Source organism: Miscanthus floridulus, chromosome 18 (assembly GCF_019320115.1).
Source record: "Miscanthus floridulus cultivar M001 chromosome 18, ASM1932011v1, whole genome shotgun sequence".
Classification (NCBI taxonomy): domain Eukaryota; kingdom Viridiplantae; phylum Streptophyta; class Magnoliopsida; order Poales; family Poaceae; genus Miscanthus; species Miscanthus floridulus.
Window position 1 is genome coordinate 31,092,297 of NC_089597.1, and position 72,089 is coordinate 31,164,385.

Below are 72,089 nucleotides of genomic sequence, written 5' to 3' on the forward strand. Positions count from 1 at the left end.
TAAAACAGCTCAAAAAAAAAAGAAGAGTTTATGAAGCACCCTTCGAGGTGCTCTTACAACTTCACCATTTTTTCTCAAACAAAGCATGTGGAGCTTAACCTGTTTGACCTAAAAAAAAGCGTAAAGCGAAACTAAAAAACATGGAGCAGAACCGTCCCGAACACCCCCATAGTGTGATTCAGGGCGTTCGGATGGTCCGCGCTACAGTGTTTTTGTAGGGTTTTGGATGATTGAATAGTATTCTATGAGAGAGAATAAGCTGAAACAAGCTGGAACTATACCAACCAAATGCAGTGATTATCTTGAGGTAACATAATGGCAGGATTCATAAAAATTACTTTGAGGTTGCAAAATGACAGATTTCATTAAAAAGATTTGCTGGTAGCTGATTCTTAAAAAAGCGATTGGTAAGTTGTAAAACTGTCAAGGATCACTGCACCTGATGAGACCTTGAGTGAATATGACCATACCAACGCAATTATGCAATTGACATCACCATCGTAAATTTAAACTTAAAAAAAAAAAATTGGGTTGAACATGATCCACGCAAACATGCCCTATGTATAGAAAGGCCGGGTACATCGCCACCAGCTAATCGTGTGTCCATAAATTTTGCAGAAATGGTTTTGAAAAAGCATACATCAAAGCATCCCAGAGCAGTGTAAAAGAAGATCCACACCAATATCATGCACGATGGTATTTGAGATGTGGCACAAGAACATTGTAGACAATAGGGAAAATATGACCACAGGAATTTGAAAATACTGCAATCAGACATTGATGTCACGGGGCAAAATAAGCTCTGCTGCGGGCATAACAATATGACAATAGTTCATTCGTTGGGCAACAAATTTTGGCAGAACTTCAACAGGTTCAGTAATGAACAATCTAAGTTGCCAACACGGCATTTTAAGCTCAGAGAGAAGTAAGAAATATGCATGGCCATTTCTAGTCCATCTTTAATCCAACAAAACCTGTAGACATAGAAGCCCAGAATAGCATAAGCAAAGGCATCGCAGGTTATGTATATGGAATTTTTGAAAGGGTTAAGCATTGGATCAAGCTACAAGTTCAAACTTTGTTGGGAGCCACATGTCCAATTTTCTAAACAGGATAAGGTATGTTTACAACCATTCTGTTGTACCAAAAAGGCAATAAACATTCCCTAAACATCAGTGCTTGGACAGAAATATCATTTACACTTCTATGGCAAGAAAAGATGCCCAATTATAAATGTAAATCGAAAAATAAAAATTGCAAGTGCTCAAATTAAGCATCACTATATCCAATATAGGGTGACAGCACTATTAAGAAATGATGCAAAACAGCATTGATGAGCTCCAATGCAAAGAACCTGATATAATCAAATGGTAATATACATCTCATGAAACAGAATAACTGATAGAGAACAGGAAAAACATTAGTTGGAACAACTATATACACCCTCTGTCCATAAGAGAGCATTTTTTAGCATTAAAAAGTTTCCACAAATGTAAACACTTCTGGCATATGCCGCCATCCCCATCCCTCACTGTTAATTTTCCAGCAGTTTTGTTCCTCTTATAATATTGATTGATGACTGATGAAATGCCTACATTTGTGAACAGAGGGAGTAATACTGAAAACTAATGAAATTAGATAATAATGTATATTCCACGTGTACTTGGTATCATTGAGATCTTCACAAAGCGAATTACTCCCTCAGCCAGCTATAAACCCACCGAATGAGCAAACCAAACCACAAAAGCCGAATTACCATTATTCACAGCTGAATAGACATTGTTTGCTGCTACACAGACTCAGTGTGCCTCAAAATAAACAACCGAAACCACAAACTATGATGCATTTAACCACCCAAAACTCCTAGCCTAGGTCTACAGCAATGACGAGTTCAGTCTAAGCAGAATTCATTGTCATATCATTCCATCACAAACAACAAATTCAACATCAACCAGCCAAACAAATAGAGAATGTCAGACGTTCGAGGATCCTAACCTTAGATGCTGCTAGGGTACATGAACACTCTGACCTTGCGCCCCTGCACTCATCAGAAAAAAAAAAACAGCATCAGGATAGAGCATCAATTGGGAAGCAACACATCACACGGCGTACTGAGTGCGTCACTGACCATGGACTCAGGCGGGAGGTTCGACTTGAACTTGGCGCGGACGACGCCGGAGTTGCCGTGCGGGCGGGTGACCTTACCCCAGATGCACCTGTAGCGGGTCTCACTGCTCTTGGTCTTGGCCTTGTAGATGTAGGCCATGCGCTTGCCAGCGTACCACGCGACGTCCTCCTTGGTGTTCACCCCCTCGATCTGCACGAGCGACGTGGTCTCGTACTGGTTCGACTTGGACCTGCACAGCCACCACCGCAACCACCGTAAGCCGAATAGAACCGCGAAATGGCCAGATCCAAGCAACACAGACGGAGAAGAAGCGGAGGCATGGAACGCACCTCTTGTATCCGAGGATGGTGCCCCGGACGTAGAGCCTGACGCGCTGCCCCGTGCGTCCCTTCACCATGGTGGCCGCCTGCTTCCTTCCGCTTCCGCCGCCGGAGACGAGAGAGAGATCGTGCAGATCAGATTGGGGAAGACAAACGAGACGGGCTTGTATGTAGCAGCGGACGGAGAGAAGAACGGCCTTGATCGTCTCGCAGAGTCCAGCGGACGGTTGTGATGTTCTGAAGGGCTCTCTTTGAGAAAGCTAGGGTTTAAGGTCGCGAGCTTAAATGGGCCATTTCGTTAATGGGTTTCTTTGCTTTTTCTGCCTTTCGATCTGGGCCATGATGGGCCGATCTGGCAGCATAACCGGCCCAATTACGAATAGGAGGCCTCGTTCCATGATGTCTCGCTGACTATGGTCCCAGAAAAACGATTAGTGGTCGCATCAGGAACTTAAAAAAACACGGGAAAGGCGAAGAGTTGGATGCGGCCTGAAACCGTCCACTGAATCACGCGCGGGAATCTCCCACAGCGAAAAAAAAAAAAGACTAAAGAGTGGATTTTTTTTGGTACGACATTTCACCGTATGTCCATCTACCTGTCTCCTGCGATCCCAACCCCCCCCCACGCTCCTCCCGCTCTGCTTCTCATCATGAGATCCCGCTCGCCCCGTCCCCCGCGGGTGTGCTCCCCTTCGTGAGATCTCGCTCGCTCCCCCATGTGGCTGCGACGTCATCCTCGCCGTGCGCGCCTGCTCCGTCGTCGCATCCAATCTGCGACGACCGCGACCGGATCCATCAACCTTTCCTTCCCGTGACGGCCACGCTCTCCGGCAGCCGCTCCTCCTCTCTGGTGGCAGCTTCTCTCCGCGATGAGCACCCTCCCCTCTGGCGGTGGCTCCTCCCTTCGCAATGAACGCGACCTGCGGCAACCACTCCTCTCTCCGGCGGCAGCCCTGGCACAGGCGAGCTCCGGCGTGGCAACCCCATCACGGGTGGCCTCCCGACGCGGCGGCGGCTCAGATCCACGGGGCGGGGCTAAAAGGTCATATTGGCTAGAGGGGGGTGAATAGCCTATTAAAAATTTCTACAACAACACTTAACAAACCGGTTAGACAAATATGAGGTGAAGCAAGTATTGCGCTAGCCTACTAAAAAGGCAAGCCACCTACCACAATTCTAGTTTATATAGTTTCTATCCACACAATAGCTATAACACTACACTAAGTTAGTGTGCTCTCAAAAGCTAACTAAAGAGCCACACTAACCAACCTAACAAACTCTCACAACTAGCTACACTAAAAAGTTTGACAACTAGTTTACGGTAAAGTAAAGAGAGTGAGCAAGAAGGTTATACCGCCATGTCGAGGAAGGAGCCAATCAATCATAAGAATGAATAACAATGAAGACCAATCACCTCGGAATCAAATGATGACACAATATTTTTTTATCGAGGTTCACTTGCTTGCCGGCAAGCTAGTCCTCGTTGTGGCGATTCACTCACTTGGAGGTTCCCGCGCTAATTGGCATCACACGCCAAATCCTCAATAGGGTGCCGCACAACCAACACAAGATGAGGATCACACAAGCCACGAGCAATCCACTAGAGTACATTTTGACTCTCCGCCGGGGAAAGGTCAAGAACCCCTCACAATCACCACGATCGGAGCCGGAGACAATCACCAACCTCCGCTCGACGATCCTCACTGCTCCAAGCCATCTAGGTGGCGGCAACCACCAAGAATAACAAGCGAATCCCGTAGCGAAACACGAACGCCAAGTGCCTCTAGATGCTAACACTCAAGCAATGCACTTGGATTCTCTCCTAATCTCATAAAGATGATGAATCAATGATAAGATGAGTGTGAGGGATTTGGCTAAGCTCACAAGGTTGCTATGTCAATGCAAATGGCCAAGAGAGTGAGCTTGAGCCAGCCATGGGGCTTAAATAGAAGCCCCCACGAAATAGAGCCGTTGTACCCCTTCACTAGACACAACACGGGGTGACTGGACGCTCCAGTCATATCGACCGGACACAAGACCCCAGTGTCCGGTCGTGCGATGCATGCCACGTGTCCCCTCTCTACAAATAATGAGCGCTCGATTCCAACGATCAAGTGATGACCGGACGCGCTGCTGTGAAGTGACCGAACGCTGGACCTCAGCGTCCGGTCGTTTCCAGTAAGCATCCAGAAACGATTTTTCTCGATCGAACATGTCCGGTCATGCTCGATCGGACTCACCCAGCGTCCGGTCACTCGGTATCTCCTCTGTGTGCTGCCACATTAGCAGGACCGGACGCAACTAAAAGGTCCTAATGGCTAGAGGAGGGTGAATAGCCTATTAAAAATTTCTACAACAACACTTAACAAACCAGTTAGACAATTATGAGGTGAAGTAAGTGTTGCGCTAGCCTACTAAAAAGCAAGCCACCTACCACAAGTCTAGTTTATATAGTTTCTATCCACACAATAGCTATGACACTACACTAAGTTAGTGTGCTCTCAAAAGCTAACTAAAGAGCCACACTAACCAAACTAACAAGCTCTCACAACTAGCTACACTAAAGAGCTTGACAACTAGTTTGCGGTAAAGTAAAGAGAGTGAGCAATTTGTTTATACCGCCGTGTCGAAGAAGAAGCCAACCAATCACAAGAATGAATACCAATGAAGACCAATCACCTCGGAATCAAATGATGAACACAATGATTTTTTACCGAGGTTCACTTGCTTGCCGGTAAGCTACTCCTCGTTGTGGCGATTTACTCACTTGGAGGTTCACGCGCTAATTGGCATCACACGCCAAACCCTTAATAGGGTGCCACACAACCAACACAAGATGAGAATCACACAAGCCACGAGTAATCCACTAGAGTACATTTTGGCTCTCTGCCGGGGAAAGGTCAAGAACCTCTCACAATCACCACGATTGGAGCCAGAGACAATCGCCAACCTCTGTTCAACGATCCTCGCTGCTCCAAGCCATCTAGGTGGCGGCAACCACTAAGAGTAACAAGTGAATCCTACAACAAAACACGAACACCAAGTGCCTCTAGATGCAAACACTCAAGCAATGCACTTGGATTCTCTCACAATCTCACAAAGATGATGAATCAATGATAGAGATGAGTGGGAGGGCTTTGGCTAAGCTCACAAGGTTGCTATGTCAATGTAAATGGCCAAGAGGGTGAGCTTGAGCCAGCCATGAGACTTAAATAGAAGCCCCCACGAAATAGAGCCGTTGTACCCCTACACAACATGGGGTGACCGAACGCTCCGGTCATATTGACCGGACGCTGGACCTCAGCGTCCAGTCACGCGATGCATGCCACGTGTCCCCTCTCTTCAAATGTTGATCGCCTGATCTCAATGGTCAAGTGACAACCGGACGCAGCAGCTCAAAGTGATCAGACGCTGAACCCCAGCGTCCGGTCATTTCCAGTAAGCATCCAGAGACGACTTTTCACGACCGGACGCGTCCGGTCATGCTCGACCGGACTCACCCAGCGTCTGGTCACTTAGTGTTTCCCCTATGCATGACCATGTCAGTGTGACCGGACGCAGCCAGCCAGCGTTCGATCATTTCAGCGCTAGCGTCTGGTCGACGACCGACGCTGCGCTTCTTCTACTGCTACTGACCGAACGCACCGATTCTTCAGAGACCAGCGTTCGGTCACTTACAGTGACCACGTTCACCTGAGTTTAGGGCGTCGGTGGCACCGTCGGACTGTCCGCACTCTGCCGGTGAAGTTCCTAACCTTTGCTCAAATGTGCCAACCACCAAGTGTATCACCTTGTGTACATGTGTTAGCATATTTTCACAACACATTTTCAAGGGTGTTAGCACTCCACTATATCCTAAATGCATATGCAATGAGTTAGAGCATCTAGTGGCACTTTGAGAACCGCATTTCGATATGAGTTTCACTCCTCTTAATAGTACGGCTATCGAACCTAAATGTGATCACACTCTCTAAGTGTCTTGATCACCAAAACAAAATAGCTCCTACTATTTATACCTTTGCCTTGAGCCTTTTATTTTTCTCTTTCTTCTTTTCAAGTCCAAGCACTTGATCATCACCATGGCATCACTATCATCATGTCATGATCTTCATTTGCTTCACCACTTGGAATGTGCTACCTGTCTCATGATCACTTAATAAACTAGGTTAGCACTTAAGGTTTCATCAATTCACCAAAACCAAACTAGAGCTTTCAGCAACCCTCTAGCATCCTGTCACTAAGTGACCCAGCGTCAGGTCAGAGATCGACGCCAGCGTCTTCGCTGCTTCTACTGATCGGACACGCCGGTCCAATCGAGGCCAGCATCCGGTCACTTATAGTGACCTCCGTCTTTTCTGTATAGGGCACTAGTGGCACCGTCGGACTGTCCGCACTCTATGGGCGGACACTCCTCCGGTGGAGTTCCTAACCCTTGCTCAAATATGCCAACCACCAAGTGTATCACCTTGTGCACATGTGTTAGCATATTTTCACAAACATTTTTAAGAGCGTTAGCACTCCACTAGATCCTAAATACATATGCAATGAGTTAGAGCATCTAGTGGCACTTTGATAACCGCATTTCGATACGAGTTTTACCCCTCTTAATAGTATGACTATCGAACCTAAATGTGATCGCACTCTCTAAGTGTCTTGCTCACCAAAACAAAATAGCTCTTACCATTTATACCTTTGCCTTGAGCCTTTTGTTTTTCTCTTTCTTCTTTTCAAGTCCAAGCACTTTATCGTCACCATGGCATCACCATCATCATGGCATGATCTTCATTTGCTTCACCACTTGGAATGTGCTACCTATGTCATGATCACTTGATAAACTAGGTTAGAATTTAGGGTTTCATCAATTCACCAAAACCAAACTAGAGCTTTTAGGGGCGTAGATCATCAAGGTGATGAGGCCCTAGCTCCCTCTCTTCTTCTTCTCTCACTCTTCCTCACAGGCCGGAGTGTAGGGTGGAGACGCGGTGGTGGCATCAGTTTTAACCAGGGAGGGGCTTGGGACATGCATGGAGGCAATCAACAGTGAGGCCCCTGGTGGCCTCCATGGAGGAGGATGTGTTGGTCGCCTGGCCACGTACAAGGAATGGATGCGTCAGTGCACTGCTCTCTCTCTATTTTTGACTACCTCTTGTCAGTTGGCATATGCATGTAAGGTGTTTGATGAAATTCCCTGCTGAGTGGAAAGCTCTTGGATGCTTGACAAGGCATCCATCCATCAATGAAGGTAAGGCATTGGCATTGGCATTGGCATATATTCCTCTCAATTTCAGCAGAAGATATGAATATGATGCCTACGAGAAGATATTCCTCTCAACTGACAGCAAACATCACACCTGCAGCTCTTCTTTAATTCGTGGTCTTCATGGCAGATCTTATTATTAACCTTTCAGTTGAGTAGATGCAGTAAGGTATAACGATCACAACACTACCAAGAAGCATGATACTTTCCTTGTTTTGCATCCATATTAGATGCAGGTCGTGCGTAGCTTATTATTAAGCATTAAGCAGTGCAGATAATTCTCACAAGACCACTAACCTGTGGTAACCACTGCAGCTAGCTCAAGTAAAGCTCACCTGTGTTATGCATTGTGCTGCTATAGTTACAAGGAAACCTGTGAATTAGGTCTTTATTCACATGCTTGATGCTACTAGATAGAAAAGGATCTACATTCAGAATAGCACACTAAAGTCATTGCCTGAAATAAATTAACATTCAGATCAGCAAAACCATTGCAATTCTCAGTAATTTAGATTACCAACAAAATGTTGCAACCCTTTAACAACGGTGGCATGACTGGTTATATTTTACTAAATCTTGGATTTCATGAATTTTCATTAATTTCACAGATTTTGACATTTTGATCTGCCAGCTGACGAGTTCCCATTCAAATTCTCCTACTAGAGCCACCAGTAACTCCTCATCTCGTGCAGGTACTATGGAATTTTCCCTTTTGCCTAATTATCAAATTAGTCTGGATATAAATGATTCACTGTTTTTTGCTACTCTACGAAATATCCAATTGAATCCTTGTGCTTGAACTAGATATGCACATGATCTAAATTCATGCCATGTCAAGTGTATATTCATATATCGCTAAGTAGTGTAGGATTGAATGTACAGTGCTGTGTTTTTAGGCAATTTTCTTGCAGTACTTCAAAAGCTCCTTTATAATGTGGGAATCGTAGGACCGGATGTTTGCATGTAATTGGGTTAGTTTAGGAAGGAGAGATGGAGAGCAAAATTTACCACTAGCACTTGTGGTAGATTCTCTTACATGGCTCATTATATTCAAACTTTGCTAGGATATGTTTTTACATTGTTCTTGATGCATTCAAGTATAACTAAAAGCTATTGGTTGCTTAGGAGATACTCCTTTTATCCGATTGCCATGGAGTGAATAAATTTGCCACCAGAAAAAACTATTGTTGCCAACCAGGCAAAGCATTGTTTGTCCCTAGGCAAAGAAATGTATAGTGTTTCATTTTAACAAAAAGAAAAATACTAGACATGATGTATAGTTTTCAGTTAAAGGAAATTTACTATTTTTAGTCAAGCAGGTGGAGGGCATGCACGACCGGAGGGCTGGGTGCTCTGTTAATCTTCTCTAGATACATTGCTTTCCCTTAGGCTATGCGTGCTTCCTTCACCAGGTCTCAGCCAGATCAAGGACGGAAGCGAGGTCACCAAGTATCTCATTAACTAATAAAATACTTGTGCAGCTACAAGCCTACAACTCCTCATCTACATGTCAGTTTACTCTTGCATATCCTAGATATTGGACTATATGCCTCTTTTTGGTGTGTTAGTATACTTTGTCTGGACTCGGTTTTGTCTATTTCCCAATGTGCTACTTAATGGTCCTCATCAACAGTTGAAAGATCCTAATGGCTAGAGGGGGGTGAATAGCCAATTAAAAATTTCTACAACAACACTTAGCAAACCGGTTAGATAATTATAAGGCGAAGCAAGTGTTGCGCTAGCCTACTAAAAATGCAAGCCACCTACCACAATTCTAGTTTCTATAGTTTCTAATCACACAACGGCAACCACCAAGAGTAACAAGCGAATCCCGCAGCGAAACACGAATACCAAGTGCCTCTAGATGCAAACACTCAAGCAATGCACTTAGATTCTCTCCCAATCTCACTAAGATGATGAATCAATGATGGAGATGAGTGGGAGGGCTTTGGATAAGCTCACAAGGTTGCTATGTCAATGCAAATGGCCAAGAGAGTGAGCTAGAGCTGACCATGAGGCTTAAATAGAAGCCCCCATGAAATAGAGTCGTTGGGCTCCTTACTGCACTGAACATGGGGCGACCGGACGTGCCGGTCAGATTGATCGGACGCTAGACCTTAGCGTCCGGTTGCACGATGCACGCCATGTGGCCCCTGCTTCAAACGTTGATCACCCAATCTCAACGGTCATCAGTATATTTAAGTTGTGATCGGACGCGCTGCTTCGAAGTGATCGGACGCAGGACCCTAGCGTCTGGTCATTTCTAGTAAGTATCTATAAACGATTTTGCATGATCGGACACGTCCGATCACCTTTGACCGGACTCACCTAGCGTCCGGTCAGTCACCCTCTTCACTGTGTGCTGCCACATCAGTAGGACCGGACTCGCCCCAATAGCGTCTGGTCACTAAGTGACCCAGCATCCGGTCGAAGATCGACGCCAGCATTTTCACTGTTTCCACTGACCGGACGTAGGATCCCAGTGTCCGATCACTGCGTGACCAGCGTGACTAACTCCTTTTCAACTCTATCTTCTTCACCCTTGCTCAAATGTGCCAACCACCAAGTGTATCACCTTGTGTACATGTGTTATCATATTTTCACAAACATTTTCAAGGGTGTTAGCACTCCACTAGATTCTAAATGCATATGCAATGAGTTAGAGCATCTAGTGGCACTTTGATAACTGCATTTCGATACGAGTTTCACTCCTCTTAATAGTACGGCTATCGATCCTAAATATGATCACACTCACTAAGTGTCTCGATCACCAAAACAAAATGGCTCCTATCATTTATACCTTTGCCTTGAGCCTTTTGTTTTTCTCTTTCTTCTTTTCAAGTCCAAGCACTTGATCATCACCATGGCATCACCATCATCATGTCATGATCTTCATTTGCTTCACCACTTGGAGTGTGCTACCTATCTCATGATCACTTAATAAACTAGGTTAGCACTTAGGGTTTCATCAATTCACCAAAACCAAACTAGAGCTTTTAATCTCCCCTTTTTTGGTAATTGATGACAACCCTTTCACAAAGATATGAATTGAAATTCAGTTGAATCCATATTGCTTGCCCAAGCATATTTACCATGTGTAAAAGGATATAGACAAGTTTCATGAACTCCATATGGTAGCAATTGCTCCCCCTACATATGTGCCTAGAGTTTGGATTGAAGCTTGCACATATGCTTAGATAGGAAATATAGGAGACAATGTCTACCAAATGATGCTAAGGTATAAAAGATGGACCTTTGAAGCGTGATACCAATCAGAGTGCACCAATATACCTTCCTTAGCACCATGGTTAGCTCGATACCATTTGGAAATGAAATCACTAGATAACCCATGCATGCTAGATTTTTATTTCACCATTCAAACCTACAACTAGCATACACCACACAAGCATGGATATTGAAATTTAAAACTTGTGCCATGCAAGTAAACATATGAAATGCACATTCAAATGCACCATACAAGTTCATGAGCTTGCTCCCCCTACTTGTGTGCTTAAAATTTTAATTGATCCATTTCCTTTGTCATATCTCTCCCCATATGTCAAGTTCTCCCCCTTTGTTTTCTATTCATGATCTTTGTACACTAATATCTTTATTTTTCTCCCCATAGCACTAATATCTTTGTTTTTCTCCCCTTTTGTCATCAATGACCACAAAGGTTCAAAATATAGATAGGTTGAGATTATCAATGTCAATCAATAGGGTGAGGATCATTTTCCCAAAATTTGGTCCAATCTAGATCATTTGCCAAAGATATTTAACTCGGTTTGATTCAAGGACAAGCTTCTTCACACCTCCAAATAAGGGTTATCTTGTACCATATTGAGTTAAACACTTAGAGCTCATTTTCTAGATCAAACATTAGGTTTACAAGCCCACAAACATGTCACATGCTACCACTAGATCAAATAAGCATAGAAGCAATAGTGGTACCATATAATCATCAAATTCATTTGATTTTCATGAATGAGCCTATTAAATGTGAAAGATGTCTAGATGCACTAAACATGTCCTTAGCAAGGATGTATGCCATGCCAATCAACTTTTACCTTAGATTGCTAGAAGGAGAGGCATGTCATATAAGTGGGGGTGCATCAACACATATTTGAGAAATCCAATATGTTCAACTCATTCCTTAGCTTGCAAAACCTTTTCTCATCCAATGGTTTGATGAATATATCGGCAAGTTGATCTTCGGTGCCTACACTCTCAATGCAAATATCCTCTTTTTGTTGGTGATATCTTATGAAATGGTGGCGGACATCAATGTGCTTTGTTCTTGTATGTTGAACCGGATTGTTGGTTAACTTGATTGCACTCTCATTGTCACAAAGCAATGGTACTTTCTTGAACTTGATTCCAAAGTCATTCAAGGTGGCCTTCATCCACAGTATTTGTGCACAACAACTATCGACGGATATGTATTCAGCTTCGGCAGTTGATAACGCAACACTATTTTACTTCTTTGATGACCATGAAACAAGTGATCTTCCCAATAATTGACATGTGTCCGAGGTGCTCTTCCTTTCAACCTTGTATCCCGCATAATCTGAGTCAGAGTAACCAACTAGCTCAAACTTTGCTCCTTTGGGATACTACAAACCAATATTTTGTGTATGCTTAAGTACCTCAATATTCTCTTTGTAGCCTTCAAATGACTTTCTCTTGGTGAGGCTTGAAATCTTGCACACATGCATACACTAAACATGACATCCGGCCTTGATGCGGTCACATAGAGTAGGCTTCCAATCATAGGCCGATACAATTTTTGATTCACCATATTTTCACTTGCATCACTATCCAAGTTGTTATTTTTTCCTATTGGTGTACTAATAGCTTTACTATCACTCATGCCAAACTTATTGATCATGTCCTTGATATACTTGCCTTGACTCACAAAAGTACCATTCTTCAATTTGCTTGATTTGAAGACCAAGGAAGTAACTTAACTCTCCAATCATGGACATCTCAAACTCATTAGCCATCATCTTTCCAAACTCTTCACAAAAGTCTTCATTGATTGATCCAAATATGATGTCATCAACATAGATTTGCAACACAAATAAATCTTTACTAGTCTTATTGATGAAAAGAGTGGTGTCAACCTTGCCCATTATGAACCCTTTAGAGAGTAGGAAGTCCCTCAATCTCTCATACTATGCTCTAGGTGCTTGCTTCAAGCCATATAATACCTTCTTCAACTTGTACACATGGTCGGGCTTCTTGTCATCTTCAAAACTAGGAGGTTGCTCCACATATACTTCTTCATTGATGTAACCATTGAGAAATGCACTCTTGACATCCATTTGATAGAGTTTGATGTTGTGGGCACAAGCATATGCTAGCAAGATTCTAATTGCTTCCAATCTAGCAACCGGGGCATATGTTTCTCCAAAGTCAAGACCTTCAACTTGTGTATAGCCTTGTGCTACCAATCTTGCTTTATTCCTTACTACTATCCCATCTTGATCTTGCTTATTTTTAAAGACCCATTTGGTTCCAATCACATTGTGTCCCTTTGGTTTTTCTACCACTTCCCATACTTGATTTCTTGTGAAGTTATTCAATTTTTCAAGCATAGCATTCACCCAATCAACATCTTTCAATGCTTCATCTACTTTCTTTGGTTCAATGGATGACACAAATGAGAAGTGCTCATAAAATGAAGTCAATCTTGATCTTGTTTGTACACCTCTAGAAATATCTCCAATGATAGTGTCCAATGGATGAACCCTTGTAATATTGGTTGGTTGGAGGATTGGAACTTGATTGCTTGCACTTGCTTGATCATTAGGTTGAGCTGATGTAGTAATCACTTGATCTTGTTCATTATCATGAGAGCCACTTGCACTAGCTTGATTTGTATCATCTTGCACATTTGAGTTGGAGAGCACTTGCACTTGATCATCTTCATCAGCATTCACTTGCCTAGGCCTCAATTCACCAACATCAATGTTCTTTATGGCATTTGAAAGTTGAATGTCTCTAACATCTTCCAAGTTCTCATTCTCTTCTTGTGAACCCTTGGTTTCATCAAATTCAACATCATGAACTTCCTCAAGAGTACCACTATCCAAATTCCAAACTCTATATGCTTTGCTTGTAGTGGAATAACAAAGTAGGAATCCTTCATCATATTTCTTGTTAAACTTGCCCAATCTAGTGCCTTTCTTCAAGATATAGCATTTGCAACCAAAGACCCAAAAATATGCAATGTTGGGATTTCTACCATTCAAGAGCTCATATGGTGTCTTCTCCTTCAATGGGTGATAATAGAGGCGGTTGTTACAATAGCAAGCCGTGTTGATAGCTTTGGCCCAAAAAGATTGACTCACATTGTACTTACTAAGCATAAACCTTGCCATATCAATGAGTGTTCTATTCTTCCTCTCAACAAGGCCATTTGATTGTGCAGTGTACTTGGCCGAGAATTGATGTCTAATTCTAAATTCATCACACAACTCATCAATTCTAGTGTTCTTGAACTCACTACCATTGTCACTTCTAACTCTCTTGATGGTTATTTCAAACTCATTGTGAATGCCTTTGACAAATGATTTGAATATTGCAAACACATAACTTTTGTCCACTAGAAAGAATACCCATGTGTATCTAGTATAATCATCCACTATCACAAAGCCATATTTGTTTCCACCGATGCTAGTGTATTGTGTTGGCCCAAACAAATCCATGTGCAACAACTTAAATGCTTTACTAGTGCTCATCATGTTTTTCTTAGGTTGGGCATTTCCAACTTATTTGCCGGCTTGACAAGAGCTACAAAGCTTATCCTTCTCAAACATAACATCTTTCAAGCCTCTAACCAAGTCATGCTTAACCAATCTATTCAATTATTTCATTCCAACATGACCAAGCCTTCTATACCATAACCAACCTCTGCTAGACTTAGTGAACAAGCATGTAGATAATCTAGCTTCATTAGCATTGAAATTAACCAAGTATAGATTCTCATATCTAAAGCCTTTGAAGATCATGTTAGAGCCATCTACACTTATGATCTCTACATCATCTACCCCAAAAATGCATTTGAATCCAAGATCACACAATTGAGCCACGGATAGCAAATTAAAGTTCAAGCTCTCTACTAGCAACACATTGGATATGCTCATATCATTGGATATTGTAATCTTACCAAGCCCCTTGACCTTACCTTTGTCATTGTCACCAAATATGATACTATCATAACTAACATTACCATTGGTGTTGATTGAGTTAAACATTCTTACATCACCGGTCATGTGTTGAGTGCACCCACTATCAAGAACCCAATGCCTTCCTCTGGCTTTGTAATTGACCTATAAAAAAAGATCAATTCTTTTTAGGTACCCAAACTTGCTTTGGTCCTTGAAGGTTAGTCACTAAGCTCTTTGGTACCCAAATTACTTTCTTCTTTGAGCCCATCCATGGTTTACCAATAAACTTAGCCTTCACACCATTTGCACTCTTGGTAACCATATAGAAAGAATCAAGCTTAATTGAGGATACATTAGCATTTTTGCTCTTATTCTTGCATTCATGCTCTACATGACCAACTTGCTTGCAACTAGTGCAAAATAGACCATTGTTCTTCACAAAACTAGTCTTGTGAGGAGCAAAGACCGCCTTACCTTTCTTGGGGGTATAGTCCAATCCCTCTTTATAGAGAGAAGCTCTTTGGCTACCCAAGCACATAAGCAAGCGGTCCTCACCACCATAGGCCTTAGCCAAGGTGTGAGTGAGCTTATTGACCTCCTTCTTGAGGTTCTCATTCTCAACCACTAGTGAGGCATCACAAGTGAAACCATCACTACTAGATGAGGTGGAAGTAGAAGTACTACAAGAAGGGTTAGCGGGAGCAACAATGATAGGCATATATAATGATTCATCAATTATATCACAAGATAAGCCTAAATCACAAGTCTCAACATGCTTCTTTTTATTTTGTTCATTAAGCAAAGAGGAATGAGCTTTTTCAAGCTTCTTGTGAGCCTTGCCAAGCTTCTCATGGGCTTCCTCTAGCCTCTCATGAGATGCATTGAGCTCATCAAAGGCTTGCTTAAGGGCTTTTAGTTCCTTACGCAAGCTTTTACATTCCCTTCTCTTAATGCCAAAGTGTTCTTTAGCATCTTCTAGCATGTCAAATAGTTTATCCTTAGTAGGTTCATCATCATCACTATCACTATCATTTTCATTTTCATTATTATGTTCTTCATCACTTCCATCATCATAAATTTGTACCTTAGTGGTCTTAGCCATGAAGCATGATGGAGTATCAAAGAGATAATGCTTCTCATTGATAGCAATGCTTGCAAGTGCCTTTTTCTTGGTGGTCTTGTCATCATCACTCTCATCATCATCACTTGAGGAAGCATCACTATCCCAAGTGACCACATATGAACCACCCTTCTTCTTCTTGAAGGTAATCTTGTCCTTCTTCTCTTTCTTTTTCTTCTTGTCCTTCTTGTTCTTCTTGTCATCATCTTTGTCGCTATTGTATGGGCATTGAGCAACAAGATGATCTTTGCTTCAACAATTGAAGCACCTTCTTGACTCTTCTTTGTTCTTAGATGAAGATTTCTTTCTTCTAGCACGGTAGCCCTTCTTCATCCTGAACTTACCAAATCTCTTGATAAAGAGAGCCATCTTCTCATCATCATCATCATCATCCCATGGGCCATCATCTTCACTTGATGTATCTTGCTTTGCCTTGCCCTTGGATGATGTGGCCTTGAATGCCATGCTCTTCTTCTTCTCATCCTTCTTCTCATCTTTCTTCTCCTTCTTTTCTTCCTTCTCATCATCATCTCTATATGTATCATCGGTCATTATGTCTCCCAACACTTGGTTTGGTGTCATGGTATCCAAACCACTTCTCACTAGAATAGAGACCAATGTGCCAAATCTTGAAAGCAAACATCTCAAGAACTTGTGGGAGAAGTCTTTGTCCTTTACCTCTTCTTAAAGTGCTTTGAGATCATTGACAAGCACTTAAAGCCTATGGAACATCTCCGGTACACTCTCATCCTCCTTCATCTTGAAGCTTGCAAACTTCTCTTTGAGAATGTATGCCTTTGCACCCTTCACGGCTTGAGTGCCCTCAAATGATTCTTCAAATTTCTTCCATGCCTTATGAGCTCTCTCAATGTTCTTGATTTGCTCAAAAGTTCTCTCATCCAAAGCATCATGGATGGCACTAAGAGCAATGCCATTATTTTGGAGTGGCATTTCTTCGGCGGCGATGGGAGCCTCTTCATCTTCAATCTCAATCTTTGTCTCTACCACCTTCCAAACCTTCCTATTGATAGACTTGATATAAGTTGTCATCTTAGCTTTCCAATAGGGATAATTTGAGCCATCAAATTAGGGTGACTTCTTGGTGTTGTTGATTTGAACTATTTTTACACCGACAATTGTTAAGCCTCAAATCACGGTGACCTCAGCACCGATACCACTTGAAAGGTCCTAATGACTAGAGGGGGGGTGAATAGCCAATTAAAATTTTCTACAACAACACTTAGCAAACCAGTTAGACAATTTTAAGGCGAAGCAAGTGTTGCGCTAGCCTACTAAAAATGCAAGCCACCTACAACAATTCTATTTTCTAATCACACAATGGCTATGTCACTACACTAAGTTAGTGTGCTCTCAAAGGCTAACTAAAGAGCCACACTAACCAAACTAACAAGCTCTCACAACTAGCTATACTAAAGAGCTTGATAACTAGTTTGCGGTAATGTAAAGAGATTGAGCAAAATGGTTATACCGCCGAGTCGAGGAGTGAACCAATCAATCACAAGAATGAATACCAATGAAGACCACTCAACTCAGAATCAAATGATGACACAATGATTTTTTTACCGAGGTTCACTTGCTTGCCGGCAAGCTAGTCCTTGTTGTGGTGATTCACTCTCTTGGAGGTTCACGTGCTAATTGGCATCACACGTCAAACCCTCAATAGGGTGCCGCACAACACAAGATGAGGATCACACAAGCCACGAGCAATTCACTAGAGTACCTTTTGGCTCTCCACCGGGAAAAGGTCAAGAACCCCTCACAATCACCACGATCGGAGCCGGAGACAATCACCAACCTCCGCTCGATGATCCTCACTGCTCCAAGCCATCTAGGTGGCGGCAACCACCAAGAGTAACAAGCGAATCCCGTAGCGAAACACGAATACCAAGTGCCTCTAGATGCAAACACTCAAGCAATGCACTTGGATTCTCTCCTAATCTCACTAAGATGATGAATCAATGATGGAGATGAGTGGGAGGGCTTTGACTAAGCTCACAAGGTTGCTATGTCAATGTAAATGGCCAAGTGTATCACCTTGTGCATATGTGTTAGCATATTTTCATAAACATTTTCAAGGGTGTTAGCACTCCACTAGATTCTAAATGCATATGCAATGAGTTAGAGCTTCTAGTGGCACTTTGATAACCGCATTTCGATACGAGTTTTACCTCTCTTAATAGTACGACTATCGATCCTAAATGTGATCACACTCACTAAGTGTCTTGATCACCAAAACAAAATGGCTCCTACCATTTATACCTTTGCCTTGAGCCTTTTGTTTTTCTCTTTCTTCTTTTCAAGTCCAAGCACTTGATCATCACCATGGCATCACCATCATCATGTCATGATCTTCATTTGCTTCACCACTTGGAGTGTGCTACCTATTTCATGATCACTTAATAAACTAGGTTATCACTTAGGGTTTCATCAATTCACCAAAACCAAACTAGAGCTTTCAACAATTAATGATGGTTATAGATTGATTCAACTAGGTTAGGCATTTGGTGTGGGATAAATAGATAGTTCATGTTTTTTTTAAAAAATTGGCTTTGGCTGCTTATAACTTTCGGAGCAATATGATTAGTAATCGATTAGCAATGGCCAACATATATGGTGTTCTAGTAGGCACTTCATTCATTTGGCTGTCGTAATATAGGATGTTGCTCTCTACTCTTTGTTGTCAGGTTCCTGATTAGGGCCATCTTCTTATGAAAAGAGTCAAGGCCATCTACTTATGAAAAGAGTCAATAGACTCTCTCTAAAAAAATCAAGATCATTATACTCCATTATACCCTACAATTATTAGTCATAGTTGCAGTCATTAATAGCAACAGGATGAGTTGATGTATATGCCTTAGTTAAGTGTTGCTACTGATAAGGTATATACAAGAGTTGGGTTGATGTACATTGCCTGCAATAGGGATTTACACCAAATACACATTGAGGGTTTTCAGTCCATTTGTATGTTTGGTAGACTGACAGCACCGCGGACATTGCTTTCATATGCATGTTGTTTTTTTTGGCCCGAAGTAACAGAATGCTATTGTCACCCATTCTAACATATCAACAGCTAGGGCATCATCAAGGCAAACACTAGAGGACCTTATCTAGCAAGGTGCATCTAACAGTGTCACTTCACCTTCTGCACCTTAGGTATTCTCCTCAACCCTAGCTCATGTCTCCAACAACTGGTTACCCAAAATACAAGACCTATTCCACGTTTGGGTAGCGCTACTAGGCAAAAGGTTCAATACCCATTTTCAGGTCTTCTCCAACAACTAAGACCCAAAAGAAAATCCTTTCTGCAAATGGGATCTCCTGAAGGGAGAATACTCAAATTTGTGTTATATCTCTCCTGACACCCAAAATGGGTCTTCTATATAGGCACTCTGTTGGAGGCTATAGGATATTATGTTAAAGACCCATTTTGGGTTTGGGTCTCCTGATGGATCTCCTGTTGGAGACAGCCTTATGATTTTGTATAAAGACCTACTAGCTATTGTGTCAACCAAATATCTAATCCTATTTTCGATTGCGCTAGGAAAAAAAGTCCAAAAAGAATTGTACGATAGGACTTTTGGAGAGGACTCCAAAACAAATATATGGTTCTGCTAAACTATCTGTCATTGGCTAAGCACAGTCACACAGTCACACATTACGAAGTTAATTTGCTACAGTTTCATCACATTAACAAGGTTTTGATTCAGCTACAGTCCTCTAAACTAATGCCCTAATAGCCCTAAAAATTTTGATGACACATACAAGGTTATAGTGCACACCCATAGCATGTTCTAGGTTGGGAATTTTGTGTCTATAAACCTGCACTTATGTTTTTCAGTAGAGATTCATACGGTATTAGGAGGACCATGAGCTTTGAACTAGAAAATAATCTTCTACTTTTTTCAAGCCCTTACATGTGTGTGTGTCTTATCAAAGTGTTTCTTCCTTGTAGGATGGTTCGATTTCGTTGGCCCATTTAAAGAAAGTCTTAGTGATGCCCTCTCAAATTTGTATGTATGTAGATGTCCTTTGCTGGCTGCAGAGTGCAAATAAAAAAGCAATGGAAATACGAAGAGGAAGGTTGAATGAGCATGTTCCAAATGTAAATTGCTACGGTTCAAGAAAAAGTTTTCCCCTTGCATGGGTTCCTATTGAATTTACCGAACCATATTTTGAATAAGTCAATTGCTTTTAGTAGATTTAGTTATAGAGATTGATCATGGCCCTGGTAAAAGATCCTAGCTTACAGATTGGATTTGACCATGTATGTTTTATGGTAGTGCATCATAGATTTCCTCATATATTGCACTATTAGTTTGAAGATGGATCTGAAAGGTTTACAATTCACAAAGGTCATATCTCCACTGCAATCTAAACAAGCTTAGGTATTGATGGTGGACAATCATCGAAGTGAAATACAAGCTTGTTCTTGCAAGATGTTTGACCATACAAAGTCTCTCGGTTACCTATGCATGTACTCAAATCAAAACCATGGTGCACATGAGACATTTCTTTCATATATGTATTAGCTAGAAAAATATATAGGATCAGTATGAATTTAAAAACCTATAGTAACACATGCACACGAACCTATCCACCTACAATCTAAATAGCTTAGGTATTGATGGTGGACAATAATTGAAGTGAACTGCAAGCTGTTCTTACAAGACGTTTGACCATACAAAGTGTTTCGGTTATCTATGCATGTTGTCAAATGGAAACCATGGTACATATAAGACATTTCTTTCATATATGTATTAGCCTAAAAATGTATAGGATCGTTAGAATTTGATATGTATTAGCTGAAAAATTTTATAGGATCGTTCAATTTGAAAACTCGTAGCAACCATGATCACGAACCTATTATTTAAAATATGAAGAAGGGTGACCTTGGTATACCAGTCCTGTATGAATGCATACATTGATGATTGTAAACCATCGATAAGAATTTTAGCCATGCACAAAATTCAATTTGTAATATTCACATTCCGAACATCACGCTAGCACTATCGTTTTTTTGTAACATTTTCCTCCTTAACCGATGACTAATGGCTCTAAATGCCGCTGCATCAAACCTGTCCTCTCCTAATCCTACCATTGTGGTACTACCATGGTTGCTCCGTCGCGCCCATCACTCAAAATCCTCCCCTAATCCCATCGCTTAGGCACTACCACCGCTGCTCCATCTATCACTCAGTAAGGGTTGAATCATAAATGCTCCAGCATCCTCCTAAAAATATTCAGCTCAAAATTCTTACAAAATTCTCCATTTCTTCTCAACCATCGACTAGAATAAATACAACAACAACAACATAGTCTTTCAGTCCCAAGCAAGTTAGGGGTAGGCTAGAGTTGAATGTCGATAGAATAAATATACTGCATTTATAGCTATATCTAAATGAGAAATGATCATCATCGATTAAGGTGTCCTGATATAACTCCTTCATTTAAAACCATAAATGTCTGTTAATAGAAAATACAACTCCCATTCTAGCAAAACTGAAGAGTATCCCATGAAACAAAATTATGGGCTTATAGGCAAGGTGTCCTGAGGCAGATGTGGACCATTTCCATAGCTTGCTCGCCAAGGATTTTGTGGCATGGATTGATGAAAAATCAGATTGCTTCTCTGTAAGTAGTGCTTATAGGCTGGGGATGGTGCTTCGTGACCTTGTTGAGCAGGGTATTTAGAATTGAAATTGATCTGGTTCTTTGCTGTCTGTCGTGGGGCATGTGATTCTGTACTCGCCAATGTATGCCATGTTTGTCACTGTCTCCTCATGACATCTATGTCCTCTAGTTAGTCCTGTCGACTTAGTGCCATATTTGTTGCTTCTTGGAAATGCTCGGTTGTTGTAGTTATCTTGTCAATTGTTTGATTGCTGTCGAGGTACATCCAATTTAAGTCCTTCCTGATGTTTGAATTAAATATTTGTTGAGATTATGATTACTTGAGTTCACTCAAAAATCAATATAACATGTTTTCAAAATGGTTAGGTTCTGCAGCAGAATAATGGTTAGATGATGGCATGATGCTCTAGGCGGGGAGAGGAGGAGTTGGAGGGTTGGTGGGCGCCGTCGTAGGGGTGCTGCGGAGTCGCTGGTGATGTGCAGCATTGGCACCGTGGGTGTTGATGACGATGATCACGAGGAGGAGGACAACGACGAGGAGTGGATAGAGATTGGGCAACCCACGGACGTGCCACACATCTTGCACATCACCTACGACCGTTTCGGCGGCTTCCTCGGCCTCCCCGCCGACCTCGAACCAGACGTACCACGGCGCACGCCTAGTGCCAGGTGAGCTCGCCACTGCCGTGCCGTGTTGATTACCTTTTTTTGTCTCTTGGATTTTTCCCTTGATCTGTAGTTTTGTGTGCCTTGATTTTTCAATTGTTTCCATGACGGAATTATAGCTTTCCGATGAAGTGGGCGTTGGCCAAACACGCTACGTGAAAAATGGCGTGTTCCTAAATTCAGTTTGAGTGGCGCACTGCACTTAATAGAAGTTTTCAAGGGGGCGTTCCTAAGCAAGCTGATGGAAGTGAGTTGTATTTTGTTTTCAGGGTGACTGCATATATTGTCTTCAAATTTGTAGACTAGATAGCTCTTGGATAGTTGGATCTTGGTCCAATTAATGAATTATATTAAGATGCTTCACAGGACTGCTATATCATCGTCTTTTTTTTGCAGGAATGAGATGTTCAGTGTTCACGTCGAGCTTTGAGGATGGCGCGACGAGGACAAGCTCGGCAAGGGCGGTCCAGGCGTCGTGCGACCGCGTGCATAGGTGGTGAACGTGGATCCTTAAGGTATGAAAAATAAGGAAAATATTATACAGAGAATTTTTCAGCCTTAAATATTAACTGATATCAACAACACAATACTTAGATATCAAGATATCAACAGTAGGAATGAAATGTCAATTCCTTTTGAGTTGAGCTGTACGTTCTGAGCATCAACATAACCTCTTTTTCCTAACACTGTTTGGGTGGTAAGCAGATTCTACTAGAATATCATTTTTGAATGTTGGGATTATAAATCATGTACTGCATATTAGCATATTTTTTAGTGCTACTTGTGTACAAAAGTATAGAAGTAAAATACTTTCTTATTCAGTATCTATCTATTTTGGTTGTGCAGGTGCTCTTCCTATCCATGTAAGTGGTCATTGGCTTCTATAGTTGCACATTTCAGAAGGTGTAGAACACTTCAATATAGTATAGTACAGTTCAGTTTATTTAGTCAGCACGAGAGGATAGGTTATCTACTCAATACTTCGGTAGTTAGAATATCATCCATGAAATCTATTGACACGCTTGTTTTTATTAGTGTTTTATTGGCATACCATCTGTAGTTGAAGATGAAGGAAAGGGAGTCACCATCAATGCGGTCTGGGCTCTGTGAACCGTTCAATCTGGCCAAAGAGGCATCGAAACTGCTGATCATCTAGTGTCCAACGAGAATGTCCTACTTTGGATGAGGAGCAGTACGTTTAGGGTCCGCTCGTAACCGAAAGAGACTAGCGGTAGTTTTTATAGGAGTCATAGCTCCGCAACCAAGGTAGTGTTTAGTTCCCAAAATTTTGCAAAATTTTTTAAGATTTTCCGTCACATCGAATCTTTGGACATATGCATGAAGCATTAAATATAAATAAAAAATAAAACTAATTACACAGTTTAGACAAAATTCACAAGACGAATCTTTTAAGTCTAATTAGACTATGATTGGACACTAATTGCCAAATAACAACGAAAGTGCTACAGTACCATTTCTCAAAAAAAAAATCGCCAACTAAACAAGGCCCAAATACACCCAAAAGTAGGGCTGACGGTGCTGTGAAATTTGAAAAGGCTAAAAGCTACTTTTGGTTATACAATATATAAGACATCAATCTTAATAAATCTGATTTTTTGTTTTATTTTTTATATAAATTTTCACTTCTTATTTTACAGTATATGTTTGCGTGGAATAGATCTAAAGCAACACATATTTATACGATGAGTATAACATATTTTGTTTTAAGATTTTGTGAGAGATTTTTTCAAGACACATAGTGTTACTTATGTGACAGACACTAATATTTACATATATACTCGAACCTGTGTATACAATGACATTGAGTTCGTGGATTTATTAGCGTACGAAAGAAACAGATATCAGATATTTTTTCCTGCCAATATAAAACATTATCGTAGTTGCATTATAGAAAGATCTATATAATAGAGTTTGTGAGTATGCGACGCCGCGTTCTTACGTTAATTTTATCACTTTAATGTATGTATTTAATTTTACACTATTGTTATCTTATATTGTGTTTTTAGTATAAAATTTTAGTCGTCCTCAGGCAATGCACGGGCGCGTACCTAGTAAAAAAAAATCCTGCACGCGCCCACCCAGTTCTCCGGCGGGGCCGAGCTCGACGCCGGCGCGGCCTTGCTGCGGCGCCGCTCCTCAGTCCGCCGCCTCTGCGGGAGCGGGGTCGCTACGACCCTGGTCTGGGGGCGTGAAGTCGACACCCACTTGGGCGTGGATCGTATTCTTCTTCCCTCGGTAAGTAACCCTATTTGCTTGGGGCCGATGTCTCCGGCTTCTAACCAACTCTGAAACCCTTCTATCTCCAGTGGGCTTGCTGCAGAATTTCGTGGTGTAGTGATACTCTAGGAGACCAATCCATCCATCCATGGTTCGATTAGGTTCGTGTTCCTCATCTTTAGCTCGCAGGATCGATAGATGGCACGCTATTTAATGCCCAATTGTGGTGCCGGTGCAGTTTGTTCTCCTGAAAAGTAACGGGTCTTTCACCCTAAGTCAGCCCCTTGCCACAATCTGCTCATCTATCTGGAGTCTACACCCCTGCTATTCTCAGATCAATATTGGCATATTGCTACCCTCTGGTGTGTGCCCGACTCACGGACCCCGTTTTGTTAGTATCTCGAGAAAATAGGTTGTTGCAATGGTTTAATGCTATTTTGCTACATCTTTTGTTTTGTGTTAAGAATTGCGACATTTGAAAGAGCACCAATGTGGCAAGTTGTGGATTTTGATTTGACATTTTGTTAGGTCCTCATTTCGGTTAAGTTCATGTCAGAACAGAACTATTACCTACAGAAGGCTGCACTGGCTTGCTTATCCTCCACAGTTCCTATTATTTTTTTAAAAGGCATTATCTGGATTATTATGGTTTAAATTTAATTTTCTTGAACACACAGGAGAGCTGTGTATCATTATATTAAGAAGAGAACAAAACACGGGGTGAGATCCCTTACAAAAGAACCACACAAACCCCCCACCAAACCTACAGGTTGAAATAAACATTGTTGTGCAGTCATATCCTTTCTGCATAATCTGACCATCTTACCTTTAAATTTATGTTTCACAATCTTGCACATTACATTCTCTGATATTGAAGCTTTAGGTCATCATTGGTATTCATGATATTTCTTTTTATGGTTTAATATTGTATTGTATTGTATTGTACCTATGATGCGATCATTTTGGTTTTTTTAGATTTAGATGTTTGCCTTAAAGTTGGCTTATTTCAAAACTTCATATTTTCGAAATATGGATGAGTGTGTTATGCCTGACATCTGCTATAAAGAGTCACTTTAAACATGTTGCAACTATGTTATTTCTATGTGCCAATAAAACATGGTTATGTCGGTGTTAAGTGTAACCCAAGTTTTGATCGTACATGGGTGTTTGTTCATATCCTTGTGTTATGCTATAGTTTTACTGACTTGCCTCTGCATGCTCATCTTTTCTTTTTCTTGCAAAGTGCAACACATTGTATTGATCCTAACACAAGTTTTTACACTTTATGGGTGGTAGGTTGTAGGAATCCTACTGTTTTGGTTAAAACACTATTGCATCATCAAATATGGAAGTTGATGATGATGTGGAGGAGGATGACATAGATTTTAGCCCTTTCCTTAGGGAAGGATCTCCGTCTGAGACCTCATCAAGCCTTACATCAGAAGCAGAATGCGAGGTACATAGTTCTGACAATCGACCAAGTGGCCAGACATATTTGCAGAATAGTGTAGTTAATGAAAATACAAGTGACAGTGCACTTCCTCAAAATAGACTGTCATCTCAAGGTCTTGTCAACGAAATATTTCCAGAAGAAAAGTCTACCCAGGTTAATCTTGAGAATGGATTGGAAAAAGACGTTTTAGCAAGCGAAGCTGCTTGCTCTCCAACAGTGCAAAACCCTTATCACCTATCTCTCGAAATTAGCGAGGAAGATGCAATTTGCAGACGGACGAGGGCAAGATACTCACTAGCAAACTATTCACTTGAGGAATTGGAGACCTTTCTCCAGGAATCAGATGACGATAGCGGTCTGCAAAATGTTGATGAAGAAGAGGAATACCGCAAGTTTCTTGCTTCTGTCCTGTCTGGTATAGGCAATGACACACAGGCATTCCAGGGGGACGAAAACCAGGATGAAGATGATAATGATGCAGACTTTGAGCTCGAGATTGAGGAGGCCCTAGAAAGTGATGGTGATGAAAATGCTGAGAACTATGACGACACAAATCATAGGAAAGAGAAAGGTGGACGAAGGCCTCAGACTAGGCAGAGGCGGCCATTTACCGAGTTGTCTGGGGCTCATAGCTATCATCAGGAATCCGATAAAACTAATTTTAGACCAATTCTGCCATATATTCCATCTGCATTGGTGACTCCTGCTCATGCTTTTGGATGGCAATATCCTACCCATAATGCCCTTTCCCCTTCATCCTTGGTTTCAGTACCGTGTGCACCTTTAGCATGTGGATTTACTGATCAACAACTCGGGCAACTGCATGTGATGATATATGAGCATGTTCAGCTCCTTATCCAAACATTTTCCCTATGTATTCTTGATTCGTCTAAACAAGATGTGGCTAATAATGTCAAAAAGATGATAGTTGAGTTGGTTGGCTTTCGTGATCAAGCATTGGCTAGGAGTGCTCCTCAACAGCATATCGTTTTGGAATCCCGGCATCTCTCATCTAGTTTTGTTTCTTCTGAAAATTTGGAATGCCAATGGATGCCATTAATCAAGAGTCCTGTTATATCCATCCTTGATGTCGCACCGCTTGAGTTGGCCCTTCAGCTATTTAAGTGATGTCGCAACTGGTAAGTTCAAGATTGGTACATGGGCCGATTTTTTATACTTTGCTTCTTTTGTTTGTCACCACTTGATTGGTAACTTTGCTTGCATATTGAATTTACAGCTGTTGTGAAGTATAGAAGAAGTCATGTGGATGGCACTGCTGACAAAACCCGCAGGAAAGAGCCCCTATTTCCTTCACCATTGATTAACAGTTGCAAAGAAGTGAATAATGTTTCTCAAGATAGATCAAATAGTGTGCCTACAGCATCATCTCCTTCATCTGGGCAGTTGCAGCAGAAGAAATCGTTGGCTGCTACCCTGCTTGAGCGTAGTAAAAGGGGCACAGTTGCTCTTGTTCCTGCTGACATTGCAAGATTAGCACAGAGATTCTTTTCACTTTTCAATTTTGCACTCTGTCCTCATAAGCCACCTCCTTCACCTATGGCCAATAGAGTGTTTTTCACTGATGCAGAGGACAGGTGTGTTTTGCATCTTCTCCAAGATTTATTTTGAAATAGAATTCGTGCATGCTTCCTTGCCATCTTGACTTCAAAACATAGAAAATCAAGAAAGCTGAATAATTTGGTTTTGTTGAACTGCATACTTTTTTTATTTCTGTATTAGTGATATTGGTTTATGCAACTTATGTGTTTACTTCCTCATCTGCTGTATCACAGCTATTCCATTCATCTTTTTGTTTTCAACTTTCCTCAAGGTTTCCTCCTTTTGTATGGTTAATTGTATCATGGTTGCTTTGTTGTTATTACCACTTTCCTAAAGGACATCATGTAGGGTGCCCTCCTCAATTGTATAGCTGATATGATGCCTGTCACTTTCTTTTCTCGGTTAATTTTTTAGTATATTATCTGCCTGCAGATTGTTAGCTCTAGGAATTCTGGAATATAATAATGACTGGGAAGCAATACAAAAGCGCTTTCTTCCTTGTAAATCAAAGCATCAGGTATTTTTTTGGTTACTCCTTTTTATTGCAAATTTTTCTTCAAGATCCAAAAGTTTCCTTTTATGATTTGTCAGGCACAAATCAACAGCTCTTTTTATCATCTATTTGGTGAAGATTGACATGTCATGAAATAGTTTCTTTTTATTTTAATCTAACAAAAGAAAATTGAGAGTAATGAAGGACATGAAACGCCTTCAAGGATTCAGTATAGAAAAAGGAGTTGTTTTGACTGTATTGACATGGCAATAACATTTTTGACCTTGCTGGCATTAACTCTTGGCCTAAAGTTGATGTCTGCTCTCAGTACTGCCAAAGCAGGGTATTTTTTCAATAAAGATTTTGAAGTCTGAACATTTATTGTCACAAAGGTCTCGTTGCCAATTTACTTTGCTTTCCTTTTGACCGCACAAGCAAGTAAGCTTAGATGAAATCCTTCATTTAATTTTCTTAATGAATTAACACGCAGCTCTCCTGCTTATTCGAAGGGGGAAAATCCTTCATCTAATCTCTGCATACAATCACAACCTGAGACTGTTTGTTCAATTTCTATAATGCCTATTGCTTAGTTGTTGTCTTAAATTGTTAGTTGATCATGATCTTTAATAATTCCTTGTTCTGGGCTTGTGTATTATGCCTGCTGAGTGAAATAATTTCTTTGGTGCAGATATTTGTGAGACAAAAGAATCGTAGCTCCTCCAAAGCTCCTGATAATCCAGTTAAGGTAAATATTTTGCCCTTCTTCATTTACTGGAAGATAAGATGCTGAATTCACTTTTATGTGCCTTTTAGGGTTCAATATTCAACATTATGGTCAAGTTGTCCATTGAGTTGCATAGTAGTGTAACAGATTAACAGTTCATGCTAATAAATAGCAGTATGTTGTTCTCATTCCATATTCTGTAGTATTGAAGTTTTGGTTTTGAACTGATATTTAAACATTGAAGAGAGTGCTTTATAAAATCCTGTATTGTGTACGTAGTGAAGTTTCTGCCGCAGCACTTACACTGTTGATAATTTTTATCTATCTCATTCTGATATCTATACCATTTTGCTTACATGCCAACAAAATAGTAGTATTTTATTTAAATTTATTGGCAAGATTTGTGGACAAATCACATATTTAATAATGTACTCAGTAGCAAACTGGAGATGTTTTTTTACTACTCTCTTAGCGGCACGTGTTGCTCTGCTTGTGTGTGGAGCTATATTATTCAACCTCTGGCTACTAGATTTTTTTCAAAGAGCATGTATATATATGTTGTGGAAGAGTTTGTCTGTGTGTTCCCTTGTTCTGATACTGGTATGGGTTGGGTTGATTTTGCCATGTTCTGTACAAAGTTCAGCTAGGCGCTAGGCGGAATCTATGCGCTGACCCATTGCCTAGCGCCTAGTCGGGAGTAATCGGTCCTAGGCGCTCCTAGGTGTTTTGACAATATAGCCATAAATTATATATATATTATGTATATAACTATATATATGTATATAACTACTATATATGAGTCACAGTAAGTATAAAAAGAGGGCTAGTAGACATATCTGATTCTTAGCTGGCTTACTCTTGCATGTTCCTAGCTCCTGCAAACTCAGAGTAGTATATAAATAATAATAAAGAAAAAGAAAAAGAAAAAAGAAAAAGAAAGGAGGAGTAAGAAGTGGGCTGGCCTAGCCCACCAGGCGGCCCATGTGCCCGTCCCCCCTCCAGGCATGGCTTATCCCAAACCCTCCACCGCTGCTCCTCTCGTTCTCTACTCTCCACCACTCGTTCCGCCTCGTCTCCCTCTCCGCGGCTCCACCCCTCCCCTCTCTCCGGATGCGCTCCTCTACTCCCCTCTCTCCGGCGCTGCTCTGCTCCAGGCGGGGCAGAGGAGGCCGGCCGGGACAAGCCTCCAGGCGGGGTCGCGGGGAGCAGGGCGACCGGCGGGGCCAGCGGGTGGAGCTTCCCTCCGGCGCGCCGTCGCAGGAGGAGAGGACGAGCGGGAGTGGCCGAGCGGCTATCTGCGACCTGGAAGGCAAGAATCGAGCGGGAGCGGACCTTTTCCCTCTTCTCCTTCCCGCGCGCATCCTTTCCCGCGCCAGACGCCATAAGCGCGCGCGCGCTTCCGCGGCGGCCAAAAATTTCGCTCGTGAGCGGGTCGTCCGCCTACGCGCCGCCTTGCGCGCCGCGGAATCGCTGCCGAGGCGCCGATTTGCGCCGCCTAGTCGCTGCTCCCGCCTAGGACTGCGACTACACCCTAGTCTACGCGGAGGGCCGTCGATTAGCGCTTAATCGCGCCTAGGCGCGCCTAGGCGAGCGCCTAGCGGAACTTTGGTTCTGTATTACCATGGTCAACCATCAGGATGGGAGATTTTGAGCTCATTGACTGCTTTCAGCAAAACCCAACATAATAACCTTCCAACTAACTATATTGTTATCTGAATTAATGCAGGATGTGCGCCGTATGAAGGCATCTCCATTGACAGTCGAGGAGAAAGAATGTATCGAGAAGGTGATAACTTGTGACTATCTTATTTTTTTCATGTTTGATTTTTGTCGCATAATTTCTTCCATACCTACTGCGATTTCAGGGGCTGAGGATATTCAAAAATGACTGGACATCAGTTTGGAAGTTTGTAGTGCCACATAGAGATCCTTCACTGCTCCAACGTCAATGGAGAGTTGCAAGTGGAGTCCAGAAATCTTACAGTAAAAGTGATGCTCAAAAAGAAAGAAGGCGAACATATGAAGCAAAGAGGAGAAAGCTGAGAGTATCCATGCCCGATTCACGCCGTGGGCAAGAGGTTAGTATGTTTCTTTAACTTGTAGGATATTCAAATAATATCTTAGTCTCCATCTAAAGTGATGTCGTTGAGCATAATTTTTAATGCTTTCATCACAGGCTGATAACAATGCTTCTGAAGATGCTGAAAATGATGATGATTCATATGTCAATGAAGCATTTTTGGAAGACACAGATAGTATGCCTTATCAGCAGTCAGGCACAGGCCTCGATGAAGAATGTGGTACTACAGGTGGTTACATTGAACCCCAGAAACTAAGTGGTATGAAACTTGATGTAACCACCTCATATATACCTTTTATGTACCACCTCTCTGATGGCCCATCATATGTGAGAACATCTTCCACTGCAGCTCCGGCGGTATCATGTGGATCTCTGGATCAACTGCCAGCTTCCCAATTGAGTAAACAGAAAGGCAGTTGTGTGGTCAAGTTGGCTCCAGACTTGCCTCCTGTGAACCTTCCCCCTTCTGTTCGTGTCCTATCTCAGGCGGAATTTTATCGGAACGCAACACACTTTCATGGCACCTCGGATAATGCAGCAAAGGATATGTATCCTGTGCCTACCTTTGACCTCCTTTACAGAAAGTGCTGATAGACAGCTAAATCTGTTCCCTGATCACAGAGCTAATTCTAGATTGCAGCAGAATGGGATCTCTAGGGATAATGCTACAGAAGATGGTGCTGAGCAAGATTTGCAGATGCATCCTTTACTGTTTCAGTATCCTCGAGATGTTTCATCATATAGTCACCCAGTTCAAAATCTTATTAATCAGTCAAGAAAATATGATCTTTTCCCCTTTGAGAAAGTTCGAGTTGAGAGAAGTAACAACCAGACTACAGGTTCCACCGAAAATGGTACTGTAAATGCTAACACTATTGACTTCCATCCTCTCTTGCAAAGAACAGAAGTTGATGTTCATAATGAAGTACCAGAATATGATAATAACCTTGACTGCCATCAGTCTGATAATAACATGAAGCGAAGTCCCAGTAGATGACCAATCAACAGCTGGGCAAGCATCCACAAGCCCTTCTGAGAGGGAGACAAGTATTGACTTGAACATTCATTTGTGTTCTCCAATGGTCATAAATGGTTCAAATGACTTCAGAAGTAGTTTTAGCAGATCAAATGTTCAAGATGAAGTTTCTAGGAAGGACAAATCTAATGTTCCAGAGCTCGAGGTTGTAAATTCTTATTCTCATTATTGCATTCAAGAACCTAATGAAGAATCAATGCAAGGAATTGTAATGGAGCAAGAAGAGTTAAGTGATTCCGAGGAAGATAGCCAGCATGTTGAGTTTGAATGTGAAGAAATGGATGATTCTGAAGAGGAGCAAGTTCAGAGTCCAGAAGCCTCTCCAATTCAAAACAAGGTGATGTTTGTAGATACGCCTATTAGTATTATAATGTTCATGATCTTAGTATGGCATTGTATTATGATTTGTTTTAAAAAAATGCCATGGCATTGGAAAAGGTGTTCTATTTTTTGTTATTGCTGTGTTCTGCTTTAACATGCCAGGAATATAAACATACATGATTGGTTTTGCTTTCCTGGTTATACTTAATTTGTCAGAAATTTTCTTCTCTGTTCATTACTCTTTATTTGAATTTTCCCTTTTTCTTCTGATTTTTTATGTGTTTAAATATTTCTTGTTCAGGGTATCTCAGCATCAGTTGTTTGTGGGGAATTTCATGTTAGTAATGACCAGAGTCAAATCCAGCAAGGATCTGTTCAAAAGGATAAACAGGGTGCCAGCTCAATGCAGAAAACGCAAGTTCCTTCTCGGTCAGTGAGGGCTAAGCTGAAGCCGGAAACTGCAAAGTGCACAGGATCTAGGACAAGCCAACATTCGTTCACTTCTCGCACAGCTGAAACTAGGTGGAGCAAAACCAGGAATTCTAAAGTGCCACAGGGACAGTCAAGTGCTGAACGCAAGCCCAATGATTCAAGAACTAGAAAAACTCTGGCCCCAACATGAAGGCCAATTTAGCATTTTATTCCTGTGCTGCATGTGCCAATGGCAGAATGGCTCAGTTCAATCTGTTGTCACTCTGTTGTTGAGTTGATTATCGTCAAGTAATATGCAGTGCATGCTGGAGAAAGCAACCTAGCGAACCTCTCTGTGGTCATTTAGCTCGAATTGTCATGTGAAAATAGCAGCAAGAGGAGCATACCAAATATATGGATTCTCCAGTTGGATAGCAAGACTGAAGTGGTGATCTTGGCCCAGTATCTGGAACACAATGTTTACAAATCATCAAATTGTTGGTGACTGAGAAAGCATTCGCATGGAATAAGGTTCTGAACAGCCATGAGACGATTTCCTCGGATTGACTTGGGAGTTTTGTACCTTGACGTCCTCAAAGTTTAAATGTAATGCGTCCTTGTAATTTCAAAAGGTAAGTTGCTCTGCGTTCATTGTGTGTACTGTGAATAGAGAAATGTATCGAGGCCTGATACCTGGAAGTTTTTTTGTATTGACCATTGACAAAGAGTCTAGTGGACTGTAACAGCTTGAGTTCCTCCAGGGAATTAGACTACATACATGGATTGATCCTACATCCTAGGAGTAAAACAAATTTATTATCTAACGTTCAAGATTGTACTCCCTCAGTCTCAAATTATAGGTCCTTTTGCCTTTTCTAAGTATATGACTTTTGCTATGCAACTAGATATACATTATGCTTAGAATGGAGGAAGTACCTTTTTATGCATTTTTCTCCTTTCAAATGGGGATCAATGGAAAATGTAATATATTGTCAGCCAGCATTGCTTCTAAGTCATAACTGATCTTCAATACATGTTCCACTAGCAACTCCTGCAGTAGCTGAATGAATGTTGTTCATGCCTTTGAAATGGGGTTTTTCTGGCAGTGGCATGGCAGTTACTTTGCAGTTTGAACTGATTCAGCAAACTCTCATTCAAACATTGACAAACAACTGATCGTATTGCCTTGCAAGAAAATGAACATGTCATGGTTGCCTCGCAAAACAAGAAGCAATTGATCATGTTGCTCCTCACAAGAAAAGGAATAATTGGTCGTGCATGATTTCACAGCTCAGATCGAGCTGCTCATTTATCTATTTTTTCAATGTATAAAAACCCAGGAAATGAAGAGCCAATTTGTGTGCGGCGGATCGGATATTTGCTTTAGATCATCTCCAATAGTTTTTTAAAAAAATTAGTAAATCAACAAGTTTTCTAAGTGACTAAAAAAGTTGGAAGCATATTTGTTAGGTTTTATCCTTAGGCCCTAGAGGGATGGCGCGGCAGCGGTGGGGGGGTCGAGGTGGCAAGGCATGGCCACATGGTGGAGGACAATCGGTGAGCGGGGTCGGCGGTGAAGGTGACAAGCACAACGTTAGGAGAGGGCGGGGCTGCGGTGGTGATGGTGAGGTGACAAGCACAACGTTAGGAGAGGGTGGAGCTGCAGTGGTGATTGTGAGAGGTGAGTAGTGAGGTCGCTAACGGCCTGGGCAGCGATGGAGGCGGTAGAGGGGCAGCATGGTACGAAGGAAGAAAGAAGGTGATGATAGAGAAAGAGAATGTGTGTGCGTCGTTAAAGCCTTGTCCACGTTCACGCACTAGTACAAAAAGTGTTTGTAATGACGGTAGAAAATGATTTGTACCAGCGGTGTGTTTTTACACTGGTGTGAAAGGCTAGTAAAAATGCTAGATTTCTACTGGCATAAAAGATATACCAGAACAAACTTATTCACATGAAGGTAACCTTATGTAAGCCAGTCTGTGCAAATCCAATTTCACACAAGTACTAAAAAATGAACTCAACTCTCTATAGAGTGGGATACCTAACACTAGTGGCAAACCTAAAGTAAATTGGAGGGAAATGCTCTTACCTTGTAGGTGCATGAACTTGTCCTACAAAAAAGAACCACCATTTTTACATTTTTTAAGGGCGCGTTTGCACTTGTCCGTAACCGCCTCGGTCCAGCCAAACACAAGGTGCATAGCACACGAAAAGGGATTTGGCATAATGATAGTCAAAGAAAATATGTTGAATAGTTTCTGTTTTACTTAAAAACAGCAAACTTTATTATCAATCGAGGAAAATGTCCAACCGGTTCTTGGCTTTTTGTTGCCCACGTTCAGCCATTCCTTTGTGGTTAGAACCTCCACAGTTGACTACTATATGTCTATGCATATGTGGCTAAACATTGTTAAAACAAAAATGTATGGTGTATAATCCAGAGCCGGTTCAATTTGGGCCAAATTCGTAACATTTCACTGGACGGTTCCGTCTACAAATATTGGAGGAAATGTCAAGCCAAATTTGACAAAACTCATAAGACTTCCTTCGCCGGGATTCTAATTTATGTCTGTTGGAACATCTAGAAGGAAAGAAACCGAAGAACTTTCCAACATAAGATTTGCAACCATCCTAAGTAGCGGTATTGATCAAAGATGACATCCAACAATTCAACTTTGCAACTCGACCAGAAGCCAGATCTCCTTAGTTTTGCTTAGTATGGTGGCAGTTTCCTTTTTCTTTTGTTTTTCTGGTTGGGGTTGAGGTTGTTTTACTCTGTTGGTTTTGTTCGTTGGTAGTACTAGTCGAGGGCGTTTTCTTAAGACGTCCGTCTCCATAAATCGATTTTACGAGGCGGGCAAACGTGACCGCCTCTGGTAAATGAAAAATGTCAGTCTCCGTAAATCGCAGGTATTAACTGAGGCGGTTAGATTTTGTGACCGCCTCCGTTAATAAAAGGGCACCGTCTTACAAAATTATTTGTGTAGTAGTGGGTGTTTCTTGTAATCTTTTTGTTTTTCTCTTTTTCTCGTCTAATAAAAATCACGGCAATTCTTTTGCCGTCCTTTCGAAAAAATATTAAAACAAAAACAAAAAAAACTAGAATGTTCTGAAAATATTTTCATGGCGGCACATGTGTAGTACGTTTGTCAAAAATGCACGGTGCAAAAAACAATAATGGCGATCATGTACCAATTAGGAATGCACACATTATATTTTCAGAACATGTCACCACTCTATACATAATTACGATTTACATGTTTAGAGAGTTTTCAACATTCACCAAGTACTTCGAGCACAACCATTCTACCATTTCCGGCCGACAGCGACATGGCTCCACTGGACACTGCATAAATTCGCGTCCGGTTCTGCTACATTCCAAGCACATAAATGCAAAAGAACTAAGATGAAAACAACAGACTCCGGCTACAACATTTGCCTGCCGATAATGCAAAAAAAAAAAAAAAAACAGTTTCATCTTGTTGCCAGAAGCTGCTGAGCAGCAGTCGACTTGGCAAGTGGAGTACTAATGGACTGAGAAATCAGAACTGCTGATCCACAAAATGTAATATGAATCGTTCAATGATATGACATCTCAAGAGCTATAGCTATTACAAAATGTCATGAAAGTGATGTCCCTTTCTTGGCTGTGCATCCTAGAGCCAGCTGAAACCATGGTGAGGAGCTTACACAATAGTGACAGATCAAGAAATCGGGTTTCTGCAAGAGTGCATTGAGATCTTCACGAGCAACAGAGCTGAATCATCAGTCAGGACCTCAAGAGGGCGGTTGGTTGCGATGTCATTGTAATACGGAAACTCGATCATCTCCAACTGGTGCAACCGTGCAAGAGGCACGGAATCAAACCACAATTTAGTATGAAGAAGGCATTTTTTTTTCAAGAGAACAAGAGGAGGTAAGGAAGCCCCTAGGTTATGAACAAGCTCACAGTTTATATAAAATACTTCACAGCGAGTTTTAGCTGTAAGCACAGAAGAGTGCCATGTCACTAACAAAACTAATGCTATGATATTCTATCGTCACACTTGTCATCATTTAGTAAATGTAAAGTAGTTAACATTTTAATCATGGGATTTTGTGTATGTTGCTGTATATGTTGTAGCTTAGAATGCTGAGCAGTGAGTAGTCAAAACAAAGAAACAGCTTAGAATGCTGAATTGCCATCAAATAATTGTGACAGAAACATCAGCCTAGTATTCGTCACAAAACTGATTTATCTGAGTTTCTGAATTCAAAACTCTTGGAGTCCCTATCCAGTTGACAATGCCCTTTTCTTATATTAACGTGCCATTATGAAAAGATATTGTCAACAAGATGTATATAACTTCGCAGTGGAAGCTATCATATATATATATATATATATATATATATATATATATATATATATATATTCGTCACAAAACTGATTTATCTGAGTTTCTGAATTCAAAACTCTTGGAGTCCCTATCCAGTTGACAATGCCCTTTTCTTATATTAACGTGCCATTATGAAAAGATATTGTCAACAAGATGTATATAACTTCGCAGTGGAAGCTATCATATATATATATATATATATATATATATATATATATATATATATATATATATATATATATATATATATATATATATATATATATATATATATATATATATATATATATATCAAGCAACGTATCAACAACCCTTCATAGTTAATTCGCCACACCCACAAATCAACAATACTATAAATTTACATATTGTTTGCAAAAGAATCTGAGGATTCCGATCCCCGCTCTCTAGAAGTTGTGTAGCTTGCTGGAGGGCTCCAACAGGGTGACATTGAAGTGCTCCAGTGTGTGTGCCCACCTTATGTCCTGCTTCAGCTGATGCACCCCAATGGTGTTCTCCAAGAAGTCCTCAGCTTTGGCACTCTTTGTAGTCATACATCCTGGGGAAAATGTGCACCCGATTCTTGGCCTTGTGGCCCATGTTCAGCCATTTGCTTGTGGTCAGATCTTCTACACCTGAATATGCATATATACATGTTGCTAAACATTGTTAAAAACTATTGTACTAATTAATGATGTTCTGAAAACATTTTCATGAGTGTACGTAGTAGTAGAGTAGTATATGTTAGTAGTCAATAAGGAAATTTGTGCAAGAACGGATGCATGAAATGCAAGTGCGTAGCGTACCCTTGGCCTCCCTCTTGACCATGTCAGAGGTGGCGATCCATTCGACGAGGTCCCAGGACAGCAGGTAGCCCATGCCGAGCATGAACGGCGGGAACTCCCGGTCGTGGAACGGGAGCCCCACGCCGCAGTACATGTCCTCCCTCGGCGCCGAGCGCAGGGTCTCCACCAGCGCGTCCAGCCGCAGAAACGTGTCGTCGTCCACCTTCATCACGTAGTCGTACGGCCGTCCGCCGCCGCCGCCGCCGCCGGAGCCGGAGCCGGAGCCGAGCATGGCGGGCAGGCTGGCGAAGTACGTGTACGTCTTCCCGTCCTCCGCGTTCTCGGCGCAGTCGAGGACCAGCACGTCGCCGTAGGCGCGCGCCTCGAGCGCCACGAACGCGCGGTGCTCGGGCGGCATCGGGCGCGCACAGAGCACGAACCGGACGTCGACGCGCGCCGCGGCGCGGAGCGCGGGCGTCGTCTGCTGCTGCAGCGCGTACGCCATGCGGATTGAGGTGGCGCCGGGAGTGCTTGCCGGGCATGGTGTGCACGCCGACGAGGACGCTTCATCAGCTCCGCCGGGGCCGGGCGCTGGCTACCGACACCGTCGCCGACGTTCGTCCACGGCTGCTGCTGCTGGCGCAGCGCGGACGGCCCCGGCGGTGGTGCCGACGCAGGCGCTGGTAGTTGTAGCCATAGCCGTGGCAAGCGGGTTGCGGAAGTAGGCGGACAGCGGAAGGAGAAAGGTGAAGCATAAGATCAGGGTGAGAGGGAGGAGGACGATGAGGGAGTCGACGGTGGTGTACGGGGACGGCTTCTTCAGGAGTTCAGGTACGTCGACATTGCTGCCGCCCTAGTCTTCGAGCGAGGTCCCTATTCTCTTCTTCTTCCACCTTCAGTTCTTCTTTCTTTGTGTGCACGTTTTTGTGACTAGGCGTGTGTGTCTATATATAATCAAGCGATGAATGGGTTGCTTTGGCAGAGTGGTTTTTCATGTCGTCAGATCTTCTTCTATCTTGTTGCTTGTGTAGTGATCTGTCATCGCTGGGGATTGTCTATAGGTGACTAATAAACAAATAGTTGTGACATACCATGTGTAGCAAGCTAGAGAATTCTCTAATAGGTCAGCATTGGTTCTATGATTGTTGTATGCTTGTATTGGCCTATAATATGGTGTAGGAATACGTGTAGCCAGTTTTTATGTCTGGTCAATGCAACAGGCCGATGTTAGAGAAATGTTGAGAAGAGAGGCTTCTCATCTTATTTATTTGTTTGTTTACCTTCTGAAGATTTTTGTATTGACGGTACAATCAGTTCAAATTCAGAACTACTGCCGGCCGATTATACAGAATTTTCTACCTAACACACGAAAGAGCAATAAAAATTGAAAATGAATTGGCCATCTAATTAATCATAGTCAAGGAACACAGCTAGCTAGCTCGGATTATGCATTTTTGCCTTACGTTTTATAAAACCAAATATAGTATTCATATATTAGGAGAAAATTTGAATCGCACGTGGCACCCAAATTTCTCGTGCAAGGGCCAAAAGGTGGAATGGGTCATTTTCATTTACTTGGAAGTTGGGATTAGTGAGGAGTGATGATACTCTACCAGGGTATACTAGGCATCTTGTTTGGGTACACTAGCCAACTACAGTTAGCTAGCTAATAACGGCTTAAAAATAAGAATATTTTGTATCAATTATTTGCTACTAGTTAGCTAGCTAATATCTCATAGTTAATACTCTCTCAATTCTAAATTATAAATTGTTCTGGCTTTTCTAATAATACATAACTTTTATTCTGTATCTAGACATATTTATATGTCTAGCTGCATACCAAAAGTAATATACATAGAAAAGCTAGAACTACTATTAGTTTGGAATGAAGGGTTATCTAGCTAGCTATTAGTTAGTTTGGCCCAGTTAGTTAGGTATTTAGCAAACAATTAGTTAGACTATTAGATGTCATGTTTGGATCCAAAACAGCTAATTATTAGCAGATAAGTATTAGCTCTATGGATCCTAATTAATCTTGAATGATAGTTAGCTACTCCCTCGGTTCCAAATTATAAGTCGCTTTGCCTTTTTTGGTACATCGAATTTGCTAAAAAAAGGCAAAGCGATTTATAATTTAGAACGGAGGGTGTAACTATTAGAGCATCTCTTAAACTCGCTCTAAATCATCAGTTGGAGAGTCATTTGAATAAAACTTATTCTCTATATCTTTTCACCCTCTAAGAGCTTCTCTATATCATGTGCGTACACTAGAGAACCAACTCTGTTATGTATCTTTGGCTAGCAAAAAATTCAAAATAGAGGATGACCATATTTGAATATCTCATTAAAAAAAAGCTATCAGAGAGTTTTTTTTTTATCAAAATCTTTATTTCAATTAATTAGGAAAGATACAAATATGTTGTTGGAATTGCTCTTAGCTGGCTAATTATTTTTTGGATCCACTAGCTAAAAATGGATGTATAGTACTTTTATCTATAATGCCCCTTCCTTTTCTATTTCTATTGGTAGGACACACATGAATAAAGGTTGGTAGGAGTACAGAAGTGTCTATTTTCAATTTAGAAGATACTATTAGGTATGCTAGGATAGCTAGTGAGATAGTTGTTAGCTAAGTGTCTGACTAATAATTGGCTAGATCTGTTTGAATTCAAACAGCTTATTTTTAGAAGCCAACTATTAGCTAGTTGGATTTAAATGTCACTTTGAACCGAGTGTTTCTCCAGTTTCTCATCATCCCTATATATATATATATATATATATATATATATATATATATATATATATATATATATATATATATATATATATATATATATATATAAAGATCCTATCTATTTATTCCTTACTATTAAGGGCATATTTGATCCATGGACTAATTATAGCTAGCAAATTTTAGCTCAAATATGCATCCAAACAAGAGGATTAATAAGTGGACTAATTTTTTAGCCAAATCTTCAACTAGGTTTTAGCCAACTAACTAGCGAACCATAACTAATTTGGGCTAATTTTTAGCCCAACTACTTAGTAACTAGCCATATCAAACATTTCCTAAACCTAGGGAGTTTCTTCATTTTTTTTCTGTTTTTTTTCTTTTGCTTCTTTTCTTTTCTCTTTTCTTTTCTTTTTTTCTTTCTGTTTCCTTTTTTCCGTCCATTTTCCTCACATTGTGCCCATCGTCCCGTTTTTTACGACCCGGACTTCTTTTTACGTTAGGTTCGTTTTTTTCCGTCGGTCCGTTCCCTTTTTTCTTTTTCTGACCGCTGTACGGTCGAATGGGTAAGGGCAAGTACATTAGTGCTTCTGTAGGCGGTCTCACGTAGTGCTATTTAATTTTATATAAGACAGTAACAGATAACATGTATAATGATTATATTTTAAGTTATCTCATAGTAACTCATTATTTCTTAATTTATGTATAAAATAAAAATAAAGTTATGAGTTGCATGACAACAACAATATCATACAATAGTATAATAGTTATCTCGTAGTCCTAAATTTTAGCTCATAAGACGGTTGTTTGGTGAAACAACGACCTTTTTTTTCTCTCTCCTCTCTCTTTCCTCTCCGTTAGCAAAAATCCTACATGGCTCTACATAAGACAAGGGTATGAGATCGCTGATATGTAGCAATGTAGTTGCTCTAAGTTTGGCCGGCCGGTCAACGAGTTGGCAGGTCACAAAATGGTAGCAACCAAATGTGCGGTAAGAGCATCTCCAAGAGTGCCCCGTATCCCTTCCCTATCTATGTTTTTTGGGAAAAAGGAGAAAAACTCATCTCCAAGAGTACTCCATATCCCTTTCCCATCTTTTGGTAATTGGCAAACCGGCCTCTATCGTGCGTAAAAAATCCCTGCGCCGTCTCCTCCTTCCCGCGCCTTCTCCTCCTTCCCGCGCCCTCTCCTTCGCGCCATAGCACGGGCTCCATCCAGGGCAAAGGATCCTCGACGCCGCCGACCTAGGGTTGAGGTATGCCATGCATCTACTCATCCATTGCTCCTGTATGGTGCTTTCCCAATTACTAGGGTTTTGTGGTTTTCGTTGCCGCCACCTGTATATGTAGTTATCCGTGTGCTGTCTGTTTTTCTTTTCTCACCTTTTGTTACGTCCAGTTTTTCTCCATCGTTTTGTTTCGTCCAGTTTTTCTATAGTTGGTTTTGTTTAATCCGTTTTTTAGGTCACGTCTGTTTTTTTAGTCGTTCGGCCCTTTTTCCCGTTTTCATGTTCATACCTGGACGTTATAACGGGACCAAATAATACCACTCTAATCCAATGATACAGACTCCCAAGAACATCTAAATGCTAAAAGTTTATGCTGTGCATGAAACATAGGCTAATTTTAGAGAATAGGAGTGTGTCACTTAGGCCAGTTTTAATGAAGAGTTTTATGACACAGTTATCAAGACTGTCACGTCATTTTTTATGTTGGTAATTGTGACAAAGAATATGATCTAGATGAAACTCTCTCTATCTCTCTTCGTAATTGACATGTCAACTCAACAAATTTGCTAATGTGTCGTAACATTAAATGAGATTGAAACTTCTTTGAAACTTACATTGAGACTGGTCTTGGTGCTAAAAAAATCTTAACATGCTTGCTTCTTCCCTGAGCCGCTGAATGTCGGGACCTCCGATCCACCTCTTCTGGAATCTGAAGTCAACACATGACAACGTCGAGACGATGGGGTGTTGTGCGAGCGTCGAGCAATCGCAACCTATTGTTCCATGACTCCACGTTGGTCGGGTCTCTGGACTCGGAATGAAGCTAGTCTGCTAGTGCGACAACGTCGTCGCACCGTAACGAGGGAATCACCGGGATGGAGGGGGGATTGGTGGGCGCGCACTACCGCCAGCGGATGTGTCGCAGGTCGTATTCTACGGCTCAAGGTAGCATGACGAGGCTCGGGCCTTCTGCGTGCGTAGAGGCGCACACAGCTGTGCCACTGGACGCCGGTGCTCAGGTGCGTGGTCACGGCAGTGTGTGTGGTAGCACCGACGTGAGGCGCTGCTACATGTAGGGAGGCAATTTGCTTATCATCTTCGGTAATGCTCGGTTTAGGGCGTTCGGACTTCGGACGTCCCGTTCTCATTGGATGCATCGAACCACCCATGCAGACAGCAGCTCCGCTCGCCTCGCTCCCCGCAAGCGCCGCTCACTCCTGCCCGCGGCGCCGCACGCCTCGCTCCGCACATGTCGCGTGCCCTCGCCCGTGCAGATTCACCCCGTGCTACTGTAGTGGATTGACGGCGCCTCGCAGGGCCACGCCACCGTATTCGTCGCCAAGCTCTTCGGCGGCGTCGGCCCTGTCCTTCCTCACCACCGTCCTCGAGCCGCAGCGCCTATGGCTGACTCCACCGCGGCGGGGCGCCTCCATCTGACTGTCGTGACCGCCTCCACCTCAACGGGTGCTGCCATCTGCTGTCGCGGCCGCCTCCAACGTGTCGGGTGCCGCCATCTGCTGTCGCGGCCGCCTCCATCGTGTTAGTTCGGTGCGCGTCCGTGCCATGTTGCGCTGAAAAACCACGTGTGGCAAACGTATGTTTCAGAGGTATGTTGCAAATGTTTCATACGGATGTTGCAAAAGTAAATCGGGATGTTGTATATGTTGCAATGATTTATATAGTATGTTATAAGCGTCTGTTCCCAATATTTCATCTGTTTTTCAGACCTTGCATGTGTGTTTATCCGGATGTTGCATATGTTTCAAACGTATGTTGTAAGAGTTTTATCTGGACGTTGCATATGTTTGCAATGGTTTTCAAGTGTTTTTCACGTGTTTTAAACACACGTTTCAAGTGTTTCATCTGTCTTCATTTGTATGTTGTAAGTAGTGCATCTAGATATTTCAAAAGTAGATCGGAGGTTGCATCTCCCTTCTCGCCTTCTACTGCCTCGCCTTGGCGTCTCCTCCTAGCCTTCTGCTGCCTTGCATCCTTCTCAGTCTGTAGAGGGGAAGCGCCAGGGGATGGCGGCGTAGACACGATCACACACTCTCCCCTTCCGTTACGCGGGCAGGTAGCGCTTCGGTTAATTTTTTCTGTTATACGTGGGGATGCCGAGATGGGATGCTCCCATTGGTAGGCCTGGGACTAGGAACTAGGCCACGGTTCGGTTGGCTAAAAATAGGAGCTGCGTCTGGACATGCTGCTGGCACCGGATGTCCGGGTGCTATTGCCTCCGTGTCATCTTGGACTGAACCTCGATAATCAGATACAGACGCGTGAGCTCCGAGGACTTATTTTCGGACACGGACACGTGACCCGGTTATCATATCGAAACTAGGTAGGACCCGAACTCATTTGCTCCCAGGGGCGGATCCAGCAGTGTGGGGGGGGGGGCTCAAGCCCCCCTACCCAAACCGAAGCAGTGCAAATTACTGTAGAGCCCCTATGAATTTTTAGGCAAAGTTCTATAGTGTAGGGGGGGCTGAGACTTAAGATCGAGCAGCAGTGTTGTTCAGTCCCCCTAAAATATTTTCTGGATCCGCCGATGTTTGCTCCTAATAGAGGATGATTCGTATCGACGCATACGCACGAGCACGGATGGAGACTTAGTATCACCGACCGAGTAGACGATGACATTTCAGCCTTTTTGGATGTAGAGATTTTTCACTTCCTATTCCTATTTTTTATAAGCATAAAAAATGAATAATAAATTCAATATTACATGCCTTTGAACCCTTAACCCTAGTCCAACTAATCAAACCATAAACTGAAATCTTGCATTGAACGGTTTGTTTATCCAATCTAATTTAGGTCTTGTTTGGTCATGTTTCTTTTGGCTGTGACTCTAAGCTACAGTACTAAAGGAGCCGGAGACGGAGGAAGCATAAAACGTGGTTTTTTTTTCCGGCTCTCAGTACATTTTGCGAGGAGAGAGAAAAACAACTTATAAGAACAGAACTGCTATAGTTGGTAGTGTAGGAGAAGCTGGAGTCATAAAAAGTTCTACGAAACAAGCCTCTAAGGTGTACGAATGCACCATGCAATCCCCGAAGAGGACTCGAACTCGATATTCTAACTCTACTTCTTTCGGCTCTTAGTACATTTTGCGAGGAGAGGGAAAAACAACTTATACAAACAGGACTGCTATAGTTGGTAGCGTAGGAGAAGATGGAGTCATAAAAAGTTATGTGAAACAAGCCTCTAAGTTATACGAATGCACCATGCAATCCCGAACGATGGCTGGAACTCGATATTTTAACTTTACCAACACATGGATAGTATAAATATTAAAATTATGATATATTTATGAGTAAATATTTATGTGCTTTACAATAGGAGAAAAAATTTATCAAGATTATATTTTAATTCGATCATACATACATACTGAATAAAACATTGTCGCATTATTCCCAATATTAACTTATATTATTATAGATGTCATATATGATCATCATAAAATAAGTTATAGCTTCTAAATTTTTATAAAAAGGTAAAACATAAATAGATATGTACTTTTCTCGTTCTCGTTTCCCTTGAAAGTTTGACAACTTTTTCTCGCGTTGTAATATATGGACATGTTTACTATAATATATTAAAGAGTGGAAATTCCTTCCTCCAAAATTTCATTCTCTTAGTTCGTATGTCCTACCACTCTCTTAGAGCATAAGAATTTTGGTCTATTTTATTAAGAATAGTAGTGCATGATGATGAAATAGATATTAGAGTCCTAATTCTAACTCATGACCCATTTTCATACGAGTTAGAATAATACACGTTCAACCGTGGTACAAATTCTTATTCCAAAACAAGTGGCAATATGTAAATTCCGTTGCACGTATAGACATTTGCTAGTTAAGACAAAAAAAAGTAAATGAATATGCGGTCACGGGTCCTTTGCTCATGGCTAACTCTTCTCACTAAAATAATCTGATTAATTGATTATTACGACAGTTGGAGACGTTTACAGCTCAGCTGACGCGCGAATATAATGTCAACTCTTTTGAACCGTACCAAAACTATGCACACGTGCAAGTCGCAAGGGCTATAGACACGGCTACAAAAAGCATTTCTAGGGACGGCTGGTAATCCTTTGTAGGGGCGGTTTGCCCAGCTGCCCCTACGTAAGGGTCTCTACAAATCATGCATTCATAGGTGCGGTTCTCAGGCCGTCCCTACAAATCGATTTGTAGGGGTGTCGGATACAGTGAGAAGGGGTACCCTAAGCAAGAACCAAAAAAACGACTGCTTAGACTTCGTAAAAGTCGAAACCAGCTAAACACCGCTAGCCTCGGCCGATTCTCCGACTCGCCCGAGGCCCCCTCACCACTGACCTCGAGCGATCCCCCACCAAAGGCCTCGGCCGGGCCACCGACCCTCCGTCTCGCGCGAGGCGGGCTCGGCAGCACTCCGCTGCCTCTTCCTTCACCCGTCCCTCTGACAAAACGTCGTGTCGCATTAACTCAGCCAACTGCTGCCCCTAACATCGGCCGCATGCTCGGCACAGTACAACGGAGTGGCCGACGGGACAGGAGGCAGGACTGGGCAGGGGTTACCCGCCACTGTACCAACCACTATGCACATGGTTGACGCCCATGCCTCACTGTGCTGCCAACTCCTGCTCCGAGAACAACGCAGCATGGGGAGCCACGTCGGGGCTACTGTGGCCTCGGAATTAGTACCCAGGACCAATAATTCCCTCCAAGGTCTCGGCAGTTGGCTTCAGGGGCTCGGCAGCCTGAGGATCCATGTCCGCCGAGCCCCCCGCGATGGCTCGGCCTCGGCATCTGCAGAGCCGCTGCTCCCTACGACGTCATCGCACGATGACCAGCATGTCGCCCGCCATGTCCTGCATCAAGCAGTACTGGAGCCCCACGACGCACAAAACCAAGTATGACCGGCGCGTCACTTCTGCACAACAAGGACGGGGCCACTCCATCGACCATACCACGACAGTGGCCGGCTATAGGGCTCGGACACGCCACCCCCATTTATAGAGCGCTATGTATGGACGTCCCGGGTTCTCCCTTAGAGTATAAAAGGGAAGGACCGGGGCCATTTCTAGAGGAGGGCAACAGGCAGAAAGACGAACACACAGATAGAACTACACACTCCTACACTGCTTGGGAACAACGCCTCAAGCAGCCCGCGCCACCCTCGCCGAGACCTGGGGCTAGCTCCCTCTCTCACCTAGCTTGTAACCCCCTACTACAAGCACTCCGGTGCAAGGAATACAAGATCGATCTCTCAGACTGGACGTAGGGCCTCGATTGCCTGAACCAGTATAAACCTTGTGTCTCTTTGCATCACCATCCGGGATTAGGGGCACGCAGCACAAATTCACTCGTTGGTTGAGGGACCCCCGGTTCCAAAACACCGATAGTTGGCGCGCCAGGTAGGGGCCTCTGCGTGTCAGCTTCGTCATCCTAACAAGTTCCGGATGGCAGACCCCATACGACCACTACATCTCGGCATGATGATCTGGTTCGGGAGCCTAGAGTTCATGTCTCTAGGATGCGAGTACGACATGGTACTCCTCACGCCCCGAGCCCCGCCGACCGACGTCGACATCACGCACCGGTAGCCTAGGCGCAGACGGTGCCCGGGCGGCCGCTCTCGTCATGCTCGCCAGGCGCAACGCGGGCAGGACCACCCCGACACCACGCGAGCTCATGGTGGCGCACCGCGTTCTGCCGGCACCCCATGTCCAGCTGTTGGCACAAGGTCCCTGGTTGGGGACCTGACTTGCCTGAGCCTGGACATGGGTGAAACGCCGGCGGCATGCGGCGACGCCCCGTCGGCATCCCATGCCCGGCTGTTGGTACAGAGTCCCTGGTTGGGGACCTGTCTAGCTTAAGCCTAGGCAGGGGAAAGACGCCGGTGGCGCGGAGCGACGTCCTACCATCAAGCTCTGCCCCGCCACCCCCTGAGGAGCCGATTTCTTTCATCACCCCATTCGACATGTACTGCTATGTGACTATGCCATTCAGTCTCAGAAATGCAGGGGCCACGTACCAGCGGTGCACCACCTAGGTCTTGGGCGAGCACATCGGGCGAACCATCGAGGCCGGCGTGGACGACATCAAGGACAAGTCCAGGAAGGCCAGTGACCTCATTGACGACTTGGAAGTTGGTGGCCCGCCCAAGTACTAAAGCACGGGACCTACAAGCTAGCCTACGAGAAGGGCGAAATCCTCACCAACGCTTGGAACATAGAACAGCTACGTCGTTTCTACCCTTAAATTTCCAAACGTTGTTTACATTGTTTCTCGAAATACAATAAAGAAGCGTTCTTAGTTGTTATAATCTTTCGAGGAACCCCCCTATAGACAAGTCGATTGTATAGAACCTAAGGACCGTACGATCGTCTCAAAGGCGAAAAGGCCGGCCGAGCCGTGAGAACGGCCTACGCCTCCGGGCTACGGCAGCTCCCTCACCACCTTTTCACCCAAAGGACAGCGTAGGCTCCGAGGAAGTTCTGTGCAGAGAGCTTGTCTATCAATAGGGGCTCGACGTCACAATAGCGCTATAAGGGAGACTCGGCTCTGCCTCTGCAAAGCCGAGCCTCCCTCGGGGGCTAAAAAGGGGGAACCCCCCTAAGTCCCGAACACCGTTTGTTAATGGTCTTTCACGTTTGTTAATGGTCTTTCAAAAAATTTCTACGCCAAACTCTCTCACGCTCTGACGGGACCTTCGCAAGAAACCCAAAGACCAAAAGCTTGTCTGGAGGCCAAAGGGCCGGTCGAGTCGTGAGAACGGCCTACGCCTCTGGGCTACGGTAGCTCCCTCACCACCCTTCGCCGAAGGACGGCTTAGGTTCCGAGGGATTTCTTCGCGGGTTCCCAAGATCGAGACAGAGGGCACAGGCTCGGAAGTAGAACAGAAAACGGTTAAAAGACCCACGCACGCAAATACTTTAAAGGCCTCGACGGCCAAAAAAACGTCACGATACGGCAACTAACTCAATCCGGTTACATGGCCCCTTTTGGCCCAGGTCAAAGCTCAAGGATCGGCGGCCGGCGCGGGAGGGACCACCTCTTCTTCAAATAGACCAGCCAGCGCTGTGCCAGGTGCCTCGGCCGCCTCCAACAGCTTCACGACCTCCGCATCAGCCTCCTCGTCATCTTCTGGCAACACGTAGCCATCGCTGACAGCCTTGAGGTTGATGGCGTAGTGCGAGGAGACGACGGCCAGGGCGCGCTTGACACCCATGTGCAACACCCCCCGGAGCCTCTCGTGGACGTGGCCGCTCAACGCAATCAGGCAGCTCCCAAGGGAGCTGGCTGATTGGACCTCCTTGACGTCCAGGGCCTCGCAGGCGGTACGGACAGCGCTGCGCAGCGCCTCGTGCTCCCGGACCTCAACATCCAGCGCCGCTTGCGCTGCGACGGAGGCCTCAGCCGCCTGGGAAGCCTCTTTCTCCAGATCTACGTCGCAACGAGGGGTCAGGAGTCAAACGCGAACCGGAACAAATGAAACAAGGAACACGGTTCAGCAGAACTTACCCTCGGCCTTGCTCTTCCAGGCTAAGACCTTGACCCGAGAGGCCTCGGCCGCCTTGGTAGCCTCTGCTAAGGCGACTTTCGTCGCCTGATGCTCGCTCTGCTCCGCACCCAGCTGCCCGGCTATGGCCTTCGCAGAGGCCGTCGCTTCTTGGGCCCGAGACCTGAAGGAGTCTCGCTCCTCCTCCAGTTCCTTGATCTTCGCCACCAGAGGGGCAGACTGCCCCTTAGCCATGGCCAACTCGGCCTGAAGGCCAGCACAACGAAGGCGGAGGTCCTCCACTTCCGCACTCCACGCCGACAAAAGCCCCTGGGCATCGGCAAGCAGGCCCTTCTGCCGCCGGAGCTGGTCCCAGATATCCCTCTCCCTTCGTAGGAACACCGATTTCCCAAGGGACCGGGTCTCGAGCTCCTAAAGAGGTAAAAAACGCACGTCAAACGCTGCGAGGGGGCTCGAAGAGAAAACAACTCGGCACGAGAGACGAAAGTACTTACCTGAGTGACACCAGGCAAGTCCCCTTCCATAACAGTCATCGCTGTCTGCAGCGACCGCACTGCCAGTTGGCGGTACTGCTCGAGGGTATCCCACCGCCCCCCCTCTGCGATATCTTCAAGGGCGAACACAGGCTCCCCCTCGGGATCAGCCTGGTTCCGCCAGAAAACACGCGGGAAGTTCCACCCACTGGGCTCGGGCCGTAGCCGGGCAAGGGCCGAACTCCCCTCGGCAGGATCTGGGACTGGCTGCTCCGCGGTACTGGCTGCCTCGACGTCCGCCGCCTCCTTCCCTCGGGAGGAATCATTAGACGAGATTGTCTGAACCAGGGGTGGCGCCAAAACTTGCTCCGTCTCCACCTCCATCGCCTCGGCCTCGACGGACCCGGGGGCTCTGGCCTCCGCCATCTCTACCTCGGTGGCCCCGGCGTCCACCGCCCTGACTTCGGAGGTCTTGGGGGCTCCGGCCTCACCCTCAATGGCCTCGGCAATGGTGGACGCCCCAGCCTCCTTCGCCCCAAGGCCCGCGACATCGCGAGGCGTGGGCTCCTCCTCCTCCACTCGCTCCGCGGCCGCCTCGGCACCCTTTTCCTGGGCAGCCGCCTCCTCCAAAACGGCCCCGCCCGACACCGCGCCACGCTGCACGCCAGCCTGCGCCTCCGCTGCCTGATGGGCGGAGGAGCTAACGTTCACCTTGAGCGCCTTACGGGGCGCCAAGGCAGGATCTTCCACCAGATGCGTCTGGCTGGAAGCAAAGACACTCCCAAGGTCAGCATGCGACCAAGGGGCAAACAAGAAGTACTACGGACTCCACCAGAAAAGACGCTTACCGCGAACGGGGATGTAGCCGCTTCGACACCGCCAGCCTCCTCTACAACGGCGGCGGTGGTGGCAGCAGCGCGGCCTCGGTGTCCACCGGTGCCAGCTGGCCTCCGTCAGACCCCGGCACCTCCTCGACCCTTCGCGGAGACAATGGGGTCGCCCCCACCGTCGCTCGCTCCACCTCCACCGTCGAACCCATCGGGCTGACGGCACGCTCCTCCGACACCCGCGCCTCGGGCGCGTCGGCCTCGGCCCCGGGACGGGCCGCCACCGGCCCCGGGACACCTCCTCCTCCTAGGAGCGTCAGGCTCCTTGCCGGTGCCCCGGGCACCATCTCCCTAATGTCGGGGAGGTGTTCCAGGCAGGCCGTCCCCACCTCGCGCCCGCCGCCGTCGCCCGAAGAATCCGACACCGACGACGAGGGAGACGGCTCCAACGGGAGACCGTCGAGCCTCTGACGCCGGCGACGGGCGTCCAGCTTTTCGCGCGCGAGGATCTTCTTCGTGCGCTTCGCCTCCTTGGCATCTTTCTTCTTCTCCTCCTCCTCGGCGCGCGCCCTATTCACAGATCGCCGCCGGGCGTCCTCGGGAACGGGCGGCGGGGAGCCTCGCACGTCTCTTATCCCCTGTGGGAACGACGAAGTAAGACGACAGACAAAAAAAAAGGGGGCGAAAAACAAGAAGGCCGCGAAAGCCTCGGCAACAGCCAACTTACCAGCGAGACATACCCCCGCGACGGGCGCATCGGGAACGGCATCAAATCATCAATCTTCGGCTTCCCGTCTACCGCCTCTCTCACCCGACGCAGGGTCTCGTCGTCGGTAAGGGCGAAGGCGGACATCTTGATACCGGCGATCGGATCGCCCGAGGTCATCTCGAACAGCCGCCGCCGCCGAGCCATCAGCGGCAACACCCTCGGGCGGTGAAAAGCCGCCACAACCACGGCCGCCAAAAGGCCGTGGTCACACAGCTTCCCCAAGGCCCTCAAGAGCGGTTCCAGCCTAGGCTGATCGACCTTGATGACGCCGTATCCCCATTTCTCTGGTTGACTCTCTACAACCCGCCCGGTATAAGGGGGAAGTCCTCTGCCGTCGTTGCGGAGGTAGAACCAGCCGTCATACCAACGACGGTTGGACGATGACAGCTGGGCCGGGATATAGAGGGACTGCCGGTCCTGGCGCACGTGAAGGGTGCAGCCGCCGGCCCTCTGCACCTTCCGAGCCCCCCTCGTTCCCCCCGGCTTGGTGGTGAACGTCGCTCGGAACAAGTGGAGCCACAACTCCTAGTGGGGAGCGATCCCCAAGTACCCCTCACAGACGGCGACGAAGATGGCCGCCTGCGCGATGGAGTTGGGGCTGAAATTGTGAAGCTCCACGCCATAGTAGTGCGGGAGCGCCCGCATGAAGTTATCCACCGGCAACTCGAGGCCTCGCTCGTGGAAGACGATGAAGCTCACCACGTAGCCGTCGCGCGGCCTCGGCTCCGACTCGTTCCCCGGAGCAATCCACTCCGGCTCGTCAGGGTCGGTGATCGGGTGAAGAAGACCGGCCTCCACGAGCGACTGCAGCTTTTCCTCGGTGACGTCGGACCGCTCCCAGGGATCCGCCGGGAGGATGATGGGACCACCAGCCATTGCGCGGTGGAGGACGCTGCTACGGCGGTAATCTCTCTCCCTCTCTCTTTCAGTCTCGCTCTCGCCCTTCTCCTCCCCGGCGCTCTATGCTCTCAGCAACGGCACGGAGGCAGCAAAAGCGAATGTGGAAAAGGTAAGAAGGGGAAGGGCGAGGTTCTTTGCGTATTTATGCAGGGACAAGACGAAACCACCGGGCGACGAAATCGGGGAAGTTTCCCCCAAGAAATCCGGCGCGGTTATCCAGATCCGGTCTTACCGCCCACGCGCTCGCTCCCTCCTCATTAAATCGCGCGTGCAGATACGTCCCGTCGGCTGACGCCACGTCGCGTCCAACCGCAGTAACAGCAGGCGCCGTTTCATCTCCCCGAAAAAGCCACCTCAAAAGACACGCCTGCCGTTATTAGCCGTAGGGAGAGAAATAACCCCCCCCCCCCCCCCCGATTCCTTTCAGGCAAAGGAACTGGGCACCAAGCCCGCTACGGTCCAGGGGTTCGAAGGCTGGGCCCTTAGGGGTTTCGACAGCCGCCCCAGGGCAACAGAGTCAGGGGCGACTACGGGCGAGCCTATACGAGGCCGAGGCCCAAGCAAGCGAAACGCTTGGGACGCCCTGTGTCGTGTCCGAGACCAGCAGGGAGGTCTCCGAATGGGATCCCACCGTAGGGAGGCACCGAGCCACCGAGGCCCAGCGAACGGCCTTGGCACCCACTAGAGAAACCCGCCGGTACTCTTGGAGCGCGTCTCCGGACCGCTAGCCGACCCCCAGCGAACGGGGTACGGGCCTCCACTCGGACTTACCCGATAACAGCTCACCGGAAGTGCCATCGCTCGCACCCACCGAGGGTAGCGCGACACATTCCACCCCTCCTTCCGAGCGAAAAGGAAGCGCGAGGGTCGAGTAAAAAGTCAGGAGAATCCCCGACGGCCCTCTTGCTCCACGCAGAGGCTAAGGGACTCTTCCTGCAAACCATTGCCGAGGCCCAGCGACTAAGGCTCGCACACGAGGGGGCTCGGCAAAACAAACCCTCCTTTCGAGCGAAAAGGAAGCGCGAGGGTCGTTCAAAAAGCCAGAAGATCTCCTGATGGCCCTCTTGCTCCGTGCAGAGGCTAGGGAGCTCCTTCTGCAAAAGACGCCGAGACCCCGCGACCTAGGCTCGCACCCGAGGGGGGCTCGGCAGACAGACCCTCACGCGCGAGGGGCGAACCAAAAGCCAGGGGGACCTCTGACCGCTCTCTCGCTCCGTGCGAGAGACTCGGGGGCTCCTCCTGCAACATTGCCGAGACCCAGCGGCTCAGGCTCGCACACGAGTGGGCTCGGCAAACAGCCCCCGTCCGAGCGAAAAGGACGTGCGGGAGACGGACAAAAAAGTCGGGAGGACCCCTGACCGCCCTCTCGCTCTGTGCGGAGGCTCGGGGGCTCTTCCTGCACCCAAGATAAAGACAAGCGACCCGAGCCCGTTACGGTCCAGGGGTTCGAAGGCTGGGCCCCCAGGGGTTTCGACAGCCGCCCCAGGGCAAAAGAGTCAGGGACGACTACGGGCGAGCCTGTATGAGCGCGCCCTGTGTCGTGTCCGAGACCGGCAGGGAGGTCTTCGAATGGGATCCCACCATAGGGAGGCACCGAGCCACCGAGGCCCAGCGAACGGCCTCGGCCCCCACTAGAGAAACCCGCCGGTACTCTTGGAGCGCGTCTCCGGACCGCTAGCCGACCCCCAGCGAACGGGGTACGGGCCTCCACTCGGACTTACCCGATAATAGCTCACCGGAAATGCCGTCGCTCGCGCCCACTGAGGGTAGCATGGCATCTTCCACCCCTCCTTCTGAGCGAAAAGGAAGCACAAGGGTCGTACAAAAAGCCGGGGGAACCCCTGACGGCCCTCTCGCTCCAGGCGGAGGCTAAGGGGCTCTTTCCGTAGCATCGACGAGGCCCTGCGATCCGAACTCGCACCCACGGGCCCGGCAAACGCAACGAAAACCCCTCACTCGAAAGAGAAAAAGCCCCTGAAGAAGTGAAATCACTCCTCCAGGGCCTCGGTGGCTACACCCGGCGGGTGCGCTCGCGCGCACCCACCGAAACCTCAAGTACAAAACACCATCCCAACAGGAACTATCAAGAGCCAATTCTCGTCAGAACCTCAGGGGGAGTGCCTCCACTCCCCCCAAGGCTCGGGGGCTACTGTCGGATACAGTGAGAAGGGGTACCCTAAGCAAGAACCAAAAAACGACTGCTTAGACTTCGTAAAAGTCGAAACCAGCTAAACACCGCTGGCCTCGGCCGATTCTCCGACTCGCCCGAGGCCCCCTCACCACTGACCTCGAGCGATCCCCCACCAAAGGCCTCGGCCGGGCCACCGACCCTCCATCTCGCGCGAGGCAGGCTCGGCAGCACTCCGCTACCTCTTCCTTCACCCGTCCCTCTGACAAAACGTTGTGTCGCATTAACTCAGCCAACTGCTGCCCCTAACATCGGCCGCATGCTCGGCACAGTACAGCGGAGTGGCCGACGGGACAGGAGGCAGGACTGGGCAGGGGTTACCCACCACTGTACCAACCACTATGCACATGGTTGACGCCCATGCCTCACTATGCTGCCAACTCCTGCTCCGAGAACAACGCAGCATGGGGAGCCACGTCGGGGCTACTGTGGCCTCGGAATCAGTACCCAGGACCAATAATTCCCTCCAAGGCCTCGGCAGTTGGCTTCAGGAGCTCGGCAGCCTAAGGATCCATGTCCGCCGAGCCCCCCGTGATGGCTCGGCCTCGGCATCTGCAGAGCCGCTGCTCCCTACGACGTCATCGCACGATGACCAGCACGTCGCCCGCCATGTCCTACATCAAGCAGTACTAGAGCCCCACGACGCACAAGACCAAGTATGACCGGTGCGTCACTTCTGCACAACAAGGACGGGGCCACTCCATCGACCATACCACGACAGTGGCCGGCTATAGGGCTCGGACACGCCACCCCCATTTATAGAGCGCTATGTATGGACGTCCCGGGTTCTCCCTTAGAGTATAAAAGGGAAGGACCAGGGCCATTTCTAGAGGAGGGCAACAGGCAGAAAGACGAACACACAGATAGAACTACACACTCCTACACTGCTTGGGAACAACGCCTCAAGCAGCCCACGCCACCCTCGCCGAGACCTGGGGCTAGCTCCCTCTCTCACCTAGCTTGTAACCCCCTACTACGAGCACTCCGGTGCAAGGAATACAAGATCGATCTCTCAGACTGGACGTAGGGCCTCGATTGCCTGAACCAGTATAAACCTTGTGTCTCTTTGCATCACCATCCGGGATTAGGGGCACGCAGCACAAATTCACTCGTTGGTTGAGGGACCCCTGGTTCCAAAACACCGACAAGGGGCGCCTGGTGTTTCCAGCCACCCCTATAAATTGATTTGTAGGGGCGGCTGTAGTACCACTCGCCCCTACAAACAGCTATTTGTAGGGGCGGTTCAATCTAGAAATGCCCCTACAGTACGTTTTTCCACAAAAAAAATTTTAATTTACAATTCAAAATCACGTTGCCGAACGCCCCACGACCAACGTTCCGAACCACATTCGCATTGCCGAACGCCCCGCGACTAACATTTCGAACCGCATTCGCGTTGCCGAAGGCCCCACAACCAACGTTCTAAACCGCGTTCGCGTTGCCGAACGCCCCGCGACCGCGACTACAAGCACAAGAGTATTCTATAAACTACAATTACAAGTACAATTCACAAGAATATATACAATCCATCATTAAATATATAAATTCCATACACATTGTTATCAACGTCCTAGAGCTAGCCTTTCAGTCTCACGAAGGTGTTGGTACTGAGGATTTGTACCTAACTCAGACTCTCGGTCATGGTATGCGCCTCTGACGTGTACAATCTAGTCCAATATAAAGTTGCAAAGGTCGCCGACGAGCTCTAAGAGTTGGTCATCCTTGTATGGGTCTCTTTTCATTCCTTTCTCTTCTCTCCACTACAAGAGAACAAGTTTCGGTTTAGTATTTCATACCATTTACGAAGTTTTTATACTATGGGTGAAGAGGTTTAAACTTACCCTTAAGGGGTGTCTCCTGTAGACACCGGTGTTACTCATTATAGAACATATATAGTATCCACAATGTACACTCCCGGCTTCTGCTTGGGGCACTGTGTGGTTTGCATATAAAAATGTTAAGTAATGCTTTTGACAGCCATGTAATGGAGTACTGAAGAAGTAAGTTACACTTACCGCACATAGTATTTTTATAGCCAGCTTTTCCTTCCTATAGAACATAAATGTCCTGTTCGAATTATTTTAGCAAATACAACTTGTTAGTACCCAAAAGTGAACGTTACAAGTATGTATACAAACATATAAGCTAATGAGGATTGTCGATATGTATACGTCTTGAGAATCGATATGAAGTCTTTGTATGTCACCGTGTCCTTATCTAATGAATCAAAGACCCATGCCATGCTCCTCCCAATATCGACAGCTATACAAATCCAGTGATTGCTGCATGGATTTAATCATAGAACTAGATAAGCTCTTTTGCATCGAATAAAATATATCGAACAAAGCTTTAAGTATAGAGTTGAGCTTACTCCAAGTTGTATGGTAGCCATATAGTAGAGTGTTGTTGAAGATTTTTGAAAGCCAGGGCAATGTATGCCGCAACCTTAAGGGACTCTTCCCTTAGTTTCGCCGTACAGATGTGCTCTTTCTCCCGAAGAGTCTTTGCAGCAGCTAGCTCTTTGGCATCAAGTGTCCACCGTTTAGGGTAATTGAAATTTGTTTGGGCTATAGCTTGAGGGTCCACATACCCGGCTTCCACACTTGGCATTTGTTTGACAATGTGCACTTGCATTCTACAAATCACGGCGTGGGTTAGTTACAACAAAATTCAAAGATTACATTCATATCATATCGGGAGGACAAGGACTTACAGGCACCACGTGTGAATTAGATTCATCTCCATTTCTCCCAGGTGAAAGCATGTTTGCATGTCATTGAAGTCAAAGACAATTTTCTCGGCTGGGCTTCCAAATGTGCCGGTGGGGAAGCATGCTTGTATGATATCTATGCTCATTGGGAGAACACGCAAGTACCAATCATGGAACCTTCTCATTCCAAGTGGTAGGCGCTGTATGTCTCGGTTTGGTAGGAAGGGCTTGCCTCTTTCATATGTTTTTGGGCAATCCTTTGACCATTTGATGGCATCAACATTTGGATACTGCTTTGCAATTTGGTGGAGTTTGCTAGTGACGGCCTCCTCAGAACCCCGTGATGGGACTTTTTTAACTTGGTTCTTAGGCTTGAACTGGTCATGGGAATACCACTTGGACACCGACGAGATGCCTTTGATTGGAACATAAACTGGCTTTATGGTGATTGGATGCTTCTTTTGAAGTTCCCATTCAGACACGTCCTCATCTTCTTGTGTTGTAGCTTCTTTAGGAGGCACTTATTGTTCATGTATCGGTTGTGCTTGTTGAGAAGACTGTGGTATCTTACGATGCACTTGCTCGGTACGAGCTGAAGAAGGTTCTGGCATCTCATCAGGCACATGCTCGCTAGGAGGCGGGGAAGAATGTGGCATCTCAGGAATGTGGGGGTCACGAGACGGTGAAAATATCTCCCCGACCTCAACAACTCGCTCCAAATTTGGGAGAGGGGGAGGCGGCGAAGAAGCAGTCAATATAATATCCCGTTTGTGCCAGAGGATGAACTGCCCCATAACGTCTCCGAGTAACACCAGCCCCTCGGGAGTTGCATAGTCTATCCTCCACTGCATGAACTCGGGCTTCACTGTATGCACCTCGACCCTAGTATAGTCCGGAGGTATCTTATTATTGTGGTGTAAGCCACCGGGAGGATGTGCCACACCCGTTGCCACCTCCATCACAGTGTTCTGCCGGCCGCTGAGAAACACCAAGGTGCAACTAGTTGGTTCCCGTATGCGATCGACTGGGGTAGTGGCTGCAGTGGAACCTTGGCTGCTAGGAACTTTCAGAGGGTTACCAACTAATGCCAGTTCTTCTGGCGGCGTCACTAAAATCCGTGGCTCCATAGACAGTCCTTGCTCCTCCAGCACCTTCGCAACTAGAGCCTTCACTTGGAGCTCAAGACTAGTCTCCCGGTCTCAGCCATGTTTCTTGTACATGTGCCTGTCCTCTTCGAATCCTTACTTCTAGGTCGTCCTTTCCCTAGCCTCCTGGTGCGGCCTGTGTGCTCCTTGTTTCTCAAGCCAAGGCTAAGCTCATCCCTCTTTTTGAAAGGATTGAATGAGCCCTTCTCCTTGTCTTCAGCATATTTCAGTATCCTTGATACCGCCTCTTGGGTCTCTGGCTTATCAAACTTAAGATTACTGCCGGATGATTCTATACTCCTCGCATATATCCAGTTCCTTGAACGTACCTTCAAATTCGTCACATCGATATTCCCAGCAGCTGTGGCCTCTTTGTCCATCTTCCTAAACTGCTCTTCCTTGGCATAGTAGCCACTGAGGCCTAGATGATGGTGGTGTTTGTTCCTCTTCGCCAGCTCGGTGTTACGGGCACTGAGCTCCAATGCCTCCGGTGAAGTCTTCTGAGCCACGAGCTCCTCCTATTGACTAGGAGTTATTTTGCCAAACTCATTGAAGGGAGTTAATCCCTTTTGGATATACTTTGTGTTGAGCTCTGACATCCAACGTCGGAATGACTCTCCCATCATCCTGATAGCATTTTTTACCAATTCGTGCTTACCCTCCGAAAATCTAAAATTGACCTTCAGCTGCCTATCCTATAGTGCATTCTTTGTGTTCTCTAGTACCTCTTTCCAGTTAGGGATTGCTGGATTCAATTTATCTCTTACTAGGGCTCCGATCGCATTACGGAATTTTCCTCTTAATTCCTTCGGCTCAAGGATCTCCCCTGCTGGCCCGACCTCTATTATCACATAGCATGCCTTATCTAGATATAGATTTCCTTTTCTATCCCCTCGTTTTCTCTTAGGCTTGGTAGTCGTGGTTGTGTCTTGAGTTTGTGGAGCAGAGGCATCGTGATCCGTCTCTGTGGCTATTGCCTCTGCTCTCCTTTCCTCTACTCCGTCTTGTCCAACGAGATGTCGCGAACGTCGACGTCGTCTTTTTCGAGTTTTAGGAGGGACCTGTATATACAATAGGTCAAAGTGTTAGTAGAGGTAACACAGCCAAAGCTTTAGCAAAATTTACAAGCTAAGGCTTTTTCCCTACCTCCTCGTTCGGGTCAAAATCCTTGTCCAAATCTTCCTCCGTTGGCCTCCTTCTGGCTTCACGTGGGAAAGGATCCTTAGGACTTTCATATCTCTCTTCTGAGTCATCATCATCATTATCCTCTTCTTCTTCGCCTTTAGTAGCCTCTCCTGCTCTTCCTTCTGCTCTCCCTTCCTCCTCGTCATACTGCTCCTGAGTAAGCATCACTTCTAGATCCTTTTCTAACTCATTATCGAACTGCTCCTGAGTTAGCTGGTCCTCTAGTGCTTGCTCCTCATTGGTTGGGTGCTCATCATGCTTGGGGCATCAGGCTGCACTGTCTGGTGTCCGCGACATTATTTCATGCTTTGTTCTAATAGATGCAAGAAAGTGTGCTTTAGGTACGCGAGAAGGTATAAGAAATCAAAAAGGGCTATAAACCAAAGTAGTCCTATAAAACAACAATATATATAAAAAAAGAGTAGTAGCAGTGGTAGAGGCCTCAGAAACATGTCAATCATCATCTGATCTTGAACTTGGAGCATCAAGGCATCATAACAGAGAAGAGAGGAGAAGATAATGTAGGGGCGGCTGCTAATGATCCCAAGTTCCTCACAAGTTCTTGATCATCAGCTCATATTCCATATAATGTATGGACTTGGACAATTTCATCATCGGCAAAACAACGGAGAGGAGAGGGGAGGGGAGATTTAGCAAAAAAAAACCAACAACTGCTTAGCAAACAAAGTGCAGCAGCTGATAGCAAACAAAGTGCAGCAGCTGATGGCAAAAGACAGGACAACAAGTCCTGAGCGAGTCCTGGGAGATTTGGCAAAAAAAGCAACAGCAACCAACAGTTAGTAGCTAGAAGTAGCCACTTAGGAGTAGTAAGTAGAAAGTAGTTGAGTAGAGTAAGTGTAGCAGTAGAGTGGTAGTAGTGGAGTAAGAGCAGCAGCCACTTAGGAGTAGTAGTAGGAGCATCACTGAAAGAAGAGCAGCAGTAGGAGTAGCAAGTACAGGGAGGAGGAGTAATAGGAGTAGTAGGAGTAGTAAGAGGAGTAGTAGGAGGAGTAGTAGTAGTAGGAGGAGTGGTAGGAGTAGTAGTAGTAGTAGCAGCCACTACACACCAGCAGTATATAAGCAAAAAAACAGAGTAGTAGTAGGAGCAGGAGGAGTACTAGTAGTAGTGGTAGGAGTAGGAGTAGTAGTAGTAGTAGCAACAGCCACTACACACCAGCAATATATAAGCAAAAAAACAGAGAAGAAGTGGTAGTAGTAGAGTAAGAATGACCAAATCAACACACTAACTTGATAGGGCAAGATTTTAGAAAATTTTAGGAAAAAATCATCACATTTGGAGTTAGTATGAGGGAGAAAGACTAGTTACAAATTTTACCCAGAGATTAAAAAGAAAAATCACAACTGTTCATGATGAACAAGTGTGATTTCTCTTTTTAATCTGTGGCTGAAACTTGTAACTAGTTTTTCTCCCTCATACTAACTCCAAATGTGATGGTTTTTCCCTAAAATTTTCTAAAATCATACTCTATCATTTTAGTCTAATCATCTATCTTTGTCACTAATTTTGAATAATTCAAATTTTAAATTTCAGAAAATGACAGCTTCAAACCTGATTTTCAAACATTAAATGATTTCAGCTGTAAAGGTGATAAATATAAAAGTTGTATAACTCATCAAGATCTCCTACTTTTATTTTGGTCATTTCTTCATTTCATAAAGTGTTAAGTTATTTCATAAAGTTTTAGTAGTAATAGAGTGGATGTTCAAATAGAGTCATCTGGATGTTGCAAAGGGTAGTCTCACACACATGCATAAATGTAGTCTCACACACATACAAAAATATGTAGTCCTACACACGTACATAAATATATAGTATCACACGCATGCATAAATGAAGTCTTACAAACACACACTTACACAAACACTCCACGTTCAACAACTAGCTAGCCCGCTATAACGACTTTCCCCTTGACATCTTTTTGTTCCCATGGCAATATGTCTTTGGGGAGGTTCTTTTCCACAACACTGATCTTCTTAGGAAAGTCTGTGAATAGCGGCATCTCATCGTAGTTATTGTAAGCTTCAACATTGTCCACGCCATCAACTCCAATAATGTGTTGTTTCCCATAGGCAACCACGTGCTTTGTCTTCTTCTTCGGGGGGAGGTTACTTTGTGGGTCAGACATATAGAAAACTTGTGCGACACGTGAAGCGAGCACCCAAGGGTCATCTTGGTAGCCTAGATTCTCGAGGTCCATGACTCTCAATCCGATCTCGTTCAGTTGGTGTTGTTTGATCCAGCGGCATTGAAACAGGGCCACCGTTATATCCCTTCCATAGTCAAGTTCCCATATCTCTTCAATGATGCCAAAGTATTGGATCTTTCGCCCCAATCCATCGAGAGCCTCTATTCGAACGCCGTTGTTTTGGTTCACATATTTACTATCCTTTGCGTGGGTATAGTATATATACCCATTGATGTCATAAGCATTCCAAGATGTCACATGTCTCGATGGCCCCTCTGCCAACCTACTAATGGTAATAGAGTCTGTGGTTTCTCCAGGTGGTATGTTTTGGTCCTTCAACCATGTAGTTAGTCGTTGATTGTGTTGTTTCATGACCCAATCATCCGAACGGCCATTTCTCTCTGACATAATGGTAGCCAAGTGTTCATCAATGTACGGTTGCATCAGTTGTGTACTCTGCAAGACACTGTAATGCGCCTGACTCACCTCTTTATAATCATGGTCGATGAACACTTTTCTACCACTAGTGCCCTTTCTAGCCAGCCTACCCTTGTGACGAGAATCGGGTTTACCAATCCCTTTCTGTACTTTTAGGTACTCTTGACAGCACTCGATGACTTCTTTAGTACTGTAACCCTCTATCATGGAGCCCTCTGGGTATGCTCGATTATGCACATATGAAAGCTCTAGTTTGGTTTTGGTGAATTGATGAAACCCTAAGTGCTAACCTAGTTTATCAAGTGATCATGAGATAGGTAGCACACTTCAAGAAGAGAAGCTAATGAAGATCATAGCATGACAATGATGATGGCATGGCGATGATCAAGGGCTTAAACTTGAGAAGAAGAAAGAGAAAAACAAAAAGCTCAAGGCAAAGGTATTACTTATAGGAGCTATTTTGTTTTGGTGATCAAGACACTTAGAGAGTGTGATCACATTTAGGTTTGATAGCCGTACTATTAAGAGGAGTGAAACTCGTATCAGAATGCGGTTATCAAAATGCCACTAGATGCTCTAACTCATTGCATATGCATTTAGGATCTAGTGGAGAGCTACCACCCTTGATAATATTTGTGAAAATATGCTAACACATGTGCACAAGGTGTTTGCAGGGTTGAGATGGGTTTCGGCGCTTTCGGGAAAATGGAATGCCTATTTTCTATTGCGCCGGATGCAAATTCTTGGTGGTTGGCACATTGGAGCTAGGGTGGAAAAGATAGAAGTGAGAACAGAGCTGATGCCAACATCGATCCAGTGACCGGATGCTGGATCCAGGAGCACCAGACGCTGACTGCCTGCGTCCGGTCGCGTTGACTATCGGTACAGTGGCTAGGGTTTACCACCGAACGCTGGGCTGTGTCCGATCGAGGTGGATTGGACGCGTCCGGTCGAGGAAAACCAGGTTTCGACCCTTACTGTACTCGACCGGACGCTGAGGTTCCAGCGTCCGATCAGTTTCTACCGAAGCATCCGGTCAGCGTCATAACCGTTGGAATCTGACAAACAACGTTTGAAGCTGATGACGCGTGGCGTCCATCTATGGACCGGACGCTAGGTCCAGGGTCCGGTCAAGTGGACCGGAGCGTCCGGTCAGAGCGCAGAGTACCCAGTGAAGGGGTACAACGACTCTATTTCATGGGGGCTTCTATTTAAGCCCCATGGCCGGCTGTGGCTCACATCTTTGGCTATTTTTCATTGATATAGCAACCTTGTGAGCTAAGCCAAAGTCCTCCCACTCATCTACATCATTGATTCATCATCATAGTAAGATTGGAAGTGATCCAAGTGCATTGCTTGAGTGATTGCATCTAGAGGCACTTGGAGTTCATGTTTTGCTGTGGATTTTGCTTATTACTCTTGGTGGTTGCCGCCACCTAGACGGCTTGGAGCAGCGAGGATCATCGAGCGGAGGTGGTGATTGTCTCTGGCTCCGATCGTGGTGATTGTGAGGGGTTCTTGACCTTTCCCCAGCGGAGCGCCAAAAGGTACTCTAGTGGATTGCTCATGGCTTGTGTAATCCTCATCTTGTATTGGTTGTGCGGCACTCTATTGAGGGTTTGGCGTGTGAAGCCAATTAGCGCGTGAACCTCCAAGTGAGTGAATCGTCACAATGAGGACTAGCTTGACGGCAAGCAAGTGAACCTCGGTAAAAATCATTGTGTTCATCATTGATTCCGAGGTGATTGGTCTTCATTGTTATTCATCTTTGTGATTGATTGGTTCTTCATCTACACGGCGGTATAACTATCCTAATCACTCTCTTTACTTTACCGCAAACTAGTTGACAAGCTCTTTAGTGTAGCTAGTTGTGAGAGCTTGCTTGCTTGGTTGATGTGGCTCTTTAGTTAGTCTTTGAGAGCACACTAATATAGGATAGTGTCTTTGCTATTATGTGAATAGACACTATCTAAACTAGAATTGTGGTAGGTGGCTTGCATTTTAAGTAGGCTAGCGCAACACTCGCTTCACCTTATAATTGTCTAACCACTTTGTTAAGTGTTGTTGTAAAAATTTTATTAGGCTATTCACCCCTCTCTAGCCATTAGGACCTTTCAACGTATTGACTTAGAACCGACATGAACCGCTCGTAGGACCACATTTCATGCAAGTAGCAAGGGCCCAGCGCCTGTATCTGATGAACCATTTAAATCATGAGATGTGGCATTATATCAAAAAAAGCAGGAGGTAAATACATCTCTAGTTGGTTTTGTGTCTCCACCACAAATTCATGTAGGTCACTAAGCTCTTGCTTGCCAATCGTCTTCTGTGAGATCTTCGAAAAGAAGTAGCACATGCGGGTGATGGCCATTTTCAAGAACTCTGGCTTTATAGCCCTGATTGCAATAGGTAGAAACACTGTCAGCATCACATGACAATCGTGAGTCTTGCAGTGTGTTATTGACAAGTCCTTCATCGACACTAGCTTCTTAACATTTGCTAAAAACCTAGTCGGGACTTTGATCCCCCTTAGGAAAGTGCATGTAGCTCTCTTCTCGTCTGGTGTTAGGTCGAAGCACGCCGCGGGCAGAGTGTATTTTCCATTAGCCTCAGGTACCGGGTGAAGCTGTGGCATCACGTTTAGCTGCATCATGTCTTTCCGTGCTTTCAGACCATCCTTTGACTTGCCTGTGTCCATCAAGGTAGTAATGAGACTCTCAAAGACATTCTTCTGCATGTGCACAGCATCAATGGCATGGGGGACCTCCAAGTCTGGCCAATAAGGCAGATACTGAAAGAAGATCGATTGTTTCTTGAAAGTACGCCTTCGACAGGAGGTGTGCTTCTATCTCTGTTCGTCCCATCTGGATTCTTCTTTCCATAGACGATGCGTATGTTTTTCACCATTCTGTACACGTGTTCTCCGTTATGACATCTCTCCGGAGGGGGTTCAATCTCCGGGGTGTTGTCATAAAATCTAAAGAATAATTTGCTGTGGTACTTGTGACTTGTCTTTAAGAAGCATCGGTTCCTTAAGTAAACTATCTTCTTGGATGCATCTAGGTACACCCATATAGTACCATCCAAGCAAACCAAGCATCATGTCTTTCCTTTGATCTATCCAGACAAAGCAAACAGCGTGGGATAATCATTGGTAGTAACAAATATTATTGCTCTACATATGAAGTCCTTTTAGAACGCATCGTACATCTGCTCCCCATGCCTCCATAGCCTCTCCATTTCTTGCATCAAAGGCTCGAGAAATATGTCTATATCAATGCCTGGTTGTTTAGGGCCAGAAATAATAATAGTGAGGAGAAGGTACTTCCTCTTCTGACACAACCATATTGGGAAGTTGTACATGGTCAAGATAACTGGCCATGTGCTGTGGTCGCTCATTGATATGACCACGTCATCAACCAACATGTTACAACCTCCAATTCAAGTAACACCAACTCAAGTATCACCTACATCGACACCAGCCCAAGCCTTTGGTGGTCCAATTACACGTAGTCGAGCAAAGAAGCTATAATAAAAGGTGAACGCGCTACTTTATGAAGTTCAATTTAATATTAATGAGAATTATATACTGCCTAAGTCATGCACGTTGTTGTTGCTCAGGTTCACTAAAGAGTATGGCAAGAACACACAAGGTGATGACCACAGAGAAGAACCACACTCGAACCAGACCAGTCCTGCAGAACAGTCGGAAAGAAATATTCATAACTTTTGATTTCCAGAAGCTATGAAGGTGACTGAGCACATTTTGGAAAGCTTGTCGAGTCTACTTTCCAATGATGCTAATGCTGACTAGCTTGGACTTCTTACTAATGAAATCCAACCAGCTTAGTACATACTGGTCAGACCTCTTGAAACTGATAGAACTATCAAGAAGAAAATATCATAACTTTTTATTCCTGAAGGCTATGGAGGTCCATGAGGACTTTTTGGAAAGCTTGTGAAATCTAGTTTCTAATGCTTCAAGGCCGACCAGATCCGACCAGTTTTAGTGTAGATCCGACCAGCTTTAGTAAAGACTGCTCAGAGGGTTAACAGTCTTCTCAGGACATGATATTGGTACAACTTCTCATATTAAACTGTACCATTCTACAATGTTTCTTGGTGCATGCTATACATGGTGTGAAACCTTATCAAGTTAGCTTTCCAACGCAACCAACCACACATCTTTTGGATTTTCCAAGATGGAGTTATTACCAAAACATTAAAGACTGCGCAGAAGACCAACAGCCACGCGGAAACTGCTCAGAAACCCATTTCGTGGAAGTCTGTTCACATAGCCTACCCTTTCATTTTCTTTTCGTGTTTATACCTATCTAGGAGGGTTGTTCCTAGTATAAATATCCATGTACTCCTAAGCAAAAGAAGACTTTTGATAATTGAAATATAGAACCCCCTTTTGTCCAGCTGTGTGCTAACAAATATTGAGAGTGATCTCTACCCCTTTGCTCTTGTGATTTTCCTTCGTGGGATTTACAGAAGCGGCGGCTTCGTCCGCTCCTAATTGGTGCTCCTACTCCCTTTGAGGTTTACCTTAATCGATTGTAGATTATGTTGGTTGGTTTCTTGAGAGTGTGGTTGGGCGAATCCTCAATTCAGATTGCCGGTTAAAGATGGTGGTTGGCTTCGAGTTTTATTTGCCAGGTTGCACTAGTTATCGCTGCCTGCAGCAAGTTATCCGGCTATTCTACAGCTAGTTATCTGGTGATTGATCCTACGTCGTGAAGATCAGGACCTCGCATCATATCATCTGGTATCAGAGCTTTCGTTACCACGGTAGAATTCTTTACCCTTAGCTACATATATTTTGTGTTCGTCCTATCCACTAAAAAGCCACAAAAATATTTGCCATAGCCCTTTGTTTCAATCTGTTATTTTAGTGAGTTTTGTTAAGTTTCAGTCCATTAGAGTCTTGTTTTAGTTGCTGATCATTTTTTCCTTCGCGTGTCCTTTGTGCCTCTTTCATATATCTGAAAATTCCCACAAAAAAATCTGAAACCCATATCATCTCCTTCGCGTAAACTTTGATCCTATCAAATTATAGTTACTGGTTACTTTTGTTTCTATCATAAAGTGTGCAAGTGTTATATTTGATCCCTGTTTTTAATTCTATAAAAAAAAGTGCAAAAAAAACAGAGAGTTGAGAAAAGTTGTGAAAGAAAAGTTGAAGATCAGTTGGTTTATGTGCACAAGTGCTGAAAGTTTTTCATATCAAGTGAGTAACCAGTTTGCTATCTTTCTTTGGTGCAAAATTTTGCTTAGGTTTGATTGCAACACTTGCATCCTAAGCATAATCCTTGTTTGCATCAAATCTGAAATTTCTTTGCGCGTGTGTTTGATCTTTTTACATCATTCATATCCTGTGGTCAGCACTAGGCAGAGAACTTCTAGTTTGGATTGTTATTTAACTTTACAATAACTAGATTTCAGATTGCATTCCTTGTGCATCACTCCCTACCAAGCTCCACATACAAGCCATCGTAATCGGTACTCTCTGGTCTTGTATTCGCCTAGCCATCACTTTCGTTACCACCACATGCTATTTTCTCTGTAACCCGCAAGGACTTCATAAGAGCTTCGGTTGGTACGAGAGGTAAGGTTGTGAGAGCTCCACATATTATCCTATACCACATATAAGATTGCTATTTTGTATATATATATATTAACCATGACAGGTCAAAGATATACCAAGCTTCCTTTCTATGGAAGTACTGATCCGGAGGAATTTCTTGATTGGCAAGAGCAAATGGAGATTGAACTTGAAGTCCAAGAATTTTCTGAAACCAAGAAGATATCACGAGCCATACTTGAATTTGAAGATTATGCTCTTGATTGGTGGAAACAATATCCACATAAGCGTCTCATCAAGAATTGGGAAGATTTGAAGAAGGCCATGAGAAAGGAATTTGTTTCAAGAAAATATGGGCTAATTTTGCTTCGTCGTTTGGAGAATGTGAAGCAAGGAACTAAATCTATCCAAGTATATTATGATAAGCTAAATTCTTCCTTGCATCGAGCAAATGTGATTGATGACATGAATGCAATGACATACTTCAAGAGAGGCCTTAATCCTAATATTGTTGCTGCTATTGAGAGGAAAAATTTTAGAAGCATGCAAGATCTTTTAAGTTGTGCAATCATAGAGGAGAAGAAAATGATGAAGGTGCAGCAAGGCCAGGTCACACAGGGCACTAATTTGTGCAAAGACAGATGTGCTAAGGTGCAGCCCAATGTATCCTCTGTTGCTAGAGAGAAGCAAGCATCAACTGCATGCAAGAAGAGAGGACATGCTGTCCCAAAAGTTTCTTCAGTTGATTCTAGTGCTAAAAGAAGTGAACACCAGCAATGCAACTCCAAGAAGAACTCTATCGAGCAGCAAGAAGACAACATTGTGCCTCAAGTTGATAAGAGAAATGATGAGGTGTGTAACGTTACTATGGATCATAATATTACTCCAACTTCTAAGAGAGTTGCTATCCCAAAGTGTCAGTTACAATCTGAAATTGTGAAGGAAGAAGTTACAAATATTCTCATCACTGGTTCTCTCAGTTCTGAGCAAGATCAAGAAGAAAATTCTCCTACACATACCAAAGAAGGTGAGCTAGAAGAAACCATTATGCAAGTTGTGGAAGATGATCAATTGAGTTATGATACTAGAGAACATACTTCTCTTTCCAAGGTTGATCCTTTGAGAGTTCAATTGAAGGAAATTGTTGTAGTTTCACAGCATGTAAATCTGAAAATTATTCAGCAAGAAGTACCATCACAATGCATGAACACAAGTGTTGGAGATCTTAGATATGTTGAGTCTTGTTCTAGTGCTAAATGTGGTGAAGTTACATGTTCTGACACCATCCAGAATTTTTCTGTGCAACATGATGAAAATTCAGAGCAAAAATGTGATCAAGAGATTGAGAACACTTCAAATTTTGAAGGACCATCTAATCTGAACATGATGGCTACCCATATCTTTAGTTTGCAAGATGAATGTGAGAAGAAAGATGCTACTATTGTGTCACCTAGTGCGAGTGACAAATCTATCCAAGATGAAGTTCATCATGCTCCAACAAAACTGTGGTTGCAAACTAATGTTGTTCCAAGCATGAACATAATGCAAAGATGTGTGGTACCATCAGCTGCAATATGTGATGAATTATTGGACAGTGGTGCTAAAACTTTGTGCTCCAACATGCCACTTAAAACTCAGATTGAAGGCAAGATTGATAAAGATGAATCCACTTCAACCAATGCAAATTTAATGTCTTTTGAGAAGTCAAAAGATGGTTGTTGTGCTTTGACTATTGCTGTCACAATGCCATTGGAAGAGACCATGAATGATGGCGCCTATTCGTATGGTGCTCTACAAGCCGACGAAGTGATTGTGCATCAATACCCATATGAGAATGAGAGCCACATAGCCGAATTGAGTGAGAGTGAAAATAAAAGTGAGTTGTGTGATTCCACTAAATGTGAGGCTGAGAGCATCAACAAAAGGAGTGTGAGGGATACACCACACAAAAAGAGAGAGCTTCATTGCAAAACATGTGAGGATGATTTAAACATTAACCCACTAATGTCTACTCTTAGTGTTGTTTCTCAAAATATGCAGGTGTACAAGGAAAATGAGGAAGAGATTGATGCTCATAACTCCACCATACTTGACGAGAGAAGTGAAAAGGTACTCAATGTTGATAACCAATTCATTGCTGCCCCAAGTTTGAATCATGGCAACGATGGAGGTAAAAATTCAGAAATACATTTTATTGTACATACACCCTCATCAAACCTAAAAGGCAATGAAAATAATTTAAATATGAATTTACAAAATAAATCAGTGAGAAATTGTGATGATCCATTTATTTCAAGTGGAATTGAGCATACACAAAATCTTTGTGCTGATTTGATAGATTTACATGTTAATACAAGTGCTAAAAATTTGCAAGTTTATAACCATTGCTCAATCTTGAAAGATCATTGCCATGATTTGACTGATATAAGTAATACTTTACATGCCAATAATGTGGACCATGTGAAATTGCTTACTCATGCTGAATTTTTCACAAGAACATCCCCTACTGAATGTGTGTGCTACGTCATGCTTGATGAATTTGTTGAGATTGATAAAATGCTTGAAAATATTCTTGACATATCATTTATGAAATCCTTCAATAGTGCATATGGCTGTAGGTTCACGTTTAACATCATTGGACATCATGCTGTAAATCAATTTAATGTTTGTGCCCTTTGCATAATATGCGACAAGTTTGCTGAATTGAAGTTGAATAGAATGAGTCGTACATCTTGCGAACCCTATTTTTCTAAAATTGAGATGAATAGATTGTTTAATGCTTATTGTTTAGAATTACCAATGTTATTCCATTGTTCATATTTTTCATCCAAAGAAAGAAATCTTGTGCAAACATGTTTTATTCATTCACCCAAAGTTTTTCCATCTACATCTGGAACCATGGAGTTTGAAAGGTACATCTCTAAACATTTGAATACATTGTGCCATATGAATCTTTATAATGCTATAAATGTTTCACTCCCATCATTTGATATGATTGATCTCCCTATGATGAAACATGATAACATGAATAAAATAAGTGGTTTGGAAGAAATTTTTGTGCTACCATTTTCAAAGCTAATATCAGGTTCACAAACATTGAGAAACTATTTCTCTCACCAGAAAAGAAATAATGTGCATATGAATTGTGAAGAAGGCAATGAACAATCTTCAATAAGTGATCATAGCAATTGGCATTTGGATCCACTCTCTATTTTCTTTCTGTTGTTTTCAGATGAACAAAAGTCAAGGACGACTTTTCTTGAAGTGAGGGAGGATGATATGACCATGCCAAGGACATCAACATTCACTCTTAAATCTAAGCATCCATTCAACGTGAAAGCTAAACTTGATTCTAAATCCTTTTGGTTTCCACCTACAAGACTACTATTTGGTTTATATGATTATAGATTCAAACACCTTGCTGTGATGGAAGAAGTAGATGGTAACAGAGACAAAGCATTTAGCCCTGTTGGCCTAGCACAGTTATTGGGCTTAGACGGATTAGAGTCGATGATGACTCCTTTTCAAGGGGAGGAGGATGATATGACCACGTCATCAACTAACATGTTACAACCTTCAATTCAAGTAACACCAACTCAAGTATCACCTACATCGACACCAGCCCAAGCCTTTGGTGGTCCAACTACACGTAGTCGAGCAAAGAAGCTACAATAAGAGGTGAACGCGCTACTTTATGAAGTTCAATTTAATATTAATGAGAATTATATACTGCCTAAGTCGTGCATGTTTTTGTTGCTCAGGTTCACTAAAGAGTATGGCAAGAACACACAAGGTGATGACCACAGAGAAGAACCACACTCGAACCAGACCAGTCCTGTAGAACAGTCGAAAAGAAATATTCATAACTTTTGATTTCCAGAAGCCATGAAGGTGAATGAGCACATTTTGGAAAGCTTGTCGAGTCTACTTTCCAATGATGCTAATGCCGACCAGCTTGGACTTCTAACTAATGAAATCCAACCAGCTTAGTACATACTGGTCAGACCTCTTAAAACTGATAGAACTATCAAGAAGAAAATATCATAACTTTTTATTCCTGAAGGCTATGGAGGTCCATGAGGACTTTTTGGAAAGCTTGTGAAATCTAGTTTCTAATGCTTCAATGCTGACCAGTTTTAGTGTAGATCCGACTAGCTTTAGTGAAGACTGCTCAGAGGGTTAATAGTCTTCTCAGGACATGATATTGGTACAACTTCTCATATTAAATTGTACCATTCTACAATGTTTCATGGTGCATGCTATACATGGTGTGAACCTTATCAAGTTAGCTTTCCAACGCAACCAACCACATGTCTTTTGGATTTTCCAAGATGGAGTTATTACTAAAACATTAAAGACTGCGCAGAAGACCAACAGCCATGCGGAAACTGCTCAGAAACCCATTTCG

At 44.3% G+C, this 72,089-nt stretch overlaps 1 protein-coding gene and 2 pseudogenes across 1 annotated transcript; 1 reads left to right on the forward strand and 2 right to left on the reverse strand.

Moving 5' to 3' along the window:
• Positions 1-781: 781 nt before the first annotated feature.
• On the reverse strand, positions 782-2,614 carry LOC136521625 (large ribosomal subunit protein eL33w-like). Its single transcript, XM_066515377.1, has 4 exons — positions 2,458-2,614; positions 2,129-2,357; positions 1,996-2,038; positions 782-974 (listed from the first exon to the last, which is right to left on the reverse strand). Exons 1-3 carry the CDS (start codon positions 2,523-2,525, stop codon positions 1,997-1,999), a joined length of 339 nt encoding a protein of 112 aa, XP_066371474.1. The 5' UTR covers positions 2,526-2,614; the 3' UTR covers positions 782-974; position 1,996.
• Positions 2,615-24,383: 21,769 nt separating this feature from the next.
• Positions 24,384-33,391, forward strand: LOC136520988 (uncharacterized; annotated as a pseudogene).
• Positions 33,392-37,412: 4,021 nt separating this feature from the next.
• LOC136523601 (uncharacterized) lies at positions 37,413-49,785 on the reverse strand (annotated as a pseudogene).
• Positions 49,786-72,089: the final 22,304 nt, after the last annotated feature.

What these genes read in the sequence shown, in the direction of transcription:
- LOC136521625 (XM_066515377.1), bottom strand. Translation starts at nt 2,525, where the DNA reads ATGGTGAAGGGACGCACGGGGCAGCGCGTCAGGCTCTACGTCCGGGGC. An exon ending in ACCATCCTCGGATACAAGAG is followed by an intron (nt 2,358 to 2,457) that starts GTGCGTTCCATG and finishes GTGGCTGTGCAG; the next exon opens with GTCCAAGTCGAACCAGTACG. An exon ending in ACCTCCCGCCTGAGTCCATG is followed by an intron (nt 2,039 to 2,128) that starts GTCAGTGACGCA and finishes TGATGAGTGCAG; the next exon opens with GGGCGCAAGGTCAGAGTGTT.